A 72,089-nucleotide genomic window follows, 5' to 3' on the forward strand; every position below is an offset into this window, starting at 1 on the left:
GGAAGAGTCTCAGGTTTGGGAAGGGAAGGATTTGGATTTCACATCTCATGTTATAGGATGGTTCTCATGTTTGGTTTTTGAAGCATTGAGATATCACATCTCATGCTATCGGAAGGGTCTCAGGTTTGGTATTAGAAGCATTGAGATATCACATCTCATGCTATAGGATTGGTCTCCGGATTGGAATGTGAAGGATTTGGATATCACATCTCATGCTAAAGGAAGGGTCTCAGGTTTGGAATGGGAAGGAGTTGGATATGACATCTCTTGTTATAGGGAGGGTCTCAGGATTTGAATGGCAAGGAGTTGGATATCACATCTCATGCCATAGGAAGGGTCTCAGGTTTGGTATAAGCATTGAGATATCACATCTCTGCTACTGGAAGGGTCTCAGGATTGGATTGGGAAGGAGTTGGATATCACATCTCATGTTATAGGAAGGGTCTCCGGATTGGAATGTGAAGGATTTGGATATCACATCTCCTGCTAAAGGAAGGGTCTCAGGTTTGGAATGGGAAGGAGTTGGATATGACATCTCTTGTTATAGGGAGGGTCTCAGGATTTGAATGGCAAGGAGTTGGATATCACATCTCATGCTATAGGAAGGGTCTCAGGTTTGGTATAAGCATTGAGATATCACATCTCTGCTATCGGAGGGGTCTCAGGATTGGATTGGGAAGGAGTTGGATATCCCTTCTCATGCTATAGGAAGGGTCTCAGGTTGGAATGGGAAGGAGTTGGATATCACATCTCATGCTAAAGGAAGGGTCTCAGGTTTGGTAGAAGCATTGAGATATCACATCTCATGCTATAGGAAGGGTCTCAGGATTGGAATGGGAAGGACTTAGATATCACATATCATGCTATAGGGAGGGTTTCAGTTTTGATATTAGAAGCATTGAAATATCACATCTCATGCTATCGGAAGTGTCTCAGGATTGGAATGGGAAGGAGCTGGATATTACATCTCATGCTAAAGGAAGGGTCTCAGGTTTGGAACGGGAAGGAGTTGGATATCCGATCTCATGTTGTAGGAAGGGTCTCAGGTTTGGTATAAGCATTGAGATATCACATCTCTGCTATCGGAAGTGTCTCAGGATTGGAATGGGAAGGAATTGGATATCCCATCTCATGTTATAGGATGGGTCTCAGGATTGTTATTAGAATCATTGAGATATCATATTGCATGCTGTAGGAAGGGTCTAAGGATTGGAATGGGAAAGACTTGGATATCACATCTCATGCTATAGGAAGGGTCTCAGGTTTGGTATAAGCATTGAGATATCAAATCTCATGCTATAGGAAGGGTCTCAGGATTGGAATGGAAGGAGTTGGATATCACATCTCATGTTATAGGAAGGATCTCAGGTTTGGTATTAGAAGCATTGAGACATCACATCTCATGCTATAGGAAGGGTCTCAGGATTGGAATGGGAAGGAGTTGGATATCACATCTCATGCTATAGGAAGGGTCTCAGGTTTGGTATAAGCATTGAGATATCACATCTCATGCTATAGGAAGGGTCTCAGGATTGGAATGGGAAGGAGTTGTATATGACATCTCATGCCGCAGGAAGGGTCTCAGGTTTGGTATAAGCATTGAGATATCACATCTCTGCTATCAGAAGAGTCTCAGGATTGGAATGGGAAGGAGTTGGATATCCCATCTCATGTTATAGGAAGAGTCTCAGGTTTGGTATTAGAAGCATTGAGATATCACATCTCATGCTATAGGAAGTGTCTCAGGATTGGAATGGGAAGGACTTGGATATCACATCTCATGCTATAGGGAGGGTCTCAAGTTTGATATTAGAAGCATTGAGATATCACATCTCATGCTATAGGAAGAGTCTCAGGTTTGGGAAGGGAAGGATTTGGAATTCACATCTCATGTTATAGGATGGTTCTCATGTTTGGTTTTTGAAGCATAGAGATATCACATCTCATGCTATCGGAAGGGTCTCAGGTTTGGTATTAGAAGCATTGAGATATCACATCTCATGCTATAGGATTGGTCTCCGGATTGGAATGTGAAGGATTTGGAAATCACATCTCATGCTAAAGGAAGGGTCTCAGGTTTGGAATGGGAAGGAGTTGGATATGACATCTCTTGTTATAGGGAGGGTCTCAGGATTTGAATGGCAAGGAGTTGGATATCACATCTCATGCCATAGGAAGGGTCTCAGGTTTGGTATAAGCATTGAGATATCACATCTCTGCTATCGGACGGGTCTCAGGATTGGATTGGGAAGGAGTTGGATATCTCATCTCATGTTATAGGAAGAGTCTCCGGATTGGAATGTGAAGGATTTGGATATCACATCTCATGCTAAAGGAAGGGTCTCAGGTTTGGAATGGGAAGGAGTTGGATATGACATCTCTTGTTATAGGGAGGGTCTCAGGATTTGAATGGCAAGGAGTTGGATATCACATCTCATGCCATAGGAAGGGTCTCAGGTTTGGTATAAGCATTGAGATATCACATCTATGCTATCGGAAGGGTCTCAGGATTGGATTGGGAAGGAGTTGGATATCCCTTCTCATGCTATAGGAAGGGTCTCAGGTTGGAATGGGAAGGAGTTGGATATCACATCTCATGCTAAAGGAAGGGTCTCAGGTTTGGTAGAAGCATTGAGATATCACATCTCATGCTATAGGAAGGGTCTCAGGATTGGAATGGGAAGGACTTTGAAATCACATATCATGCTATAGGGAGGGTTTCAGTTTTGATATTAGAAGCATTGAGATATCACATCTCATGCTATCGGAAGTGTCTCAGGATTGGAATGGGAAGGAGCTGGATATTACATCTCATGCTATAGGAAGGGTCTCAGGTTTGGTATAAGCATTGAGATATCAAATCTCATGCTATAGGAAGGGTCTCAGGATTGGAATGGAAGGAGTTGGATATCACATCTCATGTTATAGGAAGGATCTCAGGTTTGGTATTAGAAGCATTGATACATCGCATCTCATGCTATAGGAAGGGTCTCAGGATTGGAATGGGAAGGAGTTGGATATCACATCTCATGCTATAGGAAGGGTCTCAGGTTTGGTATAAGCATTGAGATATCACATCTCATGCTATAGGAAGGGTCTCACGATTGGAATGGGAAGGAGTTGTATATGACATCTCATGCCGTAGGAAGGGTCTCAGGTTTGGTATAAGCATTGAGATATCACATCTCTGCTATCAGAAGAGTCTCAGGATGGGGGGCGCTGTTGCGCACAGAGGAAGATGGCCGCTTCTGTGTGAGCTCCGGAGTGAACCAGGGCCGAGCTCCAAATATATCCGCACAACGGGTCCGGTTACACCCGGGCGACGCACGGAGGGTGCGGTGGTGACTGGGCTACCCGGAGGTGAAATTCTGGGCCGAACGCCTGCTGCTATCCTGACTTATCGCGGCTCTGGAGAGCGCCCGCGCCGGGGGCCTTTACGCGGCCGCCTTGAAGAGGGGAGGAGCCCGGGAGAAAGCGAGCGCAATCCGCGGCCTGCTCGCGGAGGAACCTTCATTACTGGCCTCTCCCCACCGCGCTGCTTAACCCGGCTGGATACTGTGGCCCTCATCTCGGCCCCTCGGCATCGCCCCACCGTCCATCGACTGCTACGGCGGAACACGGGAACCTTGCCTGCCTGGCGGGAGCCGACGGCTACATTTCCTAACTGCTAATCGGGCCCCCGACGGCCCTCGCTCCAGAGGCTTGAGGTCTCCTCTACGGCACGGTCTCTTGACCCCCCCCCTCCCGTGGCTTGACAACGCACGACCTGAACATTGGGGGCCCAGAGTTGGTCCGCTGGGGGTTGCCGAGGAGGGACGACACTCGATCACGCGACCCTGCGCACCGGAGGCATCGGGGACGCCTGTCGGCGGGTGTGCTGAGGGTCGTGGTGGCCTGGGGCGATCAGTCCATACAAATAACAGCGGATAATGCCCAAGAGCCTGGGATCCAAGAAGACTAGGGGGGCCATCGACAAGTACACCACAAATATCCAGAAGGAAACCACCTCGCAGATGGAGCCCCCGGCGCCCACCCCAGATCAACAAACGACACCGCAGGCTCAGATGGACCCCCAAGCGGTGTTCCTCGCTATGCAGCGGGGGTTCGGCGCCCTGAACGACAAACTCGACGGGATCACTGCAAATGTGGCATCCATTAAGGCTAAACTGGATAAAACTACGACGCGCATAGCCGAAGCGGAAACCAGAATATCAGGCGCGGAGGAGGCGCTCGAAAACCTGAAAAGCACGGTGTCCACAATGGCGATTGAACTGGGAACTGTTAAATCTAAATGCGAGGACTTGGAGGCGAGATCAAGACGCAACAACATCCGTATTGTAGGGGTGCCTGAAGATGCGACGAAGGGCTCTATGGAGAAAGGAGTTGAGGCCCTCCTCCGCGACCTGCTGGGCGACCCAGGGTGGTCCCCCATGTTCCTAATAGAGCGTGCACACAGATCTATGGCTCCAAAGCCGAAACCCGGTGCGTACCCGAGACCAATAATCGCACGTGTGCTTAACTACAGGGACAGGGACTTGATATTACGTACGGCAAGAGAGAAGCAGGAGCTGAGATGGAAGGCTAGCGTGATACGGATCTTCCCTGACTTTACACTGGCGGTGCAACAAGAAAGGAAACAATTCACGGGTGTCAAGAAACTGCTAAGGGAACGACAGGTCCAATATGCAATGCTCTACCCGGCGAGACTGAAGATCCTGTACAAGAACAAAGTCCATTTCTTCACCTTCCCTGAGGAGGCCGCCAACTTTGTGGAGACGCACATCCCTACGGTCGTGGGGAGCGCCGAGGACGCTAATCAAGAGTGACTTCCCTGGGGAGGGCCCGGAGAGGTACGGCAATGCATGCCCGCTCCACTTACTTCAACAGTTCTCCCCGGAGGGGGACACTCATTAAGGTGGGAAATCAGTGTCTACGGTTTGTGCTACGTGGGGACTGTCCTTGCCGCCATTAATATGTGTGAGAGTAATGCCGGACCCGACTAAGTGTTTTGTTTTTTTTCTAAGTCTGAAAGAGCATCGGCCCTGGGGATCTCCGCAGGCCCCCCAATTGCAGGTGCATATGCCAAAAGTTAGTGGGGGGGAGGGGGGTTCTTTAAGCACAGTAGAAGTTCGGGGTGCTGTGAGGGTGGGGGGAGGTGGGATCGGGACGGAAGTGGGGATGTGTTATTGTTATGGGGAGAAAGTTAAAAGCACGAGGTTACAACATACTTGCACGAATGGGAACTATATGAGACACTCTTCTACAGATTCACAATGCATTCACACTGAACGGGATGGCGGGTAGGAGCTCTGAGAATATCAGAATCTTGAGTTGGAATGTTCGGGGCCTGGGTTCCAAGGTTAAGAAAAGGAAAATCATGGCCTACATTAACAGACATGCCCCACAAATCCTATTCTTACAGGAGACACACATTGGCCCGCAACACGGGGAACAACTGGCGCCGAAGTGGGGAACCCATCAATACTTCACAACCTACTCGAATAGGGCCAGGGGAGTAGCAATACTGTTACACAGAACCCTCCGATTTACGTGCAAGGAGGTGAGGTGTGATCCAGGGGGCAGGTATGTCTTGGTACATGGCAATTTGCAAGATAGAGAGGTGGTCCTCCTCAATATCTACGGTCCCAACCTGGATGACCCGGTGTTTTACACCGAACTCTTCGGGTTGCTGGCCCACTATCCAACTGCTCGCCTGATTTGCGGGGGGGACTTCAATACCATTTTGAATGTGGACATGGATCGCACCTCAACACAGGTGAGAACTTTGACTAAGGCCGCCCAAGCGATAATGGCTCATATGGCAGACCTGGGGCTAAAAGATGCATGGAGGACATTACACCCATCCGAGAGGGGATACACCTATTACTCCACGGTGCACGACATGCATTCCAGGATAGACATGTGGCTACTAGACAACGTAGTGTTGGCCTGGGTACTCGCAGCACAGATACTGCCCAGGACGTTCTCTGACCACTCACCGATAGTGCTGGACCTCCGAATACCGGGCGAAGCAGTGAATAGACCCCCTTGGAGGTTTAAACCTGCAGCGCTGCGTGACCTGGTCTATAGGAACACGCTGGAACAGCACATACTGGAGTATTTTGCATTTAATGATAATTCTGTGTCTCGCCAGGCGACTTTGTGGCAAGCATTCAAGGTGTGTATTAGAGGCGCCTCTATATCGAGTGAGAGTGGCATCCTCAAAGATATAAGGAATAGGATGCAGCGCCTCGAAACACAAATAGCTGCTACACAGTCACAATATGAGCTTCAACCGACGCCTCAGTTAGCCTTAGACCTAAAAAACGCACTGGACGAATTCAATGAGGCGGCGGATCAAGAGATCCGCTACTTTGACAGACCGGCGGCCGCTCGCCGCTATGGTGAGAGCGAGCGACCGGGGAGGCTGTTGGCCAGAGCGGTAAGGGGGGAGAGGGGTCCGACCGACATTCCATGTATAACAACGGCGGAGGGCACGGTTACTACAGATCAGGGCAGTATACGCTCCACGTTTCATAAATTCTACGAGGAGCTATACTCACCCCAGTCAGACGCCACTGAAGGTGAGATCGAGCAGTATCTATCCCGTATCCCGACGACCCTGCTGGTTGCAAACACGAGAGAGGTGTTGGAAAGCCCGATAACTGAGGCGGAAGTGATAAGGGCCATCGAAGCTCTCCCGAACGGGAAGGCCCCGGGTACAGATGGCCTAAGCGCAGAATTTTATAAAGCATTTAAGCTCCTACTGGCACCCAGGTTACTGGCTATGTGGACCGAGGCCCTGGAGGGAGGGGAGCTCCCAGCGTCCACGAGGGAAGCGGTGATAACACTGTTGCTTAAGACTGGTAAACCCCCAGAGGACTGCGGGTCTTATAGACCTCTATCACTAATTAACACAGATGCCAAATTGTTAGCAAAGATACTGGCCACAAGACTGACACCGTGGATGCCATTCATGGTCCACGAAGATCAGGCCGGATTCATCCCCGGCAGGTCAGCAGCTACTAATATTAGGAAATGCCATGAGGTCCTAACCACGACCCCCCCGGATCAGCAGGCGATAGCAGTGTCGCTGGATATGCGCAAAGCATTCGACACGGTGTCCTGGCCATTCCTGTTTGGGGTATTGCGAAATTACGGATTTGGCCCGAACTTCCTGAGATGGGTAAAGTTACTGTACACGTCCCCACAGGCCAGGATTAGAATTAACGGCACCCTAACAGAGCAGATTGAGCTCCGGGGGGGCACGAGACAAGGTTGCCCGCTCTCCCCATTGCTGTTTGCTCTGATAATTGAACCATTAGCAGACGAACTGAGGGCTCTCGCCGGCATCTGTGGGCTAAAAATAGGGGCAACAATGCACATTATAAACCTGTACGCAGACGACATTCTGCTATATTTGAGAGATCCAGACAGAACACTGGGGAGGGTCCTGGCGGTGGTGGAGAGGTTTGGTGGACTCTCGGGACTCAGACTTAACATTAATAAATCAGAAGTGTTCCCTATCACAGGGGCCACAGAGAAGCCACGGGGCCTGCATGGGCTACAGTGGTGCCCGACGCATGTTCTATATCTGGGAGCATGGATTGCTCGGACTGCTCAGCTATCCCGAGCATTGAACTACAACCTGCTTGTGGACTCGTTGTGCCTGAAACTAAAGCGCTGGGGGGCCCTCCCGGTATCCATGATGGGTAAGATCGCACTGGTGAAAATGATAATCCTTCCTAAGCTATTTTACCTATTTAGCACGGTGCCGGTGTGGCCGGGGCGTGTTTTATTCACTAAAATCGCGGGCGCGTGCTCCTCATTTGTATGGGATGGCCATCCGAGAGTGGGCTGGGGGACACTTACAAACGACTACATGTACGGTGGCTTGATGGCCCCAGACTTTGAACTCTACTACCTGAGCGCGCAGGCACAACATGCGAACCAATGGGCGACGACATTTATCAACCCAGCGGGCCCAGTACCTAACCAACTGGAAAAAGAGGCCACACTAGCACTCCACCAAATTACACGGTCAGGTGTTAAGCATTATAACTCCCTGAGACCTTCTAAAGTGGTGATCACTGCGTGGTCCAGGATTGTTGAAATGTACAATACTGAAAGGATATACCACCCTAGTATGCCGCTCTGGGGTATGCCGCAGACTCCTTTTACGTCAGAGGGAGAGACGGCCCGCCACTGGTCTGCTAAGGGCATAACACAATGGGGGCAGATATTTGTGGACGGGCAGTTCATTCGATGGGAGGATATCAGGGAGGAGGTGGGTAACACACCTACGGCTAGGCGACAATACTCTGGTCTGCGGGCAGCTACACAAAATATATGGCCAACCTTCCCTGATGAACCCCCAGTCAACATGGGACTGGGATACATGTTTATGGGGGGACGCCAAAAAATAACAGCTTCCACACTGTACAAGACCATACTCCACACACGCCCACAAGAGCAGCGTCCGGCAAGGGCAAAATGGGAACAGGACCTTGGAGAAGAGGTGGGGGAAGAGGAGTGGTCTCAATACTGTGCACTCGTGAAACAGATATCCTGCAATTCCAAATACAGGCTAATCCACTATAAAATTCTTCAGAGAACACATTACACCCCAGAGAAACTCAAACGCATATACCCAACCATGACAGGGGAATGCCCGAGATGCCATGCGGACAATGCTGGCATTTATCACATGCTTTGGGGGTGCAGTGCACTGAGGGGATACTGGGAAGCTGTATGTCAGACGATAGACGAGATGGCAGACCACCCACTAGAGTGGTCCCCACGATTATGCCTGTTGGGGTCAATTGAGAAAATAAGCCCGAGTTGGCGAAAGCTTCTGAATGTAAGTCTGCTCCTCGCCAAAAGGGCGATCCTCCTCAGATGGAAGAGTGCGCACTCCCCTACTAAGGCGGACTGGGAAAGGGACATGGCATGGGCGAACGACATGGAGGAACTGTATATTGATACTGTGCTCCCAGCCTCGCGCCCGAAAAACATTTGGGGCAGGTACAAACAGTATCTCGCCGAGAAAAACGGACTTGAACAACTTGATGCTGTAATGTGATTCATATTGTAAAATGTAATGTCTATAATTATGATGTCTCTGTAACCAAGTGAAAGTAGTGACCAAGTGCAACAAAAATAAAGGTTTTAAAAAAAGAAGAGTCTCAGGATTGGAATGGGAAGGAGTTGGATATCCCATCTCATGTTATAGGAAGAGTCTCAGGTTTGGTATTAGAAGCATTGAGATATCACATCTCATGCTATAGGAAGTGTCTCAGGATTGGAATGGGAAGGACTTGGATATCACATCTCATGCTATACGGAGGGTCTCAAGTTTGATATTAGAAGCATTGAGATATCACATCTCATGCTATAGGAAGAGTCTCAGGTTTGGGAAGGGAAGGATTTGGATTTCACATCTCATGTTATAGGATGGTTCTCATGTTTGGTTTTTGAAGCATTGAGATATCACATCTCATGCTATCGGAAGGGTCTCAGGTTTGGTATTAGAAGCATTGAGATATCACATCTCATGCTATAGGATTGGTCTCCGGATTGGAATGTGAAGGATTTGGATATCACATCTCATGCTAAAGGAAGGGTCTCAGGTTTGGAATGGGAAGGAGTTGGATATGACATCTCTTGTTATAGGGAGGGTCTCAGGATTTGAATGGCAAGGAGTTGGATATCACATCTCATGCCATAGGAAGGGTCTCAGGTTTGGTATAAGCATTGAGATATCACATCTCTTATCGGAAGGGTCTCAGGATTGGATTGGGAAGGAGTTGGATATCACATCTCATGTTATAGGAAGGGTCTCCGGATTGGAATGTGAAGGATTTGGATATCACATCTCATGCTAAAGGAAGGGTCTCAGGTTTGGAATGGGAAGGAGTTGGATATGACATCTCTTGTTATAGGGAGGGTCTCAGGATTTGAATGGCAAAGAGTTGGATATCACATCTCATGCCATAGGAAGGGTCTCAGGTTTGGTATAAGCATTGAGATATCACATCTCTGCTATCGGAAGGGTCTCAGGATTGGATTGGGAAGGAGTTGGATATCCCTTCTCATGCTATAGGAAGGGTCTCAGGTTGGAATGGGAAGGAGTTGGATATCACATCTCATGCTAAAGGAAGGGTCTCAGGTTTGGTAGAAGCATTGAGATATCACATCTCATGCTATAGGAAGGGTCTCAGGATTGGAATGGGAAGGACTTAGATATCACATATCATGCTATAGGGAGGGTTTCAGTTTTGATATTAGAAGCATTGAGATATCACATCTCATGCTATCGGAAGTGTCTCAGGATTGGAATGGGAAGGAGCTGGATATTACATCTCATGCTAAAGGAAGGGTCTCAGGTTTGGAACGGGAAGGAGTTGGATATCCGATCTCATGTTATAGGAAGGGTCTCAGGTTTGGTATAAGCATTGAGATATCACATCTCTGCTATCGGAAGTGTCTCAGGATTGGAATGGGAAGGAATTGGATATCCCATCTCATGTTAAAGGACGGGTCACAGGATTGTTATTAGAATCATTGAGATATCATATTGCATGCTGTAGGAAGGGTCTAAGGATTGGAATGGGAAAGACTTGGATATCACATCTCATGCTATAGGAAGGGTCTCAGGTTTGGTATAAGCATTGAGATATCAAATCTCATGCTATAGGAAGGGTCTCAGGATTGGAATGGAAGGAGTTGGATATCACATCTCATGTTATAGGAAGGATCTCAGGTTTGGTATTAGAAGCATTGAGACATCACATCTCATGCTATAGGAAGGGTCTCAGGATTGGAATGGGAAGGAGTTGGATATCACATCTCATGCTATAGGAAGGGTCTCATGTTTGGTATAAGCATTGAGATATCACATCTCATGCTATAGGAAGGGTCTCAGGATTGGAATGGGAAGGAGTTGTATATGACATCTCATGCCGTAGGAAGGGTCTCAGGTTTGGTATAAGCATTAAGATATCACATCTCTGCTATCAGAAGAGTCTCAGGATTGGAATGGGAAGGAGTTGGATATCCCATCTCATGTTATAGGAAGAGTTTCAGGTTTGGTATTAGAAGCATTGAGATATCACATCTCATGCTATAGGAAGTGTCTCAGGATTGGAATGGGAAGGACTTGGATATCACATCTCATGCTATCGGAAGGGTCTCAAGTTTGATATTAGAAGCATTGAGATATCACATCTCATGCTATAGGAAGAGTCTCAGGTTTGGGAAGGGAAGGATTTGGATATCACATCTCATGCTAAAGGAAGGGTCTCAGGTTTGGAATGGGAAGGAGTTGGATATGACATCTCTTGTTATAGGGAGGGTCTCAGGATTTGAATGGCAAGGAGTTGGATATCACATCTCATGCCATAGGAAGGGTCTCAGGTTTGGTATAAGCATTGAGATATCACATCTCTTATCGGAAGGGTCTCAGGATTGGATTGGGAAGGAGTTGGATATCACATCTCATGTTATAGGAAGGGTCTCAGGATTGGAATGTGAAGGATTTGGATATCACATCTCATGCTAAAGGAAGGGTCTCAGGTTTGGAATGGGAAGGAGTTGGATATGACATCTCTTGTTATAGGGAGGGTCTCAGGATTTGAATGGCAAGGAGTTGGATATCACATCTCATGCCATAGGAAGGGTCTCAGGTTTGGTATAAGCATTGAGATATCACATCTCTGCTATCGGAAGGGTCTCAGGATTGGATTGGGAAGGAGTTGGATATCCCTTCTCATGCTATAGGAAGGGTCTCAGGTTGGAATGGGAAGGAGTTGGATATCACATCTCATGCTAAAGGAAGGGTCTCAGGTTTGGTAGAAGCATTGAGATATCACATCTCATGCTATAGGAAGGGTCTCAGGATTGGAATGGGAAGGACTTAGATATCACATATCATGATATAGGGAGGGTTTCAGTTTTGATATTAGAAGCATTGAGATATCACATCTCATGCTATCGGAAGTGTCTCAGGATTGGAATGGGAAGGAGCTGGATATTACATCTCATGCTAAAGGAAGGGTCTCAGGTTTGGAACGGGAAGGAGTTGGATATCCGATCTCATGTTATAGGAAGGGTCTCAGGTTTGGTATAAGCATTGAGATATCACATCTCTGCTATCGGAAGTGTCTCAGGATTGGAATGGGAATGAATTGGATATCCCATCTCATGTTAAAGGACGGGTCACAGGATTGTTATTAGAATCATTGAGACATCATATTGCATGCTGTAGGAAGGGTCTAAGGATTGGAATGGGAAAGACTTGGATATCACATCTCATGCTATAGGAAGGGTCTCAGGTTTGGTATAAGCATTGAGATATCAAATCTCATGCTATAGGAAGGGTCTCAGGATTGGAATGGAAGGAGTTGGATATCACATCTCATGTTATAGGAAGGATCTCAGGTTTGGTATTAGAAGCATTGAGACATCACATCTCATGCTATAGGAAGGGTCTCAGGATTGGAATGGGAAGGAGTTGGATATCACATCTCATGCTATAGGAAGGGTCTCATGTTTGGTATTAGAAGCATTGAGATATCACATCTCATGCTATAGGAAGTGTCTCAGGATTGGAATGGGAAGGACTTGGATATCACATCTCATGCTATAGGGAGGGTCTCAAGTTTGATATTAGAAGCATTGAGATATCACATCTCATGCTATAGGAAGGGTCTCAGGATTGGAATGGGAAGGAGTTGGATATCACATCTCATGCTATAGGAAGGGTCTCATGTTTGGTATTAGAAGCATTGAGATATCACATCTCATGCTATAGGAAGTGTCTCAGGATTGGAATGGGAAGGACTTGGATATCACATCTCATGCTATAGGGAGGGTCTCAAGTTTGATATTAGAAGCATTGAGATATCACATCTCATGCTATAGGAAGGGTCTCAGGATTGGAATGGGAAGGAGTTGTATATGACATCTCATGCCGTAGGAAGGGTCTCAGGTTTGGTATAAGCATTGAGATATCACATCTCTGCTATCAGAAGAGTCTCAGGATTGGAATGGGAAGGAGTTGGATATCCCATCTCATGTTATAGGAAGAGTCTCAGGTTTGGTATTAGAAGCATTGAGATATCACATCTCATGCTATAGGAAGTGTCTCAGGATTGGAATGGGAAGGACTTGGATATCACATCTCATGCTATAGGGAGGGTCTCAAGTTTGATATTAGAAGCATTGAGATATCACATCTCATGCTATCGGAAGTGTCTCAGGATTGGAATGGGAAGGAGCTGGATATTACATCTCATGCTAAAGGAAGGGTCTCAGGTTTGGAACGGGAAGGAGTTGGATATCCGATCTCATGTTATAGGAAGGGTCTCAGGTTTGGTATAAGCATTGAGATATCACATCTCTGCTATCGGAAGTGTCTCAGGATTGGAATGGGAAGGAATTGGATATCCCATCTCATGTTAAAGGACGGGTCTCAGGATTGTTATTAGAATCATTGAGATATCATATTGCATGCTGTAGGAAGGGTCTAAGGATTGGAATGGGAAAGACTTGGATATCACAACTCATGCTATAGGAAGGGTCTCAGGTTTGGTATAAGCATTGAGATATCAAATCTCATGCTATAGGAAGGGTCTCAGGATTGGAATGGAAGGAGTTGGATATCACATCTCATGTTATAGGAAGGATCTCAGGTTTGGTATTAGAAGCATTGAGACATAACATCTCATGCTATAGGAAGGGTCTCAGGATTGGAATGGGAAGGAGTTGGATATCACATCTCATGCTATAGGAAGGGTCTCATGTTTGGTATAAGCATTGAGATATCACATCTCATGCTATAGGAAGGGTCTCAGGATTGGAATGGGAAGGAGTTGTATATGACATCTCATGCCGTAGGAAGGGTCTCAGGTTTGGTATAAGCATTAAGATATCACATCTCTGCTATCAGAAGAGTCTCAGGATTGGAATGGGAAGGAGTTGGATATCCCATCTCATGTTATAGGAAGAGTTTCAGGTTTGGTATTAGAAGCATTGAGATATCACATCTCATGCTATAGGAAGTGTCTCAGGATTGGAATGGGAAGGACTTGGATATCACATCTCATGCTATCGGAAGGGTCTCAAGTTTGATATTAGAAGCATTGAGATATCACATCTCATGCTATAGGAAGAGTCTCAGGTTTGGGAAGGGAAGGATTTGGATATCACATCTCATGCTAAAGGAAGGGTCTCAGGTTTGGAATGGGAAGGAGTTGGATATGACATCTCTTGTTATAGGGAGGGTCTCAGGATTTGAATGGCAAGGAGTTGGATATCACATCTCATGCCATAGGAAGGGTCTCAGGTTTGGTATAAGCATTGAGATATCACATCTCTTATCGGAAGGGTCTCAGGATTGGATTGGGAAGGAGTTGGATATCACATCTCATGTTATAGGAAGGGTCTCAGGATTGGAATGTGAAGGATTTGGATATCACATCTCATGCTAAAGGAAGGGTCTCAGGTTTGGAATGGGAAGGAGTTGGATATGACATCTCTTGTTATAGGGAGGGTCTCAGGATTTGAATGGCAAGGAGTTGGATATCACATCTCATGCCATAGGAAGGGTCTCAGGTTTGGTATAAGCATTGAGATATCACATCTCTGCTATCGGAAGGGTCTCAGGATTGGATTGGGAAGGAGTTGGATATCCCTTCTCATGCTATAGGAAGGGTCTCAGGTTGGAATGGGAAGGAGTTGGATATCACATCTCATGCTAAAGGAAGGGTCTCAGGTTTGGTAGAAGCATTGAGATATCACATCTCATGCTATAGGAAGGGTCTCAGGATTGGAATGGGAAGGACTTAGATATCACATATCATGATATAGGGAGGGTTTCAGTTTTGATATTAGAAGCATTGAGATATCACATCTCATGCTATCGGAAGTGTCTCAGGATTGGAATGGGAAGGAGCTGGATATTACATCTCATGCTAAAGGAAGGGTCTCAGGTTTGGAACGGGAAGGAGTTGGATATCCGATCTCATGTTATAGGAAGGGTCTCAGGTTTGGTATAAGCATTGAGATATCACATCTCTGCTATCGGAAGTGTCTCAGGATTGGAATGGGAATGAATTGGATATCCCATCTCATGTTAAAGGACGGGTCACAGGATTGTTATTAGAATCATTGAGACATCATATTGCATGCTGTAGGAAGGGTCTAAGGATTGGAATGGGAAAGACTTGGATATCACATCTCATGCTATAGGAAGGGTCTCAGGTTTGGTATAAGCATTGAGATATCAAATCTCATGCTATAGGAAGGGTCTCAGGATTGGAATGGAAGGAGTTGGATATCACATCTCATGTTATAGGAAGGATCTCAGGTTTGGTATTAGAAGCATTGAGACATCACATCTCATGCTATAGGAAGGGTCTCAGGATTGGAATGGGAAGGAGTTGGATATCACATCTCATGCTATAGGAAGGGTCTCATGTTTGGTATTAGAAGCATTGAGATATCACATCTCATGCTATAGGAAGTGTCTCAGGATTGGAATGGGAAGGACTTGGATATCACATCTCATGCTATAGGGAGGGTCTCAAGTTTGATATTAGAAGCATTGAGATATCACATCTCATGCTATAGGAAGGGTCTCAGGATTGGAATGGGAAGGAGTTGTATATGACATCTCATGCCGTAGGAAGGGTCTCAGGTTTGGTATAAGCATTGAGATATCACATCTCTGCTATCAGAAGAGTCTCAGGATTGGAATGGGAAGGAGTTGGATATCCCATCTCATGTTATAGGAAGAGTCTCAGGTTTGGTATTAGAAGCATTGAGATATCACATCTCATGCTATAGGAAGTGTCTCAGGATTGGAATGGGAAGGACTTGGATATCACATCTCATGCTATAGGGAGGGTCTCAAGTTTGATATTAGAAGCATTGAGATATCACATCTCATGCTATCGGAAGTGTCTCAGGATTGGAATGGGAAGGAGCTGGATATTACATCTCATGCTAAAGGAAGGGTCTCAGGTTTGGAACGGGAAGGAGTTGGATATCCGATCTCATGTTATAGGAAGGGTCTCAGGTTTGGTATAAGCATTGAGATATCACATCTCTGCTATCGGAAGTGTCTCAGGATTGGAATGGGAAGGAATTGGATATCCCATCTCATGTTATAGGACGGGTCTCAGGATTGTTATTAGAATCATTGAGATATCATATTGCATGCTGTAGGAAGGGTCTAAGGATTGGAATGGGAAAGACTTGGATATCACAACTCATGCTATAGGAAGGGTCTCAGGTTTGGTATAAGCATTGAGATATCAAATCTCATGCTATAGGAAGGGTCTCAGGATTGGAATGGAAGGAGTTGGATATCACATCTCATGTTATAGGAAGGATCTCAGGTTTGGTATTAGAAGCATTGAGACATAACATCTCATGCTATAGGAAGGGTCTCAGGATTGGAATGGGAAGGAGTTGGATATCACATCTCATGCTATAGGAAGGGTCTCATGTTTGGTATAAGCATTGAGATATCACATCTCATGCTATAGGAAGGGTCTCAGGATTGGAATGGGAAGGAGTTGTATATGACATCTCATGCCGTAGGAAGGGTCTCAGGTTTGGTATAAGCATTGAGATATCACATCTCTGCTATCAGAAGAGTCTCAGGATTGGAATGGGAAGGAGTTGGATATCCCATCTCATGTTATAGGAAGAGTCTCAGGTTTGGTATTAGAAGCATTGAGATATCACATCTCATGCTATAGGAAGTGTCTCAGGATTGGAATGGGAAGGACTTGGATATCACATCTCATGCTATAGGGAGGGTCTCAAGTTTGATATTAGAAGCATTGAGATATCACATCTCATGCTATAGGAAGAGTCTCAGGTTTGGGAAGGGAAGGATTTGGATTTCACATCTCATGTTATAGGATGGTTCTCATGTTTGGTTTTTGAAGCATTGAGATATCACATCTCATGCTATCGGAAGGGTCTCAGGTTTGGTATTAGAAGCATTGAGATATCACATCTCATGCTATAGGATTGGTCTCCGGATTGGAATGTGAAGGATTTGGATATCACATCTCATGCTAAAGGAAGGGTCTCAGGTTTGGAATGGGAAGGAGTTGGATATGACATCTCTTGTTATAGGGAGGGTCTCAGGATTTGAATGGCAAGGAGTTGGATATCACATCTCATGCCATAGGAAGGGTCTCAGGTTTGGTATAAGCATTGAGATATCACATCTCTGCTATCGGAAGGGTCTCAGGATTGGAATGGGAAGGACTTAGATATCACATCTCATGCTATAGGGAGGGTCTCAGTTTTGATATTAGAAGCATTGAGATACCACATCTCATGCTATCGGAAGGGTCTCAGGATTGGAATGGGAGGAGCTGGATATCACATCTCATGCTAAAGGAAGGGTCTCAGGTTTGGAAGGGGAAGGATTTGGATATCACATCTCATGTTATAGGATGGGTCTCAGGTTTGGTATTAGAAGCATTGTGATATCACATCTCATGCTATAGGAAGTGTCTCAGGATTGGAATGGGAAGGAATTGGATATCACATCTCATGCTATAGGAAGGGTTTCAGGTTTGGTAGAAGCATTGAGATATCACATCTCATGCTATAGGAAGAGTCTCAGGTTTGGGAAGGGAAGGATTTGGATTTCACATCTCATGTTATAGGATGGTTCTCATGTTTGGTTTTTGAAGCATTGAGATATCACATCTCATGCTATCGGAAGGGTCTCAGGTTTGGTATTAGAAGCATTGAGATATCACATCTCATGCTATAGGATTGGTCTCCGGATTGGAATGTGAAGGATTTGGATATCACATCTCATGCTAAAGGAAGGGTCTCAGGTTTGGAATGGGAAGGAGTTGGATATGACATCTCTTGTTATAGGGAGGGTCTCAGGATTTGAATGGCAAGGAGTTGGATATCACATCTCATGCCAATGGAAGGGTCTCAGGTTTGGTATAAGCATTGAGATATCACATCTCTGCTATCGGAAGGGTCTCAGGATTGGATTGGGAAGGAGTTGGATATCACATCTCATGTTATAGGAAGGGTCTCCGGATTGGAATGTGAAGGATTTGGATATCACATCTCATGCTAAAGGAAGGGTCTCAGGTTTGGAATGGGAAGGAGTTGGATATGACATCTCTTGTTATAGGGAGGGTCTCAGGATTTGAATGGCAAGGAGTTGGATATCACATCTCATGCCATAGGAAGGGTCTCAGGTTTGGTATAAGCATTGAGATATCACATCTCTGCTATCGGAGGGGTCTCAGGATTGGATTGGGAAGGAGTTGGATATCCCTTCTCATGCTATAGGAAGGGTCTCAGGTTGGAATGGGAAGGAGTTGGATATCACATCTCATGCTAAAGGAAGGGTCTCAGGTTTGGTAGAAGCATTGAGATATCACATCTCATGCTATAGGAAGGGTCTCAGGATTGGAATGGGAAGGACTTAGATATCACATATCATGCTATAGGGAGGGTTTCAGTTTTGATATTAGAAGCATTGAGATATCACATCTCATGCTATCGGAAGTGTCTCAGGATTCGAATGGGAAGGAGCTGGATATCACATCTCATGCTAAAGGAAGGGTCTCAGGTTTGGAACGGGAAGGAGTTGGATATCCGATCTCATGTTGTAGGAAGGGTCTCAGGTTTGGTATAAGCATTGAGATATCACATCTCTGCTATCGGAAGTGTCTCAGGATTGGAATGGGAAGGAATTGGATATCCCATCTCATGTTATAGGACGGGTCTCAGGATTGTTATTAGAATCATTGAGATATCATATTGCATGCTGTAGGAAGGGTCTAAGGATTGGAATGGGAAAGACTTGGATATCACATCTCATGCTATAGGAAGGGTCTCAGGTTTGGTATAAGCATTGAGATATCAAATCTCATGCTATAGGAAGGGTCTCAGGATTGGAATGGAAGGAGTTGGATATCACATCTCATGTTATAGGAAGGATCTCAGGTTTGGTATTAGAAGCATTGAGACATCACATCTCATGCTATAGGAAGGGTCTCAGGATTGGAATGGGAAGGAGTTGGATATCACATCTCATGCTATAGGAAGGGTCTCAGGTTTGGTATAAGCATTGAGATATCACATCTCATGCTATAGGAAGGGTCTCAGGATTGGAATGGGAAGGAGTTGTATATGACATCTCATGCCGTAGGAAGGGTCTCAGGTTTGGTATAAGCATTGAGATATCACATCTCTGCTATCAGAAGAGTCTCAGGATTGGAATGGGAAGGAGTTGGATATCCCATCTCATGTTATAGGAAGAGTCTCAGGTTTGGTATTAGAAGCATTGAGATATCACATCTCATGCTATCGGAAGTGTCTCAGGATTGGAATGGGAAGGACTTGGATATCACATCTCATGCTATAGGGAGGGTCTCAAGTTTGATATTAGAATCATTGAGATATCACATCTCATGCTATAGGAAGAGTCTCAGGTTTGGGAAGGGAAGGATTTGGATTTCACATCTCATGTTATAGGATGGTTCTCATGTTTGGTTTTTGAAGCATTGAGATATCACATCTCATGCTATCGGAAGGGTCTCAGGTTTGGTATTAGAAGCATTGAGATATCACATCTCATGCTATAGGATTGGTCTCTGGATTGGAATGTGAAGGATTTGGATATCACATCTCATGCTAAAGGAAGGGTCTCAGGTTTGGAATGGGAAGGAGTTGGATATGACATCTCTTGTTATAGGGAGGGTCTCAGGATTTGAATGGCAAGGAGTTGGATATCACATCTCATGCCATAGGAAGGGTCTCAGGTTTGGTATAAGCATTGAGATATCACATCTCTGCTATCGGAAGGGTCTCAGGATTGGATTGGGAAGGAGTTGGATATCACATCTCATGTTATAGGAAGGGTCTCCGGATTGGAATGTGAAGGATTTGGATATCACATCTCATGCTAAAGGAAGGGTCTCAGGTTTGGAATGGGAAGGAGCTGGATATGACATCTCTTGTTATAGGGAGGGTCTCAGGATTTGAATGGCAAGGAGTTGGATATCACATCTCATGCCATAGGAAGGGTCGCAGGTTTGGTATAAGCATAGAGATATCACATCTCTGCTATCGGAAGGGTCTCAGGATTGGATTGGGAAGGAGTTGGATATCCCTTCTCATGCTACTGGAAGGGTCTCAGGTTGGAATGGGAAGGAGTTGGATATCACATCTCATGCTAAAGGAAGGGTCTCAGGTTTGGTAGAAGCATTGAGATATCACATCTCATGCTATAGGAAGGGTCTCAGGATTGGAATGGGAAGGACTTAGATATCACATATCATGCTATAGGGAGGGTTTCAGTTTTGATATTAGAAGCATTGAGATATCACATCTCATGCTATCGGAAGTGTCTCAGGATTGGAATGGGAAGGAGCTGGATATTACATCTCATGCTAAAGGAAGGGTCTCAGGTTTGGAACGGGAAGGAGTTGGATATCCGATCTCATGTTATAGGAAGGGTCTCAGGTTTGGTATAAGCATTGAGATATCACATCTCTGCTATCGGAAGTGTCTCAGGATTGGAATGGGAAGGAATTGGATATCCCATCTCATGTTATAGGACGGGTCTCAGGATTGTTATTAGAATCATTGAGATATCATATTGCATGCTGTAGGAAGGGTCTAAGGATTGGAATGGGAAAGACTTGGATATCACATCTCATGCTATAGGAAGGGTCTCAGGTTTGGTATAAGCATTGAGATATCAAATCTCATGCTATAGGAAGGGTCTCAGGATTGGAATGGAAGGAGTTGGATATCACATCTCATGTTATAGGAAGGATCTCAGGTTTGGTATTAGAAGCATTGATACATCGCATCTCATGCTATAGGAAGGGTCTCAGGATTGGAATGGGAAGGAGTTGGATATCACATCTCATGCTATAGGAAGGGTCTCAGGTTTGGTATAAGCATTGAGATATCACATCTCATGCTATAGGAAGGGTCTCAGGATTGGAATGGGAAGGAGTTGGATATCCCATCTCATGTTATAGGAAGAGTCTCAGGTTTGGTATTAGAAGCATTGAGATATCACATCTCATGCTATAGGAAGTGTCTCAGGATTGGAATGGGAAGGACTTGGATATCACATCTCATGCTATACGGAGGGTCTCAAGTTTGATATTAGAAGCATTGAGATATCACATCTCATGCTATAGGAAGCGTCTCAGGTTTGGGAAGGGAAGGATTTGGATTTCACATCTCATGTTATAGGATGGTTCTCATGTTTGGTTTTTGAAGCATTGAGATATCACATCTCATGCTATCGGAAGGGTCTCAGGTTTGGTATTAGAAGCATTGAGATATCACATCTCATGCTATAGGATTGGTCTCCGGATTGGAATGTGAAGGATTTGGATATCACATCTCATGCTAAAGGAAGGGTCTCAGGTTTGGAATGGGAAGGAGTTGGATATGACATCTCTTGTTATAGGGAGGGTCTCAGGATTTGAATGGCAAGGAGTTGGATATCACATCTCATGCCATAGGAAGGGTCTCAGGTTTGGTATAAGCATTGAGATATCACATCTCTTATCGGAAGGGTCTCAGGATTGGATTGGGAAGGAGTTGGATATCACATCTCATGTTATAGGAAGGGTCTCCGGATTGGAATGTGAAGGATTTGGATATCACATCTCATGCTAAAGGAAGGGTCTCAGGTTTGGAATGGGAAGGAGTTGGATATGACATCTCTTGTTATAGGGAGGGTCTCAGGATTTGAATGGCAAGGAGTTGGATATCACATCTCATGCCATAGGAAGGGTCTCAGATTTGGTATAAGCATTGAGATATCACATCTCTGCTATCGGAAGGGTCTCAGGATTGGATTGGGAAGGAGTTGGATATCCCTTCTCATGCTATAGGAAGGGTCTCAGGTTGGAATGGGAAGGAGTTGGATATCACATCTCATGCTAAAGGAAGGGTCTCAGGTTTGGTAGAAGCATTGAGATATCACATCTCATGCTATAGGAAGGGTCTCAGGATTGGAATGGGAAGGACTTAGATATCACATATCATGCTATAGGGAGGGTTTCAGTTTTGATATTAGAAGCATTGAGATATCACATCTCATGCTATCGGAAGTGTCTCAGGATTGGAATGGGAAGGAGCTGGATATTACATCTCATGCTAAAGGAAGGGTCTCAGGTTTGGAACGGGAAGGAGTTGGATATCCGATCTCATGTTATAGGAAGGGTCTCAGGTTTGGTATAAGCATTGAGATATCACATCTCTGCTATCGGAAGTGTCTCAGGATTGGAATGGGAAGGAATTGGATATCCCATCTCATGTTAAAGGACGGGTCACAGGATTGTTATTAGAATCATTGAGATATCATATTGCATGCTGTAGGAAGGGTCTAAGGATTGGAATGGGAAAGACTTGGATATCACATCTCATGCTATAGGAAGGGTCTCAGGTTTGGTATAAGCATTGAGATATCAAATCTCATGCTATAGGAAGGGTCTCAGGATTGGAATGGAAGGAGTTGGATATCACATCTCATGTTATAGGAAGGATCTCAGGTTTGGTATTAGAAGCATTGAGACATCACATCTCATGCTATAGGAAGGGTCTCAGGATTGGAATGGGAAGGAGTTGGATATCACATCTCATGCTATAGGAAGGGTCTCATGTTTGGTATAAGCATTGAGATATCACATCTCATGCTATAGGAAGGGTCTCAGGATTGGAATGGGAAGGAGTTGTATATGACATCTCATGCCGTAGGAAGGGTCTCAGGTTTGGTATAAGCATTGAGATATCACATCTCTGCTATCAGAAGAGTCTCAGGATTGGAATGGGAAGGAGTTGGATATCCCATCTCATGTTATAGGAAGAGTCTCAGGTTTGGTATTAGAAGTATTGAGATATCACATCTCATGCTATAGGAAGTGTCTCAGGATTGGAATGGGAAGGACTTGGATATCACATCTCATGCTATCGGAAGGGTCTCAAGTTTGATATTAGAAGCATTGAGATATCACATCTCATGCTATAGGAAGAGTCTCAGGTTTGGGAAGGGAAGGATTTGGATATCACATCTCATGCTAAAGGAAGGGTCTCAGGTTTGGAATGGGAAGGAGTTGGATATGACATCTCTTGTTATAGGGAGGGTCTCAGGATTTGAATGGCAAGGAGTTGGATATCACATCTCATGCCATAGGAAGGGTCTCAGGTTTGGTATAAGCATTGAGATATCACATCTCTTATCGGAAGGGTCTCAGGATTGGATTGGGAAGGAGTTGGATATCACATCTCATGTTATAGGAAGGGTCTCAGGATTGGAATGTGAAGGATTTGGATATCACATCTCATGCTAAAGGAAGGGTCTCAGGTTTGGAATGGGAAGGAGTTGGATATGACATCTCTTGTTATAGGGAGGGTCTCAGGATTTGAATGGCAAGGAGTTGGATATCACATCTCATGCCATAGGAAGGGTCTCAGGTTTGGTATAAGCATTGAGATATCACATCTCTGCTATCGGAAGGGTCTCAGGATTGGATTGGGAAGGAGTTGGATATCCCTTCTCATGCTATAGGAAGGGTCTCAAGTTGGAATGGGAAGGAGTTGGATATCACATCTCATGCTAAAGGAAGGGTCTCAGGTTTGGTAGAAGCATTGAGATATCACATCTCATGCTATAGGAAGGGTCTCAGGATTGGAATGGGAAGGACTTAGATATCACATATCATGCTATAGGGAGGGTTTCAGTTTTGATATTAGAAGCATTGAGATATCACATCTCATGCTATCGGAAGTGTCTCAGGATTGGAATGGGAAGGAGCTGGATATTACATCTCATGCTAAAGGAAGGGTCTCAGGTTTGGAACGGGAAGGAGTTGGATATCCGATCTCATGTTATAGGAAGGGTCTCAGGTTTGGTATAAGCATTGAGATATCACATCTCTGCTATCGGAAGTGTCTCAGGATTGGAATGGGAAGGAATTGGATATCCCATCTCATGTTAAAGGACGGGTCACAGGATTGTTATTAGAATCATTGAGATATCATATTGCATGCTGTAGGAAGGGTCTAAGGATTGGAATGGGAAAGACTTGGATATCACATCTCATGCTATAGGAAGGGTCCCAGGTTTGGTATAAGCATTGAGATATCAAATCTCATGCTATAGGAAGGGTCTCAGGATTGGAATGGAAGGAGTTGGATATCACATCTCATGTTATAGGAAGGATCTCAGGTTTGGTATTAGAAGCATTGAGACATCACATCTCATGCTATAGGAAGGGTCTCAGGATTGGAATGGGAAGGAGTTGGATATCACATCTCATGCTATAGGAAGGGTCTCATGTTTGGTATTAGAAGCATTGAGATATCACATCTCTGCTATCAGAAGAGTCTCAGGATTGGAATGGGAAGGAGTTGGATATCCCATCTCATGTTATAGGAAGAGTCTCAGGTTTGGTATTAGAAGCATTGAGATATCACATCTCATGCTATAGGAAGTGTCTCAGGATTGGAATGGGAAGGACTTGGATATCACATCTCATGCTATAGGGAGGGTCTCAAGTTTGATATTAGAAGCATTGAGATATCACATCTCATGCTATAGGAAGAGTCTCAGGTTTGGGAAGGGAAGGATTTGGATTTCACATCTCATGTTATAGGATGGTTCTCATGTTTGGTTTTTGAAGCATTGAGATATCACATCTCATGCTATCGGAAGGGTCTCAGGTTTGGTATTAGAAGCATTGAGATATCACATCTCATGCTATAGGATTGGTCTCCGGATTGGAATGTGAAGGATTTGAATATCACATCTCATGCTAAAGGAAGGGTCTCAGGTTTGGAATGGGAAGGAGTTGGATATGACATCTCTTGTTATAGGGAGGGTCTCAGGATTTGAATGGCAAGGAGTTGGATATCACATCTCATGCCATAGGAAGGGTCTCAGGTTTGGTATAAGCATTGAGATATCACATCTCTGCTATCGGAAGGGTCTCAGGATTGGAATGGGAAGGACTTAGATATCACATCTCATGCTATAGGGAGGGTCTCAGTTTTGATATTAGAAGCATTGAGATCCCACATCTCATGCTATCCGAAGGGTCTCAGGATTGGAATGGGAGGAGCTGGATATCACATCTCATGCTAAAGGAAGGGTCTCAGGTTTGGAAGGGGAAGGATTTGGATATCACATCTCATGTTATAGGATGGGTCTCAGGTTTGGTATTAGAAGCATTGTGATATCACATCTCATGCTATAGGAAGTGTCTCAGGATTGGAATGGGAAGGAGTTGGATATCACATCTCATGCTATAGGAAGGGTTTCAGGTTTGGTAGAAGCATTGAGATATCACATCTCATGCTATAGGAAGAGTCTCAGGTTTGGGAAGGGAAGGATTTGGATTTCACATCTCATGTTATAGGATGGTTCTCATGTTTGGTTTTTGAAGCATTGAGATATCACATCTCATGCTATCGGAAGGGTCTCAGGTTTGGTATTAGAAGCATTGAGATATCACATCTCATGCTATAGGATTGGTCTCCGGATTGGAATGTGAAGGATTTGGATATCACATCTCATGCTAAAGGAAGGGTCTCAGGTTTGGAATGGGAAGGAGTTGGATATGACATCTCTTGTTATAGGGAGGGTCTCAGGATTTGAATGGCAAGGAGTTGGATATCACATCTCATGCCATAGGAAGGGTCTCAGGTTTGGTATAAGCATTGAGATATCACATCTCTGCTACTGGAAGGGTCTCAGGATTGGATTGGGAAGGAGTTGGATATCACATCTCATGTTATAGGAAGGGTCTCCGGATTGGAATGTGAAGGATTTGGATATCACATCTCATGCTAAAGGAAGGGTCTCAGGTTTGGAATGGGAAGGAGTTGGATATGACATCTCTTGTTATAGGGAGGGTCTCAGGATTTGAATGGCAAGGAGTTGGATATCACATCTCATGCTATAGGAAGGGTCTCAGGTTTGGTATAAGCATTGAGATATCACATCTCTGCTATCGGAGGGGTCTCAGGATTGGATTGGGAAGGAGTTGGATATCCCTTCTCATGCTATAGGAAGGGTCTCAGGTTGGAATGGGAAGGAGTTGGATATCACATCTCATGCTAAAGGAAGGGTCTCAGGTTTGGTAGAAGCATTGAGATATCACATCTCATGCTATAGGAAGGGTCTCAGGATTGGAATGGGAAGGACTTAGATATCACATATCATGCTATAGGGAGGGTTTCAGTTTTGATATTAGAAGCATTGAAATATCACATCTCATGCTATCGGAAGTGTCTCAGGATTGGAATGGGAAGGAGCTGGATATTACATCTCATGCTAAAGGAAGGGTCTCAGGTTTGGAACGGGAAGGAGTTGGATATCCGATCTCATGTTGTAGGAAGGGTCTCAGGTTTGGTATAAGCATTGAGATATCACATCTCTGCTATCGGAAGTGTCTCAGGATTGGAATGGGAAGGAATTGGATATCCCATCTCATGTTATAGGATGGGTCTCAGGATTGTTATTAGAATCATTGAGATATCATATTGCATGCTGTAGGAAGGGTCTAAGGATTGGAATGGGAAAGACTTGGATATCACATCTCATGCTATAGGAAGGGTCTCAGGTTTGGTATAAGCATTGAGATATCAAATCTCATGCTATAGGAAGGGTCTCAGGATTGGAATGGAAGGAGTTGGATATCACATCTCATGTTATAGGAAGGATCTCAGGTTTGGTATTAGAAGCATTGAGACATCACATCTCATGCTATAGGAAGGGTCTCAGGATTGGAATGGGAAGGAGTTGGATATCACATCTCATGCTATAGGAAGGGTCTCAGGTTTGGTATAAGCATTGAGATATCACATCTCATGCTATAGGAAGGGTCTCAGGATTGGAATGGGAAGGAGTTGTATATGACATCTCATGCCGCAGGAAGGGTCTCAGGTTTGGTATAAGCATTGAGATATCACATCTCTGCTATCAGAAGAGTCTCAGGATTGGAATGGGAAGGAGTTGGATATCCCATCTCATGTTATAGGAAGAGTCTCAGGTTTGGTATTAGAAGCATTGAGATATCACATCTCATGCTATAGGAAGTGTCTCAGGATTGGAATGGGAAGGACTTGGATATCACATCTCATGCTATAGGGAGGGTCTCAAGTTTGATATTAGAAGCATTGAGATATCACATCTCATGCTATAGGAAGAGTCTCAGGTTTGGGAAGGGAAGGATTTGGAATTCACATCTCATGTTATAGGATGGTTCTCATGTTTGGTTTTTGAAGCATAGAGATATCACATCTCATGCTATCGGAAGGGTCTCAGGTTTGGTATTAGAAGCATTGAGATATCACATCTCATGCTATAGGATTGGTCTCCGGATTGGAATGTGAAGGATTTGGAAATCACATCTCATGCTAAAGGAAGGGTCTCAGGTTTGGAATGGGAAGGAGTTGGATATGACATCTCTTGTTATAGGGAGGGTCTCAGGATTTGAATGGCAAGGAGTTGGATATCACATCTCATGCCATAGGAAGGGTCTCAGGTTTGGTATAAGCATTGAGATATCACATCTCTGCTATCGGACGGGTCTCAGGATTGGATTGGGAAGGAGTTGGATATCTCATCTCATGTTATAGGAAGAGTCTCCGGATTGGAATGTGAAGGATTTGGATATCACATCTCATGCTAAAGGAAGGGTCTCAGGTTTGGAATGGGAAGGAGTTGGATATGACATCTCTTGTTATAGGGAGGGTCTCAGGATTTGAATGGCAAGGAGTTGGATATCACATCTCATGCCATAGGAAGGGTCTCAGGTTTGGTATAAGCATTGAGATATCACATCTATGCTATCGGAAGGGTCTCAGGATTGGATTGGGAAGGAGTTGGATATCCCTTCTCATGCTATAGGAAGGGTCTCAGGTTGGAATGGGAAGGAGTTGGATATCACATCTCATGCTAAAGGAAGGGTCTCAGGTTTGGTAGAAGCATTGAGATATCACATCTCATGCTATAGGAAGGGTCTCAGGATTGGAATGGGAAGGACTTTGATATCACATATCATGCTATAGGGAGGGTTTCAGTTTTGATATTAGAAGCATTGAGATATCACATCTCATGCTATCGGAAGTGTCTCAGGATTGGAATGGGAAGGAGCTGGATATTACATCTCATGCTAAAGGAAGGGTCTCAGGTTTGGAACGGGAAGGAGTTGGATATCCGATCTCATGTTATAGGAAGGGTCTCAGGTTTGGTATAAGCATTGAGATATCACATCTCTGCTATCGGAAGTGTCTCAGGATTGGAATGGGAAGGAATTGGATATCCCATCTCATGTTATAGGACGGGTCTCAGGATTGTTATTAGAATCATTGAGATATCATATTGCATGCTGTAGGAAGGGTCTAAGGATTGGAATGGGAAAGACTGGGATATCACATCTCATGCTATAGGAAGGGTCTCAGGTTTGGTATAAGCATTGAGATATCAAATCTCATGCTATAGGAAGGGTCTCAGGATTGGAATGGAAGGAGTTGGATATCACATCTCATGTTATAGGAAGGATCTCAGGTTTGGTATTAGAAGCATTTAGTAATCACATCTCATGCTATAGGAAGGGTCTCAGGATTGGAATGGGAAGGAGTTGGATATCACATCTCATGCTATAGGAAGGGTCTCAGGTTTGGTATAAGCATTGAGATATCACATCTCATGCTATAGGAAGGGTCTCAGGATTGGAATGGGAAGGAGTTGTATATGACATCTCATGCCGTAGGAAGGGTCTCAGGTTTGGTATAAGCATTGAGATATCACATCTCATGCTATAGGAAGGGTCTCAGGATTTGAATGGGAAGGACTTAGATATCACATATCATTTTTGTTGGTCTCAGTTTTGATATTAGAAGCATTGAGATATCACATCTCTGCTATCGGAAGTGTCTCAGGATTGGAATGGGAAGGAATTGGATATCCCATCTCATGTTATAGGATGGGTCTCAGGATTGTTATTAGAATCATTGAGATATCATATTGCATGCTGTAGGAAGGGTCTAAGGATTGGAATGGGAAAGACTTGGATATCACATCTCATGCTATAGGAAGGGTCTCAGGTTTGGTATAAGCATTGAGATATCAAATCTCATGCTATAGGAAGGGTCTCAGGATTGGAATGGAAGGAGTTGGATATCACATCTCATGTTATAGGAAGGATCTCAGGTTTGGTATTAGAAGCATTGAGACATCACATCTCATGCTATAGGAAGGGTCTCAGGATTGGAATGGGAAGGAGTTGGATATCACATCTCATGCTATAGGAAGGGTCTCAGGTTTGGTATAAGCATTGAGATATCACATCTCATGCTATAGGAAGGGTCTCAGGATTGGAATGGGAAGGAGTTGTATATGACATCTCATGCCGCAGGAAGGGTCTCAGGTTTGGTATAAGCATTGAGATATCACATCTCTGCTATCAGAAGAGTCTCAGGATTGGAATGGGAAGGAGTTGGATATCCCATCTCATGTTATAGGAAGAGTCTCAGGTTTGGTATTAGAAGCATTGAGATATCACATCTCATGCTATAGGAAGTGTCTCAGGATTGGAATGGGAAGGACTTGGATATCACATCTCATGCTATAGGGAGGGTCTCAAGTTTGATATTAGAAGCATTGAGATATCACATCTCATGCTATAGGAAGAGTCTCAGGTTTGGGAACGGAAGGATTTGGAATTCACATCTCATGTTATAGGATGGTTCTCATGTTTGGTTTTTGAAGCATAGAGATATCACATCTCATGCTATCGGAAGGGTCTCAGGTTTGGTATTAGAAGCATTGAGATATCACATCTCATGCTATAGGATTGGTCTCCGGATTGGAATGTGAAGGATTTGGAAATCACATCTCATGCTAAAGGAAGGGTCTCAGGTTTGGAATGGGAAGGAGTTGGATATGACATCTCTTGTTATAGGGAGGGTCTCAGGATTTGAATGGCAAGGAGTTGGATATCACATCTCATGCCATAGGAAGGGTCTCAGGTTTGGTATAAGCATTGAGATATCACATCTCTGCTATCGGACGGGTCTCAGGATTGGATTGGGAAGGAGTTGGATATCTCATCTCATGTTATAGGAAGAGTCTCCGGATTGGAATGTGAAGGATTTGGATATCACATCTCATGCTAAAGGAAGGGTCTCAGGTTTGGAATGGGAAGGAGTTGGATATGACATCTCTTGTTATAGGGAGGGTCTCAGGATTTGAATGGCAAGGAGTTGGATATCACATCTCATGCCATAGGAAGGGTCTCAGGTTTGGTATAAGCATTGAGATATCACATCTATGCTATCGGAAGGGTCTCAGGATTGGATTGGGAAGGAGTTGGATATCCCTTCTCATGCTATAGGAAGGGTCTCAGGTTGGAATGGGAAGGAGTTGGATATCACATCTCATGCTAAAGGAAGGGTCTCAGGTTTGGTAGAAGCATTGAGATATCACATCTCATGCTATAGGAAGGGTCTCAGGATTGGAATGGGAAGGACTTTGATATCACATATCATGCTATAGGGAGGGTTTCAGTTTTGATATTAGAAGCATTGAGATATCACATCTCATGCTATCGGAAGTGTCTCAGGATTGGAATGGGAAGGAGCTGGATATTACATCTCATGCTAAAGGAAGGGTCTCAGGTTTGGAACGGGAAGGAGTTGGATATCCGATCTCATGTTATAGGAAGGGTCTCAGGTTTGGTATAAGCATTGAGATATCACATCTCTGCTATCGGAAGTGTCTCAGGATTGGAATGGGAAGGAATTGGATATCCCATCTCATGTTATAGGACGGGTCTCAGGATTGTTATTAGAATCATTGAGATATCATATTTCATGCTGTAGGAAGGGTCTAAGGATTGGAATGGGAAAGACTGGGATATCACATCTCATGCTATAGGAAGGGTCTCAGGTTTGGTATAAGCATTGAGATATCAAATCTCATGCTATAGGAAGGGTCTCAGGATTGGAATGGAAGGAGTTGGATATCACATCTCATGTTATAGGAAGGATCTCAGGTTTGGTATTAGAAGCATTGAGTAATCACATCTCATGCTATAGGAAGGGTCTCAGGATTGGAATGGGAAGGAGTTGGATATCACATCTCATGCTATAGGAAGGGTCTCAGGTTTGGTATAAGCATTGAGATATCACATCTCATGCTATAGGAAGGGTCTCAGGATTGGAATGGGAAGGAGTTGTATATGACATCTCATGCCGTAGGAAGGGTCTCAGGTTTGGTATAAGCATTGAGATATCACATCTCATGCTATAGGAAGGGTCTCAGGATTTGAATGGGAAGGACTTAGATATCACATATCATTTTTGTTGGTCTCAGTTTTGATATTAGAAGCATTGAGATATCACATCTCATGCTATCGGAAGTGTCTCAGTATTGGAATGGGAAGGAGCTGGATATCACATCTCATGCTAAAGGAAGGGTCTCAGGTTTGGAACGGGAAGGAGTTGGATATCACATCTCATGTTATAGGAAGGGTCTCAAGTTTGGTATAAGCATTGAGATATCACATCTCTGCTATCGGAAGTGTCTCAGGATTGGAATGGGAAGGAGTTGGATATCCCATCTCATGTTATAGGACGGGTCTCAGGTTTGTTATTAGAATCATTGAGATATCAAATTGCATGCTGTAGGAAGGGTCTAAGGATTGGAATGGGAAGGACTTGGATATCACATCTCATGCTATAGATAGGCTCTCAGGTTTGGAAAGGGAAGGAGTTGGATATCACATTTCATGTTAGAGGAAGGATCTCAGGTTTGGTATTAGAGGCATTGAGATATCACATCTCATGCTATAGGAAGGGTCTCAGGTTGGAATGGGAAGGAGTTGGATATCACATCTCATGTTATAGGAAGGCTCTCAGGTTTGGAAGGGGAAAGAGTTGGATATCACATTTCATGTTAGAGGTAGGATCTCAGGTTTGGTATTAGAGGCATTGAGATATCACATCTCATGCTATCAGAAGGGTCTCAGGATTGGAATGGGAAGGAGTTGGATATCACATCTCATGCTAAAGGGAGGGTCTCAGGTTTGGAAGGGGAAGGATTTGGATATCACATCTCATGTTATAGGAAGGATCTCAGGTTTGGTATTAGAAGCATTGAGATATCACATCTCATGCTATCGGAAGGATCTCAGGTTTGGTATTAGAAACATTGAGATATCACATCTCATGCTATCAGAAGGGTCTCAGGATTGGAATGGGAAGGAGTTGGATATCACATCTCATGCTAAAGGGAGGGTCTCAGGTTTGGAAGGGGAAGGATGTGGATATCACATCTCATGTTATCGGAAGGATCTCAGGTTTGGTATTAGAAGTATTGAGATATCACATCTCATGCTATAGGAAGGGTCTCAGGATTGGAATGGGAAGGAGTTGGATATCACATCTCATGCTAAAGGAAGGGTCTCAGGTTTGGTAGAAGCATTGAGATATCACATCTCTGCTATCAGAAGAGTCTCAGGATTGGAATGGGAAGGAGTTGGATATCCCATCTCATGTTATAGGAAGAGTCTCAGGTTTGGTATTAGAAGCATTGAGATATCACATCTCATGCTATAGGAAGTGTCTCAGGATTGGAATGGGAAGGACTTGGATATCACATCTCATGCTATAGGGAGGGTCTGAAGTTTGATATTAGAAGCATTGAGATATCACATCTCATGCTATAGGAAGAGTCTCAGGTTTGGGAAGGGAAGGATTTGGAATTCACATCTCATGTTATAGGATGGTTCTCATGTTTGGTTTTTGAAGCATAGAGATATCACATCTCATGCTATCGGAAGGGTCTCAGGTTTGGTATTAGAAGCATTGAGATATCACATCTCATGCTATAGGATTGGTCTCCGGATTGGAATGTGAAGGATTTGGAAATCACATCTCATGCTAAAGGAAGGGTCTCAGGTTTGGAATGGGAAGGAGTTGGATATGACATCTCTTGTTATAGGGAGGGTCTCAGGATTTGAATGGCAAGGAGTTGGATATCACATCTCATGCCATAGGAAGGGTCTCAGGTTTGGTATAAGCATTGAGATATCACATCTCTGCTATCGGAAGGGTCTCAGGATTGGATTGGGAAGGAGTTGGATATCTCATCTCATGTTATAGGAAGAGTCTCCGGATTGGAATGTGAAGGATTTGGATATCACATCTCATGCTAAAGGAAGGGTCTCAGGTTTGGAATGGGAAGGAGTTGGATATGACATCTCTTGTTATAGGGAGGGTCTCAGGATTTGAATGGCAAGGAGTTGGATATCACATCTCATGCCATAGGAAGGGTCTCAGGTTTGGTATAAGCATTGAGATATCACATCTATGCTATCGGAAGGGTCTCAGGATTGGATTGGGAAGGAGTTGGATATCCCTTCTCATGCTATAGGAAGGGTCTCAGGTTGGAATGGGAAGGAGTTGGATATCACATCTCATGCTAAAGGAAGGGTCTCAGGTTTGGTAGAAGCATTGAGATATCACATCTCATGCTATAGGAAGGGTCTCAGGATTGGAATGGGAAGGACTTTGATATCACATATCATGCTATAGGGAGGGTTTCAGTTTTGATATTAGAAGCATTGAGATATCACATCTCATGCTATCGGAAGTGTCTCAGGATTGGAATGGGAAGGAGCTGGATATTACATCTCATGCTAAAGGAAGGGTCTCAGGTTTGGAACGGGAAGGAGTTGGATATCCGATCTCATGTTATAGGAAGGGTCTCAGGTTTGGTATAAGCATTGAGATATCACATCTCTGCTATCGAAAGTGTCTCAGGATTGGAATGGGAAGGAATTGGATATCCCATCTCATGTTATAGGACGGGTCTCAGGATTGTTATTAGAATCATTGAGATATCATATTGCATGCTGTAGGAAGGGTCTAAGGATTGGAATGGGAAAGACTGGGTTATCACATCTCATGCTATAGGAAGGGTCTCAGGTTTGGTATAAGCATTGAGATATCAAATCTCATGCTATAGGAAGGGTCTCAGGATTGGAATGGAAGGAGTTGGATATCACATCTCATGTTATAGGAAGGATCTCAGGTTTGGTATTAGAAGCATTGAGACATCACATCTCATGCTATAGGAAGGGTCTCAGGATTGGAATGGGAAGGAGTTGGATATCACATCTCATGCTATAGGAAGGGTCTCAGGTTTGGTATAAGCATTGAGATATCACATCTCATGCTATAGGAAGGGTCTCAGGATTGGAATGGGAAGGAGTTGTATATGACATCTCATGCCGTAGGAAGGGTCTCAGGTTTGGTATAAGCATTGAGATATCACATCTCATGCTATAGGAAGGGTCTCAGGATTTGAATGGGAAGGACTTAGATATCACATATCATTTTTGTTGGTCTCAGTTTTGATATTAGAAGCATTGAGATATCACATCTCATGCTATCGGAAGTGTCTCAGTATTGGAATGGGAAGGAGCTGGATATCACATCTCATGCTAAAGGAAGGGTCTCAGGTTTGGAACGGGAAGGAGTTGGATATCACATCTCATGTTATAGGAAGGGTCTCAAGTTTGGTATAAGCATTGAGATATCACATCTCTGCTATCGGAAGTGTCTCAGGATTGGAATGGGAAGGAGTTGGATATCCCATCTCATGTTATAGGACGGGTCTCAGGTTTGTTATTAGAATCATTGAGATATCATATTGCATGCTGTAGGAAGGGTCTAAGGATTGGAATGGGAAGGACTTGGATATCACATCTCATGCTATAGATAGGCTCTCAGGTTTGGAAAGGGAAGGAGTTGGATATCACATTTCATGTTAGAGGAAGGATCTCAGGTTTGGTATTAGAGGCATTGAGATATCACATCTCATGCTATAGGAAGGGTCTCAGGTTGGAATGGGAAGGAGTTGGATATCACATCTCATACTAAAGGGAGGGTCTCAGGTTTGGAAGGGGAAGGATTTGGATATCACATCTCATGTTATAGGAAGGATCTCAGGTTTGGTATTAGAAGCATTGAGATATCACATCTCATGCTATCGGAAGGATCTCAGGTTTGGTATTAGAAACATTGAGATATCACATCTCATGCTATCAGAAGGGTCTCAGGATTGGAATGGGAAGGAGTTGGATATCACATCTCATGCTAAAGGGAGGGTCTCAGGTTTGGAAGGGGAAGGATTTGGATATCACATCTCATGTTATCGGAAGGATCTCAGGTTTGGTATTAGAAGTATTGAGATATCACATCTCATGCTATAGGAAGGGTCGCAGGATTGGAATGGGAAGGAGTTGGATATCACATCTCATGCTAAAGGAAGGGTCTCAGGTTTGGTAGAAGCATTGAGATATCACATCTCATGCTATAGGAAGGGTCTTAGGATTGGAATGGGAAGTACTTAGATATCACATATCATGCTATAGGGAGGGTTTCAGATTTGATATTAGAAGCATTGAGATATCACATCTCATGCTATCGGAAGTGTCTCAGGATTGGAATGGGAAGGAGCTGGATATCACATCTCATGCTAAAGGAAGGGTCTCAGGTTTGGAATGGGAAGGAGTTAGATATCCGATCTCATGTTATAGGAAGGGTCTCAGGTTTGGTATAAGCATTGAGATATCACATCTCTGCAATCGGAAGTGTCTCAGGATTGGAATGGGAAGGAATTGGATATCCCATCTCACGTTATAGGACGGGTCTCAGGATTGTTATTAGAATCATTGAGATATCATATTGCATGATGTAGGAAGGGTCTAAGGATTGGAATGGGAAGGACATGGGTATCACATCTCATGCTATAGGAAGGGTCTCAGGTTTGGTATAAGCATTGAGATATCAAATCTCATGCTATAGGAAGGGTCTCAGGATTGGAATGGAAGGAGTTGGATATCACATCTCATGTTATAGGAAGGATCTCAGGTTTGGTATTAGAAGCATTGAGACATCACATCTCATGCTATAGGAAGGGTCTCAGGATTGGAATGGGAAGGAGTTGGATATCACATCTCATGCTATAGGAAGGGTCTCAGGTTTGGTATAAGCATTGAGATATCACATCTCATGCTATAGGAAGGGTCTCGGGATTGGAATGGGAAGGAGTTGTATATGACATCTCATGCCGTAGGAAGGGTCTCAGGTTTGGTATAAGCATTGAGATATCACATCTCTGCTATTGGAAGGGTTTCAGGATTGGAATGGGAAGGAGTTGGATATCCCATCTCATGTTATAGGAAGAGTCTCAGGTTTGGTATTAGAAGCATTGAGATATCACATCTCATGCTATAGGAAGTGTCTCAGGATTGGAATGGGAAGGACTTGGATATCACATCTCATGCTATAGGGAAGGTCTCAAGTTTGATATTAGAAGCATTGAGATATCACATCTCATGCTATAGGAAGGGTCTCAGGATTGGAATGGGAAGGAGTTGGATATCACATCTCATGCTATAGGAAGGGTCTCAGGTTTGGTATAAGCAGTGAGATATCACATCTCATGCTATAGGAAGGGTCTCAGGTTTGGTATAAGCAGTGAGATATCACATCTCATGCTATAGGAAGGGTCTCAGGATTGGAATGGGAAGGAGTTGGATATCACATCTCATGCTATAGGAAGGGTCTCAGGTTTGGTATAAGCAGTGAGATATCACATCTCATGCTATAGGAAGGGTCTCAGGATTGGAATGGGAAGGAGTTGGATATCACATCTCATGTTATAGGAAGGATCTCAGGTTTGTTATAAGCATTGAGATATCACATCTCTGCTATCGGAAGGGTCTCAGGATTGGAATGGTAAGGAGTTGGATATTCCCATCTCATGTTATAGGAAGGGTCTCAGGTTTGGTATTAGAAGCATTGAGATATCACATCTCATGCTATAGGGAGGGTCTCAGGATTGGAATGGGAAGGACTTAGATATCACATATCATTTTTGTTGGTCTCAGTTTTGATATTAGAAGCATTGAGATATCACATCTCATGCTATCGGAAGTGTCTCAGTATTGGAATGGGAAGGAGCAGGATATCACATCTCATGCTAAAGGAAGGGTCTCAGGTTTGGAACGGGAAGGAGTTGGATATCACATCTCATGCTATAGGAAGGGTCTCAGGTTTGGTATAAGCATTGATATATCAAATCTCATGCTATAGGAAGGGTCTCAGGATTGGAATGGAAGGAGTTGGATATCACATCTCATGTTATAGGAAGGATCTCAGGTTTGGTATTAGAAGCATTGAGACATCACATCTCATGCTATAGGAAGGGTCTCAGGATTGGAATGGGAAGGAGTTGGATATCACATCTCATGCTATAGGAAGGGTCTCAGGTTTGGTATAAGCATTGAGATATCACATCTCATGCTATAGGAAGGGTCTCAGGATTGGAATGGGAAGGAGTTGTATATGACATCTCATGCCGTAGGAAGGGTCTCAGGTTTGGTATAAGCATTGAGATATCACATCTCTGCTATCGGAAGAGTCTCAGGATTGGAATGGGAAGGAGTTGGATATCCCATCTCATGTTATAGGAAGAGTCTCAGGTTTGGTATTAGAAGCATTGAGATATCACATCTCATGCTATAGGAAGTGTCTCAGGATTGGAATGGGAAGGACTTGGATATCACATCTCATGCTATAGGGAGGGTCTCAAGTTTGATATTAGAAGCATTGAGATATCACATCTCATGCTATAGGAAGGGTCTCAGGATTGGAATGGGAAGGACTTAGATATCACATATCATTTTTGTTGGTCTCAGTTTTGATATTAGAAGCATTGAGATATCACATCTCATGCTATAGGATTGGTCTCCGGATTGGAATGTGAAGGATTTGGATATTACATCTCATGCTAAAGGAAGGGTCTCAGGTTTGGAATGGGAAGGAGTTGGATATGACATCTCTTGTTATATGGAGGGTCTCAGGATTTGAATGGCAAGGAGTTGGATATCACATCTCATGCCATAGGAAGGGTCTCAGGTTTGGTATAAGCATTGAGATATCACATCTCTGCTATCGGAAGGGTCTCAGGATTGGAATGGGAAGGACTTAGATATCACATCTCATGCTATAGAGAGGGTCTCAGTTTTGATATTAGAAGCATTGAGATACCACATCTCATGCTATCGGAAGGGTCTCAGGATTGGAATGGGAGGAGCTGGATATCACATCTCATGCTAAAGGAAGGGTCTCAGGTTTGGAAGGGGAAGGATTTGGATATCACATCTCATGTTATAGGATGGGTCTCAGGTTTGGTATTAGAAGCATTGTGATATCACATCTCATGCTATAGGAAGTGTCTCAGGATTGGAATGGGAAGGAGTTGGATATCACATCTCATGCTATAGGAAGGGTTTCAGGTTTGGTAGAAGCATTGAGATATCACATCTCATGCTATAGGAAGAGTCTCAGGTTTGGGAAGGGAAGGATTTGGATTTCACATCTCATGTTATAGGATGGTTCTCATGTTTGGTTTTTGAAGCATTGAGATATCACATCTCATGCTATCGGAAGGGTCTCAGGTTTGGTATTAGAAGCATTGAGATATCACATCTCATGCTATAGGATTGGTCTCCGGATTGGAATGTGAAGGATTTGGATATCACATCTCATGCTAAAGGAAGGGTCTCAGGTTTGGAATGGGAAGGAGTTGGATATGACATCTCTTGTTATAGGGAGGGTCTCAGGATTTGAATGGCAAGGAGTTGGATATCACATCTCATGCCATAGGAAGGGTCTCAGGTTTGGTAGAAGCATTGAGATATCACATCTCATGCTATAGGAAGGGTCTCAGGATTGGAATGGAAAGGAGTTGGATATCACATCTCATGCCATAGGAAGGGTCTCAGGTTTGGTATAAGCATTGAGATATCACATCTCTACTATCGTAAGGGTCTCAGGATTGGAATAGGAAGGAGTTGGATATCCCATCTCATGCTTTAAGAAGGGTCTCAGGTTTGGTATTAGAAGCATTGTGATATTATATCTCATGGTATAGGAAGGGTCTCAGGATTGGATTGGGAAGGAGTTGGATATCACATCTCATGCTATAGGAAGGGTCTCAGGTTTGGAATGGGAAGGGTTTGTACATCACATCTCTTGCTGTAGGAAGGGCCTCAGGTTTGGTATGAGAAACATTGAGATATCACATCTCTGCTATCGAAAGGGTCTCAGGATTGGAATGGGAAGGAGTTGGATATCCCATCTCATGTTATAGGAAGGGTCTCAGATTTGGTATTAGAAGCATTGAGATATCACATCTCATGCTATAGGAAGGGTCTCAGGATTGGAATGGGAAGGGCTTGGATATCCCATCTCATGTTATAGGACGGGTCTCAGGTGTGGTATTAGAAGCATTGAGATATCACATTGCATGCTGTAGGAATGGTCTCAGGTTTGGAATGGGAAGGAATTGGATATCACATCTCATGTCATAGGAAGGATCTCAGGTTTTCTATTAGAAGCATTGAGATATCACATCTCATGCTATAGGAATGGTCTCAGGATTGGAATGGGAAGGAGTTGGATATTACATTCTTGCTATAGGAAGGGTCTCTGGTTTGCAATGGGAAGGAGTTCGATATCACATATGCTATAGGAAGGGTCTCAGGTTTGGAACACGGGAAGGAGTTGGATATCACATCTCATGCTTTAAGAAGGGTCTCAGTTTTGGTATTAGAAGCATTGAGATATCACATCTCATGCTATAGGAAGGGTCTCAGGATTGGAATGGAAAGGAGTTGGATATCACATCTCATGCCATAGGAAGGGTCTCAGGTTTGTTATAAGCATTGATATATCACATCTCTGCTATCGTAAGGGTCTCAGGATTGGAATAGGAAGGAGTTGGATATCCCATCTCATGCTTTAAGAAGGGTCTCAGGTTTGGTATTAGAAGCATTGAGATATCACATCTCATGCTATAGGAAGGGTCTAAGGATTGGAATGGGAAGGAGTTGGATATCACATCTTATGCTATAGGAAGGGTCTCAGGTTTGGTATTACAAGCATTGTGATATTACATCTCATGCTATAGGAAGGGTCTCAGGATTGGATTGGGAAGGAGTTTGATATCACATCTCAAGCTATAGGAAGGGTCTCAGGTTTGAAAAGGGGAAGGATTTGGATTTCACATCTCATGTTTTAGGACGGGTCTCAGGTTTGGTATTAGAAACATTGAGATATCCCATCTCATGGTATAGGAAGGGTCTCAGGATTGGATTGGGAAGGAGTTGGATATCACATCTCATGCAATAGGAAGGGTCTCAGGTTTGGTAGAAGCATTGAGATATCACATCTCGTGCTATAGGAAGGGTCTCAGGATTGGAATGGAAAGGAGTTGGATATCACATCTCATGCCATAGGAAGGGTCTCAGCTTTGGTATAAGCATTGAGATATCACATCTCTGCTATCGTAAGGGTCTCAGGATTGGAATAGGAAGGAGTTGGATATCCCATCTCATGCTTTAAGAAGGGTCTCAGGTTTGGTATTAGAAGCATTGAGATATCACATCTCATGCTATAGGAAGGGTCTAAGGATTGGAATGGGAAGGAGTTGGATATCACATTTTATGCTATAGGAAGGGTCTCAGGTTTGGTATGAGAAACATTGAGATATCACATCTCATGTTATTGGAAGGATATCAATTTTGGTATTAGAAGCATTGAGATATCACATCTCTGCTATCGAAAGGGTCTCAGGATTGGAATGGGAAGGAGTTGGATATCCCATCTCATGTTATAGGAAGGGTCTCAGGTTTGGTATTAGAAGCATTGAGATATCACATCTCATGCTATAGGAAGGGTCTCAGGATTGGAATGGGAAGGGCTTGGATATCCCATCTCATGTTATAGGACGGGTCTCAGGTGTGGTATTAGAAGCATTGAGATATCACATTGCATGCTGTAGGAAGGGTCTCAGGTTTGGAATGGGAAGGAGTTGGATATCACATATGCTAAAGGAAAGGTCTCAGGTTTGGAAGGGGAAGGATTTGGATCTCACATCTCATGTTTTAGGACGGGTCTCAGGTTTGGTATTAGAAGCCTTGAGATATCACATCTCATGGTATGATAAGGGTCTCAGGATTGGAATGGGAAGGAGTTGGACATCACATCTCAAGCTATCTCAGGATTGGAATGGGAAGGAGTTTGATATCACATCTCGAGCTATAGGAAGGGTCTCAGGTTTGGGAAGGGAAGGATTGGGATTTCACATCTCATGTTATAGGATGGTTCTCAGGTTTGGTATTAGAAGCATTGAGATATCACATCTCATGCTATAGGAAGGGTCTCAGGATTGGAATGTGAAGGATTTGGATATCACATCATGCTAAAGGTAGGGTCTCAGGTTTGGTATAAGCATTGAGATATCACATCTCTGCTATCGGAAGGGTCTCAGGATTGGATTGGGAAGGAGTTGGATATCCCTTATGCTATAGGAAGGGTATCAGGTTAGAATGGGAAGGAGTTGGATATCACATCTCATGCTATAGGAAGGGTCTCAAGATTGAAATGGGAAGGATTTGGATATCCCATCTCTTGCTATAGGAAGGGTCTCAGGTTTTTTATTAGAAACATTGAGATATCACATCTCATGCTATAGGAAGGGTTTCAGGATTGGAATGGGAAGGAGTTGGATATCCCTTCTCATGCTAAAGGAAGGTCAGGTTGGAATGGGAAGGAGTTGGATATCACATCTCGTTATAGGAAGGGTCTCAGGATTGGAATGGGAAGGATTTGGATATCACATCTCTTGCTATAGGAAGGGTCTCAGGTTTTTTATTAGAAACATTGAGCCATCACATCTCATGCTATAGGAAGGGTTTCAGAATTGGAATGGAAGGATTTGGATATCACATCTCATGCTAATTGAAGGGTCTCAGGTTTGGAAGGGGAAGGATTTGGATATCATATCTCATGTTATAGGACGGGTCCCAGGTTTGGTATTAGAAGCATTGAGATATCACATCTCATGCTATAGGAGGTGTCTCAGGATTGGAATGGGAAGGAGTTGGATATCACGTCTCATGTTATAGGAAGGGTCTCAGGATTGGAATGGCAAGGAGTTGGATATCACATCTCATGCTAAAGGAAGGGTCTCAGGTTTGATAGAAGCATTGAGATCACATCTCATGCTATAGGAAGGAACTCAGGATTGCAATGGGAAGGAGTTGGATATCACATCTCATGCCATAGAATGGGTCATCAGGTTTGGTATAAGCATTGAGATATCACATCTCTGCTATCGGAAGGGTCTCAGGATAGGAATGGGAAGGACTTAGATACTCATACTATAGGGAGGGTCTCAGTTTTGATATTAGAAGCATTGAGCTATCACATCTCATGCTATCGGAAGGGTCTCAGGATTGGAATGGGATGGAGTTGGATATCACATCTCAAGCTATCTCAGGATTGGAATGGGAAGGAGTTTGATATCACATCTCAAGCTATAGGAAGGGTCTCAGGTTTGGAAGGGGAAGTATTTGGATCTCACATCTCATGTTTTAGGACGGGTCTCAGGTTTGGTATTAGAAGCATTGAGATATCACATCTCATGGTATAGGAAGGGTCTCAGGATTGGAATGGAAGGAGTTGGATATCACATCTCAAGCTATCTCAGGTTTGGAATGGGAAGGAGTTTGATATCACATCTCAAGCTATAGGAAGGGTCTCAGGTTTGGAAAGGGAAGGATTTGGATTTCACATCTCATGTTATAGGATGGTTCTCATGTTTGGTTTTAGTAGCATTGAGATATCACATCTCATGCTATCGGAAGGGTCTCAGGTTTGGAAAGGGAAGGATTTATAGTTCACATGTTATAGGATGTTTCTCAGGTTTGGTTTTAGAAGCATTACGATATAACATCTCATGCTATAGGAAGGGTCTCAGGTTTGGAATGGGAAGGAGTTGGATATCACATTGAATGGGAAGGAGTTTGATATCACATCTCAAGCTATAGGAAGGGTCTCAGGTTTGGAGAGGGAATGATTTGGATTTCACATCTCATGTTATAGGATGGTTCTCATGTTTGGTTTTAGAAGCATTGAGATATCACATCTCATGCTATCAGAAGGGTCTCAGGTTTGGAATGGGAAGGAGTTTGATATCACATCTCATGCTATAGGAAGGATCTCAGGTTTGGTTTTAGAAGCATTGAGATATCACATCTCATGCTATAGGAAGGGTCTCAGGATTGGAATCGGAAGGAGTTGTATATGACATCTCATGCTGTTAAGACGGATTTCTGAACTCTGTCCTGGTGGCGCAGAAGTTCAGAAGGCCAACCTAATTACTTGGAACAGGGTAACCTCTGGACGAGCCAGACCAATCAAGGTAGCGATCGGATTTGGATATCACATCTCATGCTAAAGGAAGGGTCTTAGGTTTGGAAGGGGAAGGATTTGGATATCACATCTCATGTTATAGGACGGGTCCCAGGTTTGGTATTAGAAGCATTGAGCACTGAGACCCTTCCTATGGCATGAGATGTGATATCCAACTCCATCCCATTCCAATCCTGAGACCCTTCCGATAGCATGAGATGTGAAATCTCAATGCTTCTATCAAACCTGAGACCCTTCCTTTAGCATGACATGTGATATCCAACTCCTTCCCATTCCAATCCTGAGACCCTTCCTATAGCATGAGATGTGATATCTCAATGCTTCTAATACCAAAACTGAGACCCTTCTTTAAGCATGAGATGTGATATCCAACTCCTTGCCGTTCCAAACCTGAGACCCTTCCTATAGCATATGTGATATCCAACTCCTTCCCATTCCAAACCTGAGACCCTTCCTATAGCAAGAATGTAATATCCAACTCCTTCCCATTCCAATCCTGAGACCTTTCCTATAGCATGAGATGTGATATCTCAATGCTTCTAATAGAAAACCTGAGATACTTCCTGAGACCTGAGATGGGATATCCAAGCCCTTCCCATTCCAATCCTGAGACCCTTCCTATAGCATGAGATGTGAAATCTCAATGCTTCTAATACCAAACCTGAGACCCTTCCTATAACATGAGATGGGATATCCAACTCCTTCCCATTCCAATCCTGAGACCCTTTCGATAGCAGAGATGTGATATCTCAATGCTTATACCAAACCTGAGACCCTTCCTATGGCATGAGATGTCATATACTACTCCTTTACATTCCAATCCTGAGACCCTTCCTATAGCATGAGATGTGATATCTCAATGCTTCTACTAAACCTGAGACCCTCCCTATAGCATGAGATGTGATATCCAACTCCTTCCCATTCCAATCCTGAGACCCTTCCTATAGCATGAGATGTGATATCTCAATGCTTCTAATACCACACCTGATATCCTTCCTATAACATGAGATGTGATATCCAACTCCTTTCCATTCCAATACTGAGATCCTTCCTATACCATGAGATGTGATATCTCAATGTTTCTCATACCAAACCTGAGGCCCTTCCTATAGCAAGAGATGTGATATACAAATCCTTCCCAAACCTGATACCCTTCCCATAGCATGAGATGTGATATCCGACTCCTTCCCAATCCAATCCTGAGACCCTTCCTATAGCATGAGATGTAATATCACAATGCTTGTAATACCAAACCTGAGACCCTTCCTATAGCATGAGATGTGATATCCAACTCCTTCCCATTCCAATCCTGAGACCCTTCCTATAGCATGAGATGTGATATCTCAATGCTTCTAATACCAAAACTGAGACCCTTCTTTAAGCATGAGATGTGATATCCAACTCCTTGCCGTTCCAAACCTGAGACCCTTCCTATAGCATATGTGATATCCAACTCCTTCCCATTCCAAACCTGAGACCCTTCCTATAGCAAGAATGTAATATCCAACTCCTTCCCATTCCAATCCTGAGACCTTTCCTATAGCATGAGATGTGATATCTCAATGCTTCTAATAGAAAACCTGAGATCCTTCCTGAGACCTGAGATGGGATATCCAAGCCCTTCCCATTCCAATCCTGAGACCCTTCCTATAGCATGAGATGTGAAATCTCAATGCTTCTAATACCAAACCTGAGACCCTTCCTATAACATGAGATGGGATATCCAACTCCTTCCCATTCCAATCCTGAGACCCTTTCGATAGCAGAGATGTGATATCTCAATGCTTATACCAAACCTGAGACCCTTCCTATGGCATGAGATGTCATATACAACTACTTCCCATTCCAATCCGGAGACCCTTCCTATAGCATGAGATGTGATATCCAAATCCTTCCCATTCCAAACCTGAGACCCTTCCTATAGCATGAGATGTGATATCTCAATGCTTCTAATACCAAACCTGAGACCCTTCCTATAGCATGAGATGTGATATCCAACTCCTTCCCTTTCCAAACCTGAAACCCTTCCGATTGCAGAGATGTGATATCTCAATGCTTATACCAAACCTGAGACCCTTCCATTGGCATGAGATGTCATATACTACTCCTTCCCATTCCAATCCTGAGACCCTTCCTATAGCATGAGATGTGATATCTCAATGCTTCTACCAAACCTGAGACCCTTCCTATAACATGAGATGTGATATCCAACTCCTTCCCATTCTAATCCTGAGATCCTTCCTATACCATGAGATGTGATATCTCAATGTTTCTCATACCAAACCTGAGGCCCTTCCTATAGCAAGAGATGTGATGTACAAACCCTTCCCATTCCAAACCTGAGACCCTTCCTATAGCATGAGATGTGATATCCAACTCCTTCCCAATCCAATCCTGAGACCCTTCCTATATGAGATGTAATATCACAATGCTTGTAATACCAAACCTGAGACCCTTCCTATAGCATAAGATGTGATATCCAACTCCTTCCCATTCCAATCCTTAGACCCTTCCTATAGCATGAGATGTGATATCTCAATGCTTCTAATACCAAACCTGAGACGCTTCTTAAAGCATGAGATGGGATATCCAACTCCGTCCTATACCAATCCTGAGACCCTTATGATAGCAGAGATGTGATATCTCAATGCTTATACCAAACCTGAGACCCTTCCTATGGCATGAGATGTGATATCCAACTCCTTCCCATTCCAATCCTGGGACCCTTCCTATACCATGAGATGTGATATATCAATGCTTCTACCAAACCTGAGACCCTTCCTATAGCATGAGATGTGATATCCAACTCCTTCCCATTCAAATCCTGAGACCCTTCCTATACCATGAGATGTGATATCTCAATGTTTCTAATACCAAACCTGAGACCCGTCCTAAAACATGAGATGTGAGATCCAAATCCTTCCCCTTCCAAACCTGAGACCCTTCCTATAGCTTGAGATGTGATATCAAACTCCTTCCCATTCCAATCCTGAGATAGCTTGAGATGTGATATCCAACTCCTTCCCATTCCAATCCTGAGACCCTTCCGATAGCATGAGATGTGATATCTCAATGCTTCTAATATCAAAACTGAGACCCTCCCTACAGCATGAGATGTGATATCTGAGTCCTTCCCATTCCTATCCTGAGACCCTTCCGATAGCAGAGATGTGATATCTCAATGCTTATACCAAACCTGAGACCCTTCCTATAGCATGAGATGTGATATCTCAATGCTTCTATCAAACCTGAGACCCTTCCTTTAGCATGAGATGTGATATCCAACTCCTTCCCATTCCAATCCTGAGACCCTTCCTATAGCATGAGATGTAATATCTCAATGCTTCTATCAAACCTGAGACCCTTCCTTTAGCATGAGATGTGATATCCAACTCCTTCGCCTTCCAAACCTGAGACCCTTCCTTTAGCATGAGATGTGATATCCAAATCCTTCCCATTCCAATCCTGAAACCCTTCCTATACCATGAGATGTGATATCTCTATTTTTCTAATAAAAAACATGAGACCCGTCCTGTAGCAAGAGATATGATATCCAAATCCTTCCCATTCCAATCCTGAGACCCTTCCTATAACATGAGATGTGATATCCAACTCCTTCCCATTCCAACCTGAGACCCTTCCTATAGAATGAGAAGGGATATCCAACTCCTTCCCATTCCAATCCTGAGACCCTTCCTATACCATGAGATGTGATATCTCAATGCTTCTAATACCAAACCTGGGACCCGTCCTATAACATGAGATATGATATCCAAATCCTTCCCATTCCAATCCTGAAATCCTTCCTTTAGCATGAGATGTGATATCTCAATGTTTCTAATAAAAAACCTGAGACCCTTCCTATAGCAAGAGATGTGATATCCAAATCCTTCCCATTCCAATCCTGAGACCCTTCCTATAACATGAGATGTGATATCCAACTCCTTCCCATTCCAATCCTAAAACCCTTCCTATGGCATGAGATGTGATATCCAACTCCTTCCCAATCCAATCCTGAGACCAATGTGATATCTCAATGCTTATACCTAACCTGAGACCCTTCCTATGGCATGAGATGTGATATCCAACTCCTTCCCATTCCAATCCTGAGACCCTTCCTATAGCATGAGATGTGATATCTCAATGCTTCTAATATCAAACCTGAGATCCTTCCTATAACATGAGATGTGATATCCAAATCCTTCCACTTCCAAACCTGAGACCCTCCCTTTAGCATGAGATGTGATATCCGACTCTTTCCCAATCCAATCCTGAGACCAATGTGATATCTCAATGCTTATACCAAACCTGAGACCCTTCCTATGGCATGAGATGTGATATCCAACTCCTTCCCATTCCAATCCTGAGACCCTTCCTATAGCATGAGATGTGATATCTCAATGCTTCTACCAAAACTGAGACCCTTCCTTTAGCATGAGATGTGATATCCAACTCCTTCCCATTCCAATCCTGAGACCCTTCTGATAGCATGAGATGTGTTATCTCAATGCTTCTAATACCAAACCTAAGATCCTTCCGATAGCATGAGATGTGATATCTCAATGCTTCTAATACCAAACCCGAGATCTTCCTATAGCATGAGATGTGATATCTCAATGCTTCTATCAAACCTGAGACACTTCCTTTAGCATGAGATGTGATATCCAACTCCTTCCCATTCCAATCCTGAGACCCTTCCTATAGCATAAGATGTAATATCTCAATGCTTCTATCAAACCTGAGACCCTTCCTTTAGCATGAGATGTGATATCCAACTCCTTCCCCTTCCAAACCTGAGACCCTTCCTTTAGCATGAGATGTGATATCCAAATCCTTCCCATTCCAATCCTGAAACCCTTCCTATACCATGAGATGTGTTATCTCTATGTTTCTAATAAAAAACATGAGACCCTTCCTATAGCAAGAGATATGATATCCAAATCCTTCCCATTCCAATCCTGAGACACTTCCTATAGCATGAGAAGGGATATCCAACTCCTTCCCATTCCAATCCTGAGACCCTTCCTATTCCATGAGATGTGATATCTCAATGCTTCTAATACCAAACCTGGGACCTGTCCTATAACATGAGATATGATATCCAAATCCTTCCCATTCCAATCCTGAAACCCTTCCTTTAGCATGAGATGTGATATCTCAATGTTTCTAATAAAAAACTTGAGACCCTTCCTATAGCAAGAGATGTGATATCCAAATCCTTCCCATTCCACTCCTGAGACCCTTCCTATAACATGAGATGAGATATCCAACTCCTTCCCATTCCAATCCTGAAACCCTTCTTATAGCATGAGATGTGATATCTCAATATTTCTAATAAAAAACCTGAGACCCTTCCTATAGCAAGAGATGTGACATCCAAATCCTTCCCATTCCAATCCTGAGATCCTTCCTATAACATGAGATGTGATATCCAATTCCTTCCCATTCCAAACCTGAGACCCTTCCTATTGGATGAGATGTGATATCCAACTCCTTCCCATTCCAATCCTGAGACCAATGTGATATCTCAATGCTTATACCAAACCTGAGACCCTTCATATGGCATGAGATGTGATATCCAACTCCTTCCCATTCCAATCCTGAGACACTTCCTATAGCATGAGATGTGATATCTCAATGCTTCTACCAAAACTGAGACCCTTCCTTTAGCATGAGATGTGATATCCAACTCCTTCCCATTCCAATCCTGAGACCCTTCCTATAGCATGAGATGTGATATCTCAATGCTTCTACCAAACCTGAGACCCTTCCTATAGCATGAGATGTGATATCCAACTCCTTCCCATTCCAATCCTGAGACCCTTCCTATACCATGAGATGTGATATCTCAATGTTTCTAATACCAAACCTGAGACCCGTCCTAAAACATGAGATGTGAGATCCAAATCCTTCCCCTTCCAAACCTGAGACCCTTCCTATAGCTTGAGATGTGATATCAAACTCCTTCCCATTCCAATCCTGAGATAGCTTGAGATGTGATATCCAACTCCTTCCCATTCCAATCCTTTGACCCTTCCGATAGCATGAGATGTGATATCTCAATGTTTCTCATACCAAACCTGAGGCCCTTCCTATAGCAAGAGATGTGATGTACAAATCCTTCCCATTCCAAACCTGAGACCCTTCCTATAGCATGAGATGTGATATCCAACTCCTTCCCAATCCAATCCTGAGACCCTTCCTATAGCATGAGATGTAATATCACAATGCTTGTAATACCAATCCTGAGACCCTTCCTATAGCATAAGATGTGATATCCAACTCCTTCCCATTCCAATCCTGAGACCCTTCCTATACCATGATATGTGATATCTCAATGCTTCTAATACCAAACCTGGGACCCGTCCTATAACATGAGATATGATATCCAAATCCTTCCCATTCGAATCCTGAAACTCTTCCTTTAGCATGAGATGTGATATCTCAATGTTTCTAATAAAAAACCTGAGACCCTTCCTATAGCAAGAGATGTGATATCCAAATCCTTCCCATTCCAATCCTGAGACCCTTCCTATAACATGAGATGTGATATCCAACTCCTTCCCATTCCAATCCTGAAACCCTTCCTATAGCATGAGATGTGATATCTCAATGTTTCTGATAAAAAACCTGAGACCCTTCCTATAGCAAGAGATGTGATATCCAAATCCTCCCATTCCAATCCTGAGATCCTTCCTATAACATGAGATGTGATATCCAATTCCTTCCCATTCCAAACCTGAGACCCTTCCTATTGGATGAGATGTGATATCCAACTCCTTCCCAATCCAATCCTGAGACCAATGTGATATCTCAATGCTTATACCAAACCTGAGACCCTTCCTATGGCATGAGATGTGATATCCAACTCCTTCCCATTCCAATCCTGAGACCCTTCCTATAGCATGAGATGTGATATCTCAATGCTTCTACCAAAACTGAGACCCTTCCTTTAGCATGAGATGTGATATCCAACTCCTTCCCATTCCATTCCTGAGACCCTTCCTATAGCATGAGATGTGATATCTCAATGCTTCTAATATCAAACCTGAGATCCTTCCAGTTAGGAAAGATTTCGTAATTGTAGGTAATCTTCCTTCCATGTGGCAACCCCTAAACTTTTTGCTATTGTTTTTAACCTTGTTCTTGACTTTGCCAGAGAAGTACAGCCTTCTGCCGCACTTCTCTGGGCTTTCGCTCCTTTCTTACGGGGAAACTGACATGCCCTTAAGACAGTCAGTACCGGGGAACGTTGTTTCCCGTAGTTTCTTTTATCGTGTCGCAGCTTTAGTGCAACACGACACAAGAGGGCACTGTAAGCTAAGTTACAGCTCTCTTGGGTCTCTAGCCTTCTACAGGCCCTAGATACTCGTTTAGGATGGTATTTGATCGGTGCAAGTCATTCAGGGACTGGAATGGTGGCAGCGATCGTTTTGTATATTTTGAGCTCCTTTTGGCGTTCTGAGCACGTTTTTGCACTGAACCCAAAATGGTGGCCTGGCTCCCCAAAATGGCCAGACCACGAGGCTCCTTTGTCCTGTCCACTGACCGTCTTGCTCCCTTCACCTTCCCCAGGTCCAGCGACCTGGAAACCTTCCTTATTTGGGCATGTACTTTCCCGCGAAACACGGATGCTTTCGCGGGCTTCTACATGTCGTTTGTGTGCCTCCAGGGTGTGGGCTGGGATGTCTGGTCCCAATACACATCCTGGGTGCCAGAGAGTCTAGGGTGGTGTGAATGCTTGGGACCACCGTGGTCCGTGATTGGTCCACGTATGGTATGTGTGTTGATGAGCGGATCTCCCATTGGCTCCCCTCCGTTTTGGCGCGAAGGGAACCATGGATAAGAGGAGGCTGGAAACACCACTACCATGTCGATCTCCTGAGTTCTCACGAACGAAGGAATACAGGAGCCAAGTATCCTGCAACCAAGAGGCTGGACCGAGGAATCGCTGGTGACCCGCTGAAGGAATCCTCCTTTGCACTGCTGTCGTCCTGAAAGTCCCTGTCCTCCTTTGATCGAACCAGATGGCCTGTACTGGTGCTTCGACCTTTGGGATAGCAGTAACAGCTATTCCCGGCATCTTCAACCATCTCCTGCCAAGTAAGCCTTCGGAAGCGTCTCTGAGCCATCCAGTTGACTGACCAGCTTACAAAGGAGTCTGGCTCTGCAACCGCCGCCAGGTTGTGCAGTATCTCGAGTCCTTGTCACTCTCCCACGCTTCGTGCACTTGGCGTTCCCAGGTCTGAAGGGAGGAGTGTACTTTTGACTCAGATACGCACGGCCGCTCCGTTGTCCTGCTGCGGCAACAAACTGTGCCGGTTTCGTCGATTGGGACGTCTTTTTGCTCTACACGACTACAAAGCGTTCCCTGCTCTTCTGAACCTGCCAGCTGCTGAAACTAACGTGGAGAAGCCTGGGACTGCTTGCTTCGGGGACCGGTGAGTAGCATAGCTAGGATCTGGTCGCCCTCCTGCAGTAGCCCATTGCTTTTCCCCGCTGTGTAAAACAGCACCCTTTTCGCCCGTACTCGCGCTCTGCTTCTGCCCGCTGTGGAGGCTGCGCTTGAGTTGCGGACCCTGTTCTTCTTCTGCTGTGCACTAACCCGAACTGCCTGACTTCCTTCGAAGAGCTTCTCCTTTTGCCCGTTGGCACCAGCGCGTGCAGGTACTTTGAGCACCAGGCTCCACTCTTCGCAGGGCTCGGACTTCCATCTAGTTAGGTGCATATGAAGGCGAACTGAGTCGAAAGCATTATCGCACTGCCTGTTTTCCTTCCCTTTCAGGTGGACTACATATTTCGTGCTTTAAACGCTTGCGACTGTAGTATTTGTATATATATTGTGTTGATATGGTATGTGTTGGTTTAATATTGTGATATTGTGCTTTTCTCGCTACGGTCGTTGTTTTAAAGGCCTTAAAATAAATGTGTATATATTTTTGATATAACACCTGTTTGGAGTAGTTTGTAAGTGTTCTGGTTTTGTGTGCTCATTGCGGGCTTTCAGTCACCCTCACCCCTCTTGAGATCTAGTCTTGACCGCCGCGATCGCTACCTTGATTGGTCTGGCTCGTCCAGAGGTTACCCTGTTCCAAGTAATTAGGTTGGCCTTCTGAACTTCTGCGCCACCAGGACAGAGTTCAGAAATCCGTCTTAACAAATTGGTGTACAGCGGTGGGATACGACTGAAGGTATCCAGTGTTGCGCTCGAACTAAGGCATTTCAGGTTATTCCAACCAGTACACGTAGTGAATTGTTGTAATATAACTTTAAAAAGGCCATAGTCCTTTCACACAGTATGGAAACAAGTACCTTGTTAACTTTGAATGCTTCTAAATCAGAAACACTAAAAAAGATGTGTGCGGAGAGAGGGGTTTCCTCTCAAGGCACGAAATTGGAAATGATCCAAAGAATCGTGGCGTGGCAAGAAGCGCAGCTTGACGCTATCACTTCTGAGGACAGTGCGGAAGGTGGTGGGGCTGCTCTCACTGGCAGAAGCGACGGTTCTGCCGCCGCACTGATCCATCGCGACCACGAGGACAGGGAGGACGAGATGTCTAATGTTTCCTCTGCCAGTGCTGATGGGGAGGCTATGCTTGAATTCAAGAAGCAAGAGCTGCGGTTTAGGCAGCAGGAGCTTGAATTCAGCATAGCCAAACTAAAAATCGAACAGGCAGAAAAACAAAAAGACAGGGATCACCAGTTGGAACTGGCCAAGCTTCAGGTTGCAACTGGGTCCGCGGGTCCTGGACATGGGTCTGGGGCCTCCTCTCATCCACGGTTTCCAAAAGATCTGCTCAGTGTGTATGAAGAAGGGAATGACATTATGGACTGGCTGAATGCGTTTGAGTATGCATGCGAAGTTCAGAAAGTTGACAATGCTGATAAGATTGCGTGGTTACTCAGTAGACTGCCCCATTCTGGCTGTAGTGCCATTATGGAGATGTCGAAGGCTGAGCGAGCTGATTTCGCAATGTTGAAGCAGACTCTCATTTTAAAGTTTGGGAAGACTCCGGCCCAATATTTAAAACGTTTTAGAGAGTATAAGAAAAAGGAAGGTGGTACTTGGGTATCGTATGTCGCTGAATCCTTGAAAAACTTAACTGGCTGGGTCGAAGGTTATATGGTTTCTACCTTCGCCGGCATGATAAATCTTGTCATGCTGGAACATATTTTTGCTTCTTCTTCCCCGGAGCTTAAGCAGCATTTGGCCGATTCGAAGGAGATAGATCCTAAGAAGCTGGCCATTGCAGCAGATTTATGGGTGTCACATCGAGTGTCCCATAAGGACAAAACTCATCCTGGTAAGCAGGAGGAAGGGAAAAAGTTCAAAGATATGGCGGGTGGGGAATCTGCTAAATCTTCTTCTCATAAGGGCCACAAACAGAAAAACAAGGGTAAAACACACGAGAACTCACAGGGTAGTGGAGGGCAGCCTCCGAAACAGAACTCTGGTTACAATAAGCCTCCCTATGTAAACAGACCCATTGGATCGTGTTTTGCTTGTGGAGCAACTGACCATGTGAAGGGGGATCCCCGTTGTAAGGTTAGACCTTTGGGGGTCCACTCCGCTAATCTGGCCTTCTCCTCCTACGAGGAAGAAGAGATTACAGGAGCATCCTTCTCCTCAGACTCATTTCCCAGCGGAATAGAGGCTGAGGTAGTTTTAGTGTCCCTGGGTTCCTGGGAGCCTAAAGTCGCAGAGGCTTATGCTAGGATTCCGGATAATACCAAGCACTACTTTAAAGACAGTGTGCTGATCAATGGAGTAGATACTCCAGCTCTTAGGGATAGTGGGTGCAGTCGCACTGTAGTGGATTCTACCTTGGTAGACTCAGAGGAAGTTGCCAGAGCTACTCTGATGCCCACTAAGTTGGCTGACGGCCCCCTCCGTATGTTTCCCGTGATCCCTGTAAATCTTACTTTAAATGGTACAGCAGTCAGGATTCCAGTGAGCATTCAGAGAAACGTCCCGGGAAAGGTCTTACTAGGTAATGATCTCAGAGCTCTAGGGCTCGTAGGAGACACTGCCGAACGACCCTACACACGGTCTCAAGCACGGGCAGCATTGGCCAAGTCCAATACGCCGCCCCAGCCAAAGGGGAAACCCAAGGCGAAAGGAGTCAACAAGTCACGACGAGGGAAAGAGAATATTCCCCCGAGCTCGCCTACCACTGCGGTGGAGGAAGTTGGTCAATCGCCAGGACCTGACGAGGAGGTGGCGATGCCTGAAGTTTTCGACCCCAACGATCATCCTGAACTAAAAGACTTGTTAGTTGAAGGAGGTCCTGATAGGGACGAATTCAGTAAAGGCCAACGTGAGTGCCCATCTCTGGAAGGCCTAAGGAGACAGGCCTGCTCCCAGCTTGAGGGTGAACCTCATGGGACGCATAGGATTTATTGGGAAGGTGGACTCCTGTATAGTGAGCCCACAGAGTCTACAGAAGGAGACCATAGGAGGTTGGTGGTTCCCCTTGATGTTAGGCCCTTCCTCCTGCAGTTGGCGCATGAAGTTCCCCTTGCTGGTCACCTTGGTATGAAGAGGACCAAGCAAAGGTTATCCATGCACTTCTACTGGCCCAAGATGGGGGTGCAAGTAGAAAGTCACTGCAGGAGTTGTGCCTCCTGCCAGTTGTCTGGGAAAGTTGGCGCGACAATCCAAGCTCCGTTGGTACCGCTCCCAGTTGTGGGGGTACCATTTGAAAGGGTAGGGATCGACATAGTTGGTCCCCTTGACCCGCAAACATCCTCGGGCAATAGGTTTATCCTGGTGCTGGTCGACCATGCAACCAGGTATCCTGAGGCCATCCCATTAAAGACTGTAACTGCCAAGTCAGTTGCAAAAGCTTTACTCGGCATATTTACTAGGGTTGGCTTCCCTAAAGAAGTTGTGTCAGATCGTGGCAGCAACTTTATGTCGAAGTATATGCAGGCTATGTGGAAAGAATGTGGGGTCACCTACAAGTTCTCTTCTGCATACCACCCCCAGACCAATGGTCTGGTGGAACGTTTCAACAGAACGTTAAAGAGCATGATTGGGGCTCTGGAGGAGCCCCAGAGAAGAAAATGGGATCTTCTTTTACCATGCTTACTGTTTGCCTACCGAGAGGTACCACAGGAGGGTGTTGGCTTCAGCCCCTTCGAACTTCTGTTCGGTCATCCCGTACGGGGACCCTTAGCCATCGTCAAAGAGGGATGGGAGATGCCCACTCCCCCTGTTACTACCAACGTAGTTGATTATGTGCTAGGGCTCAGAAAACGGATGGTACTTCTGATGGGCTTGGCTAGTGATAAATTGAAGGCAGGGCAAGCGCTGGTGAAACATTGGTACGACCAGAAAGCTTCCCTCATCAACTTTACACCTGGTCAGCAAGTCCTGATCATGAATCCCATAAGGCCTCGAGCTTTACAGGACAAATGGTCAGGCCCTTACACAGTGGTGGAGCCCCTGGGTGAGGTGAACTATTTAGTGGACCTTGGAAGGCCTGGACAGGCTCCAAAAGTGTTCCACGTAAATAGGCTGAAGGCTTTCGTCCCAAGAGTCGAAATCGCAGCACTGCTACTGGCTTCAGACGTTGAGGAAGAGGAGTCTGAACCTCTCCCCGACCTGTTCCAAGGCGGTCCTTCAGATAGCTCCATTGAGGGTGTCCGAGTGGCCCCTCACCTGACTTCTGATCAGCAGGCTGAGGTGAAAAGTTTGCTTAGGCAGTTTTCCCCCCTGTTCTCACAGTCGCCTGGTTTGACACCTTGGTGCAAACATAACATTGACACAGGAGACAGTGTACCTACCAAAAGTAGGGGATACAGGATGTCAGACAAAGTACGGTCTTATATTAAGACCGAGGTCAACAAGATGTTAGACCTTGGGGTGATTGAACCCTCTAGTAGTCCTTGGTCCAGTCCTGTGGTTTTGGTTCCAAAGGCAGGCACTTCTGAATTGAGGTTCTGCGTGGATTACAGGGCTCTGAATGCTGTCACCAAGACAGACGCACACCCCCTGCCTCGAACAGATGAGCTGGTGGATACTTTGGGTGCCTCCAAGTACCTCAGCACGTTTGACCTTACTGCTGGCTATTGGCAAATAGCTTTAGCAGAACATGCCAGGGAGAAGACAGCATTTTCTACGCCAGACGGCCTTTACCAATTCCGGGTAATGCCGTTCGGGTTGAAAAATGCACCTGCCACTTTCCAGAGGCTTGTGAATCATGTGTTGAATGGGTTGGACGAATTCTGTCTCGCATATCTGGATGATATAGCAGTTTTCAGTGCCACCTGGGAAGACCATGTGAAACACCTCGGGATTGTGCTCCAGGCTCTTCAGAAAGCCCACTTGACCATAAAGGCTAGTAAATGCCAGATTGGACAAGGCTCAGTGGTTTACCTTGGACATGAAGTAGGTGGAGGGAGGATACAGCCTCTACCCAGTAAAGTACAAGCAGTACAAGACTGGCCTACCCCCACTACGCAAACCCAAGTGAGAGCCTTCTTAGGACTCACGGGGTATTACCGCAATTTTATGGCAGACTATGGCACCATAGCTGCTCCTCTGACTGCTCTCACAACTCCGAAGAAACCCAAGAAGGTAACTTGGACCGACGAGTGTGAGAAGGCCTTCAATGGCTTAAAAGACTCCTTGTGCCAGGCCCCTGTGCTCAGGGCCCCTGATTATCAAAGACCTTTTATCGTGCAGACGGACGTCTCTGACACTGGGATAGGAGCTGTACTATCACAAGTAGATGAGAAGGGTAAGGAACACCCTATCGGTTTTATTAGTCGCCAGCTTAAGGACAGAGAGCTCAGATGGTCCACGGTAGAGAAAGAATGTTTCTCTGTTGTGTGGGCCCTAAGGAAGCTGAGGCCCTACCTCTATGGGACCCACTTCACTGTGCAGACTGACCATAAGCCGTTAAAGTGGCTAATGAACATGAAGGGGGAGAATCCAAAGTTGCTTAGGTGGTCCATAAGTCTTCAAGGCTTCGACTTCACTATTGAGCATAGGCCAGGTGTCCAACATAGCAATGCTGATGGGTTGTCCAGAATGTTTAACCGACCTGAACATGAGACTCATCCAGGGGTGGATTAGTTCCCCCTGTCCATAGTCTGGGAGGGGCGAGTTTTAGGAAAGATTTCGTAATTGTAGGTAATCTTCCTTTCATGTGGCAACCCCTAAACTTTTTGCTATTGTTTTTAACCTTGTTCTTGACTTTGCCAGAGAAGTACAGCCTTCTGCCGCACTTCTCTGGGCTTTCGCTCCTTTCTTACGGGGAAACTGACATGCCCTTAAGACAGTCAGTACCGGGGAACGTTGTTTCCCGTAGTTTCTTTTATCGTGTCGCAGCTTTAGTGCAACACGACACAAGAGGGCACTGTAAGCTAAGTTACAGCTCTCTTGGGTCTCTAGCCTTCTACAGGCCCTAGATACTCGTTTAGGATGGTATTTGATCGGTGCAAGTCATTCAGGGACTGGAATGGTGGCAGCGATCGTTTTGTATATTTTGAGCTCCTTTTGGCGTTCTGAGCACGTTTTTGCACTGAACCCAAAATGGTGGCCTGGCTCCCCAAAATGTCCAGACCACGAGGCTCCTTTGTCCTGTCCACTGACCGTCTTGCTCCCTTCACCTTCCCCAGGTCCAGCGACCCGGAAACCTTCCTTATTTGGGCATGTACTTTCCCGCGAAACGTGGTTGCTTTCGCGGGCTTCTACATGTCGTTTGTGTGCCTCCAGGGTGTGGGCTGGGATGTCTGGTCCCAATACACATCCTGGGTGCCAGAGAGTCTAGGGTGGTGTGAATGCTTGGGACCACCGTGGTCCGTGATTGGTCCACGTATGGTATGTGTGTTGATGAGCGGATCTCCCATTGGCTCCCCTCCGTTTTGGCGCGAAGGGAACCATGGATAAGAGGAGGCTGGAAACACCACTACCATGTCGATCTCCTGAGTTCTCACGAACGAAGGAATACAGGAGCCAAGTATCCTGCAACCAAGAGGCTGGACCGAGGAATCGCTGGTGACCCGCTGAAGGAATCCTCCTTTGCACTGCTGTCGTCCTGAGAGCCCCTGTCCTCCTTTGATCGAACCAGAAGGCCTGTGCTGGTGCTTCGACCTTTGGGATAGCAGGAACAGCTATTCCCGGCATCTTCAACCATCTCCTGCCAAGTAAGCCTTCGGAAGCGTCTCTGGGCCACCCAGTTGACTGACCAGCTTACAAAGGAGTCTGGCTCTGCAACCGCCGCCAGGTTGTGCAGTATCTCGAGTCCTTGTCACTCTCCCACGCTTCGTGCACTTGGCGTTCCCAGGTCTGAAGGGAGGAGTGTACTTTTGACTCAGATACGCACGGCCGCTCCGTTGTCCTGCTGCGGCAACAAACTGTGCCGGTTTCGTCGATTGGGACGTCTTTTTGCTCTACACGACTACAAAGCGTTCCCTGCTCTTCTGAACCTTCCAGCTGCTGAAACTAACGTGGAGAAGCCTGGGACTGCTTGCTTCGGGGACCGATGAGTAGCATAGCTAGGATCTGGTCGCCCTCCTGCAGTAGCCCATTGCTTTTCCCCGCTGTGTAAAACAGCACCCTTTTCGCCCGTACTCGCGCTCTTCTTCTGCCCGCTGTGGAGGCTGCGCTTGAGTTGCGGACCCTGTTCTTCTTCTGCTGTGCACTAACCCGAACTGCCTGACTTCCTTCGAAGAGCTTCTCCTTTTGCCCGTTGGCACCAGCGCGTGCAGGTACTTTGAGCACCAGGCTCCACTCTTCGCAGGGCTCGGACTTCCATCTAGTTAGGTGCCTATGAAGGCGAACTGAGTCGAAAGCATTATCGCACTGCCTGTTTTCCTTCCCTTTCAGGTGGACTACATATTTCGTGCTTTAAACGCTTGCGACTGTAGTATTTGTATATATATTGTGTTGATATGGTATGTGTTGGTTTAATATTGTGATATTGTGCTTTTCTCGCTACAGTCGTTGTTTTAAAGGCCTTAAAATAAATGTGTATATATTTTTGATATAACACCTGTTTGGAGTAGTTTGTAAGTGTTCTGGTTTTGTGTGCTCATTGCGGGCTTTCAGTCACCCTCACCCCTCTTGAGATCTAGTCTTGACCGCCGCGATCGCTACCTTGATTCCAATCCTGAGACCCTTCTGATAGCATGAGATGTGATATCTCAATGCTTCTAATACCAAACCTGAGATCCTTCCGATAGCATGAGATGTGATATCTCAATGCTTCTAATACCAAACCTGAGATCTTCCTATAACATGAGATGTGATATCCAAATCCTTCCACTTCCAAACCTGAAACCCTCCCTTTAGCATGAGATGTGATATCCGACTCCTTCCCATTCCCATCCTGAGACCCTTCTGGTAGCATGAGATGTGATATCTCAATGCTTCTAATACCAAACCTGAGATCCTTCCGATAGCATGAGATCTGATATCTCAATGCTTTTACCAAACCTGAGACCCTCCCTATAGCATGAGATGTGATGTCCAACTCCTTCCCATTCCAATCCTGAGACCCTTCCTATAGCATGAGATGTTATATCTCAATGCTTCTAATACCACACCTGATATCCTTCCTATAACATGAGATGTGATATCCAACTCCTTTCCATTCGAATACTGAGATCCTTCCTATACTTTGAGATGTGATATCTCAATGTTTCTCATACCAAACCTGAGGCCCTTCCTATAGCAAGAGATGTGATATACAAATCCTTCCCAAACCTGATACCCTTCCTATAGCATGAGATGTGATATCCGACTCCTTCCCAATCCAATCCTGAGACCCTTCCTATAGCATGAGATGTAATATCACAATGCTTGTAATACCAACCCTGAGACCCTTCCTATAGCATGAGATGTGATATCTCAATGCTTCTAATACCAAAACTGAGACCCTTCTTTAAGCATGAGATGAGATATCCAACTCCTTCCCGTTCCCAACCTGAGACCCTTCCTATAGCATATGTGATATCCAACTCCTTCCCATTCCAAACCTGAGACCCTTCCTATAACAAGAATGTAATATCCAACTAGTTCCCATTCCAATCCTGAGACCTTTCCTATAGCATGAGATGTGATATCTCAATGCTTCTAATAGAAAACCTGATATCCTTCCTATGACATGAGATGTGATATCCAATTCCTTCCCATTCCAAACCTGAGACCCTTCCTACAGCATGCAATGTGATATCTCAATGCTTCTAATACCACACCTGAGACCCGTCCTATAACATGAGATGGGATATCCAAGCCCTTCCCATTCCAATCCTGAGACCCTTCCTACAGCATGAGATGTGAAATCTCAATGCTTCTAATACCAAACCTGAGACCCTTCCTATAACATGAGATGGGATATCCAACTCTTTCCCATTCCAATCCTGAGACCCTTTCGATAGCAGAGATGTGATATCTCAATGCTTATACCAAACCTGAGACCCTTCCTATGGCATGAGATGTCATATACTACTCCTTCCCATTCCAATCCTGAGACCCTTCCTATAACATGAGATGTGATATCCAACTCCTTCCCATTCCAATCCTGAAACCCTTCCTATAGCATGAGATGTGATATCTCAATGTTTCTGATAAAAAACCTGAGACCCTTCCTATAGCAAGAGATGTGATATCCAAATCCTTCCCATTCCAATCCTGAGATCCTTCCTATAACATGAGATGTGATATCCAATTCCTTCCCATTCCAAACCTGAGACCCTTCCTATTGGATGAGATGTGATATCCAACTCCTTCCCAATCCAATCCTGAGACCAATGTGATATCTCAATGCTTATACCAAACCTGAGACCCTTCCTATGGCATGAGATGTGATATCCAACTCCTTCCCATTCCAATCCTGAGACCCTTCCTATAGCATGAGATGTGATATCTCAATGCTTCTACCAAAACTGAGACCCTTCCTTTAGCATGAGATGTGATATCCAACTCCTTCCCATTCCAATCCTGAGACCCTTCCTATAGCATGAGATGTGATATCTCAATGCTTCTAATATCAAACCTGAGATCCTTCCTATAACATGAGATGTGATATCCAAATCCTTCCACTTCCAAACCTGAGACCCTCCCTTTAGCATGAGATGTGATATCCGACTCCTTCCCATTCCAATCCTGAGACCCTTCTGATAGCATGAGATGTGATATCTCAATGCTTCTAATACCAAACCTGAGATCCTTCCGATAGCATGAGATGTGATATCTCAATGCTTCTAATACCAAACCTGAGATCTTCCTATAACATGAGATGTGATATCCAAATCCTTCCACTTCCAAACCTGAAACCCTCCCTTTAGCATGAGATGTGATATCCGACTCCTTCCCATTCCAATCCTGAGACCCTTCTGGTAGCATGAGATGTGATATCTCAATGCTTCTAATACCAAACCTGAGATCCTTCCGATAGCATGAGATCTGATATCTCAATGCTTTTACCAAACCTGAGACCCTCCCTATAGCATGAGATGTGATGTCCAACTCCTTCCCATTCCAATCCTGAGACCCTTCCTATAGCATGAGATGTTATATCTCAATGCTTCTAATACCACACCTGATATCCTTCCTATAACATGAGATGTGATATCCAACTCCTTTCCATTCCAATACTGAGATCCTTCCTATACTATGAGATGTGATATCTCAATGTTTCTCATACCAAACCTGAGGCCCTTCCTATAGCAAGAGATGTGATATACAAATCCTTCCCAAACCTGATACCCTTCCTATAGCATGAGATGTGATATCCGACTCCTTCCCAATCCAATCCTGAGACCCTTCCTATAGCATGAGATGTAATATCACAATGCTTGTAATACCAACCCTGAGACCCTTCCTATACCATGAGATGTGATATCCAACTCCTTCCCATTCCAATCCTGAGACCCTTCCTATAGCATGAGATGTGATATCTCAATGCTTCTAATACCAAAACTGAGACCCTTCTTTAAGCATGAGATGAGATATCCAACTCCTTCCCGTTCCAAACCTGAGACCCTTCCTATAGCATATGTGATATCCAACTCCTTCCCATTCCAAACCTGAGACCCTTCCTATAACAAGAATGTAATATCCAACTAGTTCCCATTCCAATCCTGAGACCTTTCCTATAGCATGAGATGTGATATCTCAATGCTTCTAATAGAAAACCTGATATCCTTCCTATGACATGAGATGTGATATCCAATTCCTTCCCATTCCAAACCTGAGACCCTTCCTACAGCATGCGATGTGATATCTCAATGCTTCTTATACCACACCTGAGACCCGTCCTATAACATGAGATGGGATATCCAAGCCCTTCCCATTCCAATCCTGAGACCCTTCCTATAGCATGAGATGTGAAATCTCAATGCTTCTAATACCAAACCTGAGACCCTTCCTATAACATGAGATGGGATATCCAACTCTTTCCCATTCCAATCCTGAGACCCTTTCGATAGCAGAGATGTGATATCTCAATGCTTATACCAAACCTGAGACCCTTCCTATGGCATGAGATGTCATATACTACTCCTTCCCATTCCAATCCTGAGACCATTCCTATAGCATGAGATGTGATATCCAAAACCTTCCCATTCCAATCCTGAGACCCTTCCTATATCATGAGATGTGATATCTCAATGCTTCTAATACCAAACCTGATATCCTTCCTATAACATGAGATGTGATATCCAACTCCTTCCCATTCTAATCCTGAGATCCTTCCTATACCATGAGATGTGATATCTCAATATTTCTCATACCAAACCTGAGGCCCTTCCTATAGCAAGAGATGTGATGTACAAACCCTTCCCATTCCAAACCTGAGACCCTTCCTATAGCATGAGATGTGATATCCAACTCCTTCCCAATCCAATCCTGAGACCCTTCCTATAGCATGAGATGTAATATCACAATGCTTCTAATACCAAACCTGAGACCCTTCCTATAGCATAAGATGTGATACCCAACTCCTTCCCATTCCAATCCTTAGACCCTTCCTATAGCATGAGATGTGATATCTCAATAATTCTAATACCAAACCTGAGACCCTTCTTAAAGCATGAGATGGGATATACAACTCCTTCCTATACCAATCATGAGACCCTTATGATAGCAGAGATGTGATATCTCAATGCTTATACCAAACCTGAGACCCTTCCTATGGCATGAGATGTGATATCCAACTCCTTCCCATTCCAATCCTGGGACCCTTCCTATAGCATGAGATGTGATATCTCAATGCTTCTACCAAACCTGAGACCCTTCCTATAGCATGGGATGTAATATCCAACTCCTTCCCATTCCAATCCTGAGACCCTTTCTATACCATGAGATGTGATATCTCAATGTTTCTAATACCAAACCTGAGACCCGTCCTAAAACATGAGATGTGAGATCCAAATCCTTCCCCTTCCAAACCTGAGACCCTTCCTAAAGCTTGAGATGTGATATCAAACTCCTTCCCATTCCAATCCTGAGATAGCTTGAGATGTGATATCCAACTCCTTCCCATTCCAATCCTGAGACCCTTCCGATAGCATGAGATGTGATATCTCAATGCTTCTAATATCAAAACTGAGACCCTTCCTATAGCATGAGATGTGATATCCAACTCCTTCCCATTCCAATCCTGAGACCCTTCCTATACCATGAGATGTGATATCTCAATGTTTCTAATACCAAACCTGAGACCCGTCCTAAAACATGAGATGTGAGATCCAAATCCTTCCCCTTCCAAACCTGAGACCCTTCCCAAAGCTTGAGATGTGATATCAAACTCCTTCCCATTCCAATCCTGAGATAGCTTGAGATGTGATATCCAACTCCTTCCCATTCCTAACCTGAGACCCTTCCGATAGCAGAGATGTGATATCTCAATGCTTATACCAAACCTAAGACCCTTCCTATAGCATGAGATGTGATATCTCAATGCTTCTATCAAACCTGAGACCCTTCCTTTAGCATGAGATGTGATATCCAACTCCTTCCCCTTCCAAACCTGAGACCCTTCCTTTAGCATGAAATGTGATATCCAAATCCTCCCCATTCCAATCCTGAAACCCTTCCTATACCATGAGATGTGATATCTCTGTTTCTAATAAAAAACATGAGACCCTTCCTATAGCAAGAGATATGATATCCAAATCCTTCCCATTCCAATCCTGAGACCCTTCCTATAACATGAGATGTGATATCCAACTCCTTCCCATTCCAACCTGAGACCCTTCCTATAGCATGAGAAGGGATATCCAACTCCTTCCCATTCCAATCCTGAGACCCTTCCTATACCATGAGATGTGATATCTCAATGCTTCTAATACCAAACCTGGGACCCGTCCTATAACATGAGATATGATATCCAAATCCTTCCCATTCGAATCCTGAAACCCGTCCTTTAGCATGAGATGTGATATCTCAATGTTTCTAATAAAAAACCTGAGACCCTTCCTATAGCAAGAGATGTGATATCCAAATCCTTCCCATTCCAATCCTGAGATCCTTCCTATAACATGAGATGTGATATCCAACTCCTTCCCATTCCAATCCTGAAACCCTTCCTATAGCATGAGATGTGATATCTCAATGTTTCTGATAAAAAACCTGAGACCCTTCCTATAGCAAGAGATGTGATATCCAAATCCTTCCCATTCCAATCCTGAGATCCTTCCTATAACATGAGATGTGATATCCAATTCCTTCCCATTCCAAACCTGAGACCCTTCCTATTGGATGAGATGTGATATCCAACTCCTTCCCAATCCAATCCTGAGACCAATGTGATATCTCAATGCTTATACCAAACCTGAGACCCTTCCTATGGCATGAGATGTGATATCCAACTCCTTCCCATTCCAATCCTGAGACCCTTCCTATAGCATGAGATGTGATATCTCAATGCTTCTACCAAAACTGAGACCCTTCCTTTAGCATGAGATGTGATATCCAACTCCTTCCCATTCCAATCCTGAGACCCTTCCTATAGCATGAGATGTGATATCTCAATGCCTCTAATACCAAACCTGAGATCCTTCCTATAACATGTGATGTGATATTCAAATTCTTCCCCTTCCAAACCTGAGACCCTCCCTTTAGCATGAGATGTGATATCCGACTCCTTCCCATTCCAATCCTGAGACCCTTCTGATAGCATGAGATGTGATATCTCAATGCTTCTAATACCAAACCTGAGATCCTTCCGATAGCATGAGATGTGATATCTCAATGCTTCTAATACCAAACCTGAGATCTTCCTATAACATGAGATGTGATATCCAAATCCTTCCACTTCCAAACCTGAAACCCTCCCTTTAGCATGAGATGTGATATCCGACTCCTTCCCATTCCAATCCTGAGACCCTTCTGGTAGCATGAGATGTGATATCTCAATGCTTCTAATACCAAACCTGAGATCCTTCCGATAGCATGAGATCTGATATCTCAATGCTTCTAATACCAAACCTGAGATCCTTCCTATAGCATGAGATGTGATATCCAAATCCTTCCCATTCCAAACCTGAGACCCTTCCTATAGCATGAGATGTGATATCTCAATGCTTCTAATACCAAACCCGAGATCCTTCCTATAACATGAGATGTGATATCTTAATGCTTCTAAAACCAAACATGAGAACTATCCTGTAACATGTGAAATCCAAATCATTCCCTTTCCAAACCTGAGACCCTTCCTATAGCTTGAGATGTGATATCAAACTCCTTCCCATTCCAATCCTGAGATAGCTTGAGATGTGCTATCCAACTCCTTCCCATTCCAATCCTGAGACCCTTCCTATACCATGAGATGTGATATCTCAATGCTTCTAATACCAAACCTGACACCCGTCCTAAAACATTTGTGAGATCCAAATCCTTCCCCTTCCAAACCTGAGACCTTTCCTTTAGCATGAGATGTGATATCCAACTCCTTCCCATTCCAATCCTGAGACCTTTCCTATAGCATGATATGTGATATCTCAATGCTTCTAGTACCAAACCTGAGATCCTTCCTATAACATGAGATGTGTATCCAACTCCTTCCCATTCCAAACCTGAGACCCTTCCTATAGCATGAGATGTGATATCTTAATGCTTCTAAAACCAAATCTGGGAACCATCCTATAACATATGTGAAATCCAAATCCTTCCCTTTCCAAACCTGAGACCCTTCCGATAGCATGAGATGTGATATCTCAATGCTTCTAAAACCAAACATGAGAACCATCCTACAACATGAGATGTGAAATCCAAATCCTTCCCTTTCCAAACCTGAGACCCTTCCTATAGCTTGAGATGTGATATCAAACTCCTTCCCATTCCAATCCTGAGATAGCTTGAGATGTGATATCCAACTCCTTCCCATTCCAATCCTGGGACCCTTCCGATAGCATGAGATGTGATATCTCAATGCCTCTAATATCAAAACTGAGACCCTCCCTATAGCATGAGATGTGATATCTAAGTCCTTCCCATTCCTATCCTGAGACCCTTCCGATAGCAGAGATGTTATATCTCAATGCTTATACCAAATCTGAGACCCTTCCTATGGCATGAGATGTGATATCCAACTCCTTCCCATTCCAATCCTGAGACCCTTCCTATAGCATCAGATGTGAAATCTCAATGCTTCTATCAAACCTGAGACCCTTCCTTTAGCATGACATGTGATATCCAACTCCTTCCCATTCCAATCCTGAGACCCTTCCTATAGCATGAGTTGTGATATCTCAATGCTTCTAATACCAAACCTGGGACCCGTCCTATAACATGAGATGTGATATCCAAATCCTTCCCCTTCCAAACCTAAGACCCTTCCTTTAGCATGAGATGTGATATCCAAATCCTTCCCATTCCAATCCTGAAACCCTTCCTATAGCATGAGATGTGATAACTCAATGTTTCTAATAAAAAACCTGAGACCCTTCCTATAGCAAGAGATGTGATATCCAAATCCTTCCCATTCCAATCCTGAGACCCTTCCTATAACATGAGATGTGTTATCCAAGTCCTTCCCATTTTAACCTGAGACCCTTCCTATAGCATGAGAAGGGAAATCGAACTCCTTCCCATTCCAATCCTGAGACCCTTCCTATAGCAAGAGATGTGATATCCAAATCCTTCCCATTCCAATCCTGAGATCCTTCCTATAACATGAGATGTGATATCCAATTATTTCCCATTCCAAACCTGAGACCCTTCCTATTGGATGAGATGTGATATCCAACTCCTTCCCATTCCAATCCTGAGACCCTTCCTATACCATGAGATGTGATATCTCAATGTTTCTAATAAAAACCTGAGACCCTTCCTATAGCAAGAGATGTGATATCCAAATCCTTCCCATTCCAATCCTGAGACCCTACCTATAACATGAGATGTGATATCCAAATCCTTCCCATTCCAACCTGAGACCCTTCCTATAGCATGAGAAGGGATATCCAACTCCTTCCCAATCCAATCCTGAGACCCTTCCGATAGCAGAGATGTGATATCTCAATGCTTATACCAAACCTGAGACCCTTACTATGGCATGAGATGTGATATCCAAATCCTTCCCATTCCAATCCTGAGACCCTTCCTATAGCATGAGATGTGATATCTCAATGCTTCTGCCAAACCTGAGACCCTTCCTTTAGCATGAGATGTGATATCCAAATCCTTCACATTCCAATCCTGAGACCCTTCCTATAGCATGAGATATGATATCTCAATGCTTCTAATACCAAACCTGAGATCCTTCCTATAACATGAGATGTGATATCCAACTCCTTCCCATTCCAAACCTGAGACCTTTCCGATAGCATGAGATATGATATCTCAATGCTTCTAAAACCAAACATGAGAACCATCCTATAACATGAGATGTGCTATCCAAATCCTTCCCTTCCCAAACCTGAGACCCTTCCTATAGCTTGAGATGTGATATCAAACTCCTTCCCATTCCAATCCTGAGACCCTTATTATACCTGACAAACGAGGTGCGCCACTGAAGGAAAAGGGGAAAAGAAGGAGAAAATAAAGAAAAAAGAAGAAATTGGAAGAGCACCGGACTTTGAAAAGCTCTGTAGCGGGGAAGTGCAGTTGCACATAAAAATCTCCTCGCGGAAGTTTGGCCCGACCTAACGGTCCCCGCCGCAACTACACAACGCGAGAGCTGCCTCCCAGTTTACAAGAGCAGAGGAGAGACGCGTGAAGCTCTTAAGGAGGGGGCCCCAAGGCGCCGCGGACACCTCGTGCAACAAGTAAGGTGGTCGCGGGCGCTCCGCACAGCGGAGAGCACCTGTAGATTCGGCGGCTGTGGGCCCCCTCCCCCACCCCCCCCACCCCCCCTGCGCAGGGGCTGTCATTGCACAGGAGACTCTTGAGCCTCGGTGTGTCCGCGGCACAGAGTTTTGGGGGTGTCAAGCCAGGCGTCCCGTTCCCCTCCCTCCCCCCCCCAGGGAAACCCGAATCACTCGACACCAAGGCCCGGCTGTTAACCCATCCACATAAGACTGCTGTATAATGGAGGCACGGGAAGCCCCGTCTCAGAAAACACCCCTATACAAACATACGCAAAGCGGGGGTCCAGCTTTCCAACGGTCCCAGGCACAAGAAGCACGACTCCACACGCTGCATCCAGAGCATATTGCAGCTCTAACCAAATATTAAACACCACGCGCCTCGCCATAAAATTCCCTCATGCTATGAGAGAGCTAAACGCGACACGCTGCACAATATATATTAACAGTTTCCCCTTCAGGGAATGAAGAATCTGCACTCTCTTGGTAGGAGTGGTGTCCCAGAAACTTAAGTTTCACCTCAGCCCAGACACCCAAGAACTGCCAGTTACTCCCCCAAGGCCGCATTTCTCTCTGCAGCTCTCCGCTGCTCGATGGCGCAGTTGGCGCCCCCACGCCTTGTTAAACCAGTACAAGGTAAGGCCATTAGCATTAATGCCCCCATGCTACAACCTTCATGTGCGCCTACCTTGCTAGCAAACACACGCCCTCTGCTGTACCACAGCAGGAATGCGCGACTACGGTCCCGCACTCAGCCCACCAACCCCATCAGTTCTACCCCTACCTTGGGTTACCGAAATGTTAGGTTGGGCATAAGAAGCCAGCGGCCAGCACACACATGCTCTGCCACGGCACGACAGTTCATCATCAAGGGTCTTGTCAACAAACAATACTTCACGATCACCAACCCTACTATGAACTTTAACTTTGCCCCACAACCTTCGCCCTTCAGTCCTACTGCACCCATGCCTGTAGCGCATACTGTTGCCGCCCCCATGACCACACTTGATTTTGTGCAGCGCAATGATGTTTCTGTGCCTATTCATCCTACTGTTGCCACACCCATGACCACACTTGATTTTGTGCAGCTCAATGATGTTTCTGTGCCTATTCATCCTACTGTTGCCACACCCATGACCACACTTGATTTTGTGCAGCTCAATGATGTTTCTGTGCCTATTCATCCTACTGTTGCCACACCCATGGCCACACTTGATTTTGTGCAGCTCAATGATGTTTCTGTGCCTATTCATCCTACTGTTGCCACACCCATGACCACACTTGATTTTGTGCAGCTCAATGATGTTTCTGTGCCTATTCATCCTACTGTTGCCACACCCTCGACCACACCACCTAGTACTTCTGACACTCCATCCTCACCCACCAGCCCACCTATCCCCACGCCTCCCCATGCCTACATGCTAAGCTGCGCCCTGCTTAATGCCCGCTCCATACCAGCTCACGCCCTTGACATCAACGACCTGCTCATAAACAACAAGCTCGACCTCCTCATCCTTACTGAAACCTGGCTGAATGAAAGCTCAGGCCCAGTCGTATCACTTGCCATCCCACCTGGATATTCCATTTTTAGGAAAGACCGCACCTCTCAGAGAGGTGGAGGCGTTGCCCTCATCGCGAGGGACACCCTTACCATCAGAGAAGTTGAAGGCATCCTTGATAGCAATAGTGACTACCTCCCGCTAAAAATCAATGTCTCGCCCAACTGCACCATATCCATGCACATTGTATACAGACCCCCTGGCCCATGTACGGACTTCCATGACACCCTTATCCCTGCATTGTCTCACAACATCAAAAAGACCTCTCAGGTTCTACTCCTTGGTGACCTCAACCTAGGGCTGAATGACCCTAAAGACTCCCCAGCGAAACACCTCAAGAAGGCACTCTCCAACATCAGCTTTGTGCACTCCATTTCTGACACCACGCACATCAAAGGGCGCACCCTTGACTGGATCAGTCATCACAACTGCTCCCTTCTCATCACGGCCAATACCCCTATCCCCTGGTCTGACCATCACTACATCCAATTCAACCTCGGAACCAGAAAAGTGGCTCTCTCTCCGCCATCACCATGCCTCGCCACCTACGCCAGGAGCTCACGCCTCCTCACAGTCGAGAACCTAGCACCCTACCTCCTTAACCCAGCCCTTCAGGCACCTTCATCTAATAACCCTGACACCTTAGCTGACACCTTCAAGGATGTCATCACGTCAGCCGTGGACGCCATTGCTCCCCTGACTCTCAAAAAAGCTAAGAAAGCCAAACATGCTAACTCATGGTTCTCTAAAGAACTCCTTGACCAACGTGCGCAAAAGAGGATTGCACTATCCTCCTGGAAAGCAAACCCCTCTGAAGCCACTAAACAGAAGTTCAAAGCCATTTCCAAATCCTACAAGACTAACATCACACTGGCAAAGGCTGCCTCCTTCAACGCCAGGATCTCCGACGCCAAGTCAGGATCTAAGGAACTATTCACAATCTTCAGGGAACTTGAAAAACCATCTGCCCCCCCCTCCTCAGTTATCAAAGATGACAAGTGGTGCAACAGCATTCAATCTGCCATGCTACAGAAGCTCAACACCCTCCAAACAAAAATTTGTGGCCACCAAAAAGCCCTTTCCCATATCATAGCGAACATCCACGCCAAGCCACCCATCAAGTCCACGTCATCCCCGATGTTCGAATTCAAAGACATCACTGAGCAAGAGGTCATCATCCTCCTCAACTATATTAAACCCTCCAATTGTAAAGGCGATGCCTGCCCAGCCAGCCTCATCAAAGACTCCGCACATACTCTCGCCCCCTTCCTTACAGCCTTTATCAACTCCTCCTTCCAATCAGGCCATGTCCCATCAGGACTCAAGGAAGCGTGGGTACGCCCACTCCTCAAGAAACCCTCACTCGACCCAACCGTCCCGGGGAATTACAGGCCCATCACAACTGTACCATTCCTGCTCAAAATCTTGGCCAAAGCAGCCTACCTGCAGGTCCAAAAGTTCTTAGAGGACAACCGTCTCCTCGGCCTGCGGCAATCTGGGTTCCGCCCCCGACATGGCACTGAAACGGCCCTCCTAGATCTAAAGAACCAAATGGATGACCTCAGAGATGCAGGCAAACCTGCCCTCCTACTGCTCCTGGATCTATCCGCAGCGTTCGATCTGGTTGACCACAACACCTTGTGTCACCACCTAGCCACCCAAGCCAACTTCTCCCCGAAAGCCTGCCAGTGGATCACCTCCTTTCTCCAAGAAAGGGCCATGAAAGTCTTTTCTGAAGCTGCCGCCGCCACCCCTAGCCTCCTCACCTGCGGTGTCCCTCAGGGATCCTGTATCGCCCCAACACTCTATAACCTCTTTACAAGGCCCCTGTTTAGCATCTTGGATTCCCTTGGTATTTCATATACCAACTATGCTGAC

The sequence above is a fragment of the Ambystoma mexicanum genome, chromosome 10, assembly GCF_040938575.1.
Source record: "Ambystoma mexicanum isolate Mex_15411 chromosome 10, UKY_AmexF1_1, whole genome shotgun sequence".
Taxonomy (NCBI): Eukaryota; Metazoa; Chordata; class Amphibia; order Caudata; family Ambystomatidae; genus Ambystoma; species Ambystoma mexicanum.